This window comes from Globicephala melas, chromosome 20 (genome assembly GCF_963455315.2).
Source record: "Globicephala melas chromosome 20, mGloMel1.2, whole genome shotgun sequence".
Classification (NCBI taxonomy): domain Eukaryota; kingdom Metazoa; phylum Chordata; class Mammalia; order Artiodactyla; family Delphinidae; genus Globicephala; species Globicephala melas.
In genome coordinates, this window is record NC_083333.1 from 58,544,918 (window position 1) to 58,617,006 (window position 72,089).

The following is a 72,089-nucleotide window of genomic DNA, read 5'->3' on the forward strand; positions in this document are numbered from 1 at the left end:
AGTAATCGGGGATGGGGCAGAGGGAGTGGGTCGGTGTAGAGATGAAATAAGCTTGGCCATGAGTTTATTGGTTTATTGAAGCTGATTGATGAGTATATGATGGGTTATTGTATTATTATTGTCTCTTGTATATGGCTGAAATTTTTAATGATATCAAATTCTCTTTTAAATGACTGTTCAACTTCCAATGCTAGGAGGACCCAAGGAAGACAAAGGCACCCTCATTTTTGTAGCTTCTTCCAAATATCGTGTCTTGCTTCCCAAGGTAATGAGGAGTGAGGCAGCACCAGGGGAGCTTTTCTACACCCTCTGCTTCCTTCCCCTCTCTGGAGAGTCACGTGAGACTGCACAGCTTGCAAAAGCAACATGGTGAGTGAACAACTCGGTCAGCCCAGGCGTACACTATACCTATGATTTTAGTTATTAGCATTCACTTTTTTTCCCAGGTTATTTTGGTACTTAGGACATGGACCTATTGTGGATGACAAATTGCAAACCACTACAATTATTAACCAAAAGAAGAATGAGAGAATGAGGACTCAGGAGCCATAAGGAGAGTGGGGGTTAGAGGCAGGGGTCTCTACTAACAGGAAGTTAATAGGGGAGGGGAAGAGGAAAGGAGATGAGCCCCATCCAACTGGGATCAACCAACATTCACCACATACGTAATGGATACTCAACATTTGTCTAGATGGAAAAAGGAAAAAATGTTCAATTTGATGCTATTCATCCCCTTAAAGTGTTCACCATCATTTATTCACTCCAAACACTTATTGAGTGCCTACTGCATGCCAGCCTCTATTTGATGCTAGATGAGAATAAAAAGATGATTTAAGATACTTTTCCAATCGGTATTAATGAGGACGATTCCAGTTGTAATAATACTTTACAATTCAAGTCAGCTTCAGCAGAAAAGAGAACTTATTGGCTCATGTAACTAGAAAGTCTAGGGGTGGCTTCAGGCACATCCAAGTGCTCCAACGATGTTGCCAGGAACCTGTCTCTCTCCATCTCTTGGATCCGCTTCCTTCTGCGTGGACATCATTCCCAGACAAACTTTCCCACCAGCAGCAACAAGTTTACATCCTACCACGTTGGCAGCAAAAGTCCCAGGATTGGGTCTCCCTGGAACAGATTGGCCCAGCGCCCATTCCTGGTCAGGGAGAAGGAATGTTCAGATGGGCCAGGCCTAGACTGTGGGTCTCGCTCTGTGACTGGGGAAGAGGCCGGACCTACTTAGCAACACAGCCAGAGAGAGGAGAAAGTTCCCCAAAGGATATTCACAGTGTGGCCAACTGGAGGAAGAAGAGAGGGTGGAGGTTGGCCTAGCAAAGCAATCGATATTCTCCAGGGCCTTAGAGTCATTCATCCACTCACTCCTTCACTCGATAAATCTTCACTGAGTGCATGTTGTGTTCCAGACTCTATTCTAGGTGCTGGAGATACAACTTTGACCAAGACAAAGTCACTGCGATTGTGTTCTAGAAGTGAAGACAGAAAACAAAGATGTCAACAATACATTTTTATTTCAATTCAGATCCTGATTTCCCACGAAGCGAATAACAATGGAGACGCTTCATGAGGGACCAGCGGGGAAGGCTCACTGCCAAGGTTTGTTAAAGCTGAGGCGTGGAGGCTGAAAGGAGCCTTGAGCATCCCATGTGCATATCGGGCGAGTAGACAGACTCCCTACCCTGCAGTACAGCAAGTGCTCTGTAAAATACAGACATAATCCCTCCCTTGGGACATCAGGAAGGAAGCAACTAAGTCCTCTGGAGGGGCTTGGGGGAGGGCAAGCACAGGGAGGGGTTAGAACGCTTTGCACAGACATTTAAACCAAGTCTTGTATGAGTAGATACAAGGTAGGACACGAAAGAGAGAAAGAGAATTAGAGGCAAGGGGATCAGGGACGTTTGAGGAAGAGTGAAGCTCCGTCTAGTGGACACCCTGGAGTGACAAGAGGAGAGAGGCTGGGCTCACCTGTTGCGATGGTTAACAAGGCCTTGATTGCCCCCATCCACAGGTAATGAGTCTGAGGGATACAGAGGTCAGATCCAAGCTTGAGTTCCTTGTGTAGCCAAACAAGACTCTGCACCTCGAGAGAAATCTGAAGGGCTTCACGGAGGAGGGGACTTTTCAGCTGTGTTTTGAATGAATGAATCTCCCTCCTCTTTATCCCCCAACAACTACCACATCTTTATGAAGCAAGATAGAGGGCGAGCGGAAGCACCAAGCAGAATAAGGCATGACCTCTGACCTCAGCTTGCTGGCTGTGGAGTTGGCCAACAGACCACGGGTGAGACTCACCTTGACTCTGCACTGGAAGGAGGCTTGAATATGATCTAGCGCACCCCATAATTTTCTAACTGGGGCACTGAGGTTCTGAGACAACAGGTGCCTTGAACAAGGTCACACAGAACTGAGACCAGACTCACAGCCGCTCCCCCTGCTTCTGCGCAAATGAGGGTTTTACTCCTGGGACCCTCCACCTTGAGGTCCTGTTTCTACCCCCAGGACCCCCTTTGCAAGTCCAGGTTGTTTCTAACATGTGAAGAAGGTGTGGAAACTCCCCAGCCTTTCCTTCCCCAAGTCCAGTTCCTCCAACTTGACCCTGATGTCTCAGGGTCAGACTCTTCCCTTCCACCTCCAGTGTGTCAGTCAGCCTCACAGTGCGGTGCCATGGTCGGGACTCCAGTTGCCCACAGAGAGGACAGGATCATCACCGCCTTTACCCTGAGCAGTCCAGCATCTCAACCGAGGGCCCCGTTCGGAGAAGCAGCAGCTGACCACAGCTCTCCCAGAGTCATTTGTGGCAGCCAGAGATTCCTCCAGGAAGCCCTCTAGGGAGGCTACTGGTGGACTGCATGGGGCTGGCAGTGGGCAGGGGACTTAGGAGTGGGCTGGGGGAGGGAAGCTGCGATGGCCAGAGACGTGAACCTGGGCCCTTCCCTCCCTCAGCCCTGGCCACCGTGCCCACCTCTGCCCTTTCTCAAGTGGTTGCTTCGAGAAATGCATGGAATCAGCGGAGCACTCTGCAAGGAGCCAGGAGGCCGCAGCCCAGGCTGCTCTGATGCAGCTCACCACAGAAACTTGGGCCACTTGGTCTGCTTCTCTGGGCCTCCCTTCCCTCATCTTGAAACGGGATGCCTACATGTTTACACACATGCATTTCTCTTAGGCAGTGCTGACAACGATGCTGGTTGCTGAAGGCCACCCCGAAACTTCCCAAAGGCCGTCAGTTATCATGATGAAAATCGCATGTTTACAATATTTGAAGACTTTTAAAAATCATTACCAAATTCCTTATCAGTAATGTGTTAAGGGCAAGGACCATGTCTTATGTATAGTTTTAACTCTCGTTATAGTCTCTGGGAAATAGTAAGTATTCAGATGTCATTTAAGTAATCTGAATGCCTATTTTCTCTATATAATTCATTCGTGACCCACCTCTGGCCCCAGAATCTGTGATACTCCTGGAGTGTACCAGTTTACACACACACACACACACACACACACACACACACACACACACACACACATATATATAAAACCAACAGGAATTCATGAACTGTCCTGACTAAAGACAGAGTACCCATTAGTCAGTCGGTGGCTAGTAAACATGAGAATATACTCAACCACATTACAGGAAAAAAAGCGAAAAAGAAAAGAAGAAAATGACACTATTTAATAGTACAAGATACTATTTTTCATCTATCAGAGGGTCAAAAATTCAAAAAGTCAGTAATACTCAGTGAAGGAGAATATAAGGAATCTGGCACTATTACATTCTGCTTTGGAGAACATAATTTGATGTCGCCTTTTTGGAGGGTAAGTTGGTAATGTCTTTTTTTTTTTTTTTAAAACATCTTTATTGAGGTATAATTGCTTTACAATGGTGTGTTAGTTTCTGCTTTATAACAAAGTGAATCAGTCATACATAAACATATGTTCCCATATGTCTTCCCTCTTGCATCTCCCTCCCTCCCACCCTCCCTATCCCACCCCTCCAGGCTGTCACAAAGCACCAAGCCAATATCCCTGTGCCATGGTGCTGCTTCCCACTAGCTATCTACCTTACTACGTTTGTTAGTGTGTATATGTCCATGACTCTCTCTCGCCCTGTCACAGCTCACCCTTCCCCCTCCCCATAACCTCAAGTCCGTTCTCTAGGAGGTCTGCGTCTTTATTCCTGCCTTACCCCTAGGTTCTTCATGACATTTTTTTTTTCTTAAATTCCATATATATGTGTTAGCATACGGTATTTGTCTTTTTCTTTCTGACTTACTTCACTCTGTATGACAGACTCTAGGTCTATCCACCTCATTACAAATAGCTCAATTTCGTTTCTTTTTATGGCTGAGTAATATTCCATTCTGTATATGTGCCACATCTTCTTTATCCATTCATCCGATGATGGGCACTTAGGTTGTTTCCATCTCTGGGCTATTGTAAATAGAGCTGCAATGAACATTTTGGTACATGACTCTTTTTGAATTTCAGTTTTCTCAGGGTATATGCCCAGTAGTGGGATTGCTGGGTCATATGGTAGTTCTATTTGTAGTTTTTTAAGGAACCTCCATATGGTTCTCCACAGTGGCTGAACCAATTCACATTCCCACCAGCAGTGCAAGAGTGTTCCCTTTTCTCCACACCCTCTCCAGCATTTATTGTTTCTAGATTTTTTGATGATGGCCATTCTGACTGGTGTGAGATGATATCTCATTGTAGTTTTGATTTGCATTTCTCTAATGATTAATGATGTTGAGCATTCTTTCATGTGTTTGTTGGCAATCTGTGTATCTTCTTGGAGAAATGTCTATTTAGGCCTTCTGCCCATTTTTGGATTGGGTTGTTTGTTTTATTGATATTGAGAGGCATGAGCTACTTGTATATTTTGGAGATTAATCGTTTGTCAGTTGCTTCATTTGCAAATATTTTCTCCCATTCTGAGGGTTGTCTTTTGGTTTTGTTTAGGGTTTCCTTTGCTGTGCAAAAGCTTTGAAGTTTCATTAGGTCCCATTTGTTTATTTTTGTTTTTATTTCCATTACTCTAGGAGGTGGGTCAGAAAGGATCTTGCTGTGATTTATGTCATAGAGTGTTCTGCCTATGTTTTCCTCTAAGAGTTTGATAGTTTCTGGCCTTACATTTAGGTCTTTAATCCATTTTGAGCTTATTTTTGTGTGTGGTGTTAGGGAGTGATCTAATCTCATACTTTTACATGTACCTGTCCAGTTTTCCCAGCACCACTTATTGAAGAGGCTGTCCTTTCTCCACTGTACATTCCTGCCACCTTTATCAAAGATAAGGTGTCCATATGTGCATGGGTTTATCTCTGGGCTTTCTATCCTGTTCCATTGATCTATCTTTTTGTTTTTGTGCCAGTACCATACCGTCTTGATAAATGTAGCTTTGTAGTAGAGTCTGAAGTCAGGGAGCCTGATTCCTCCAGTTCCTTTTTTCGTTCTCAAGATTGCTTTGGCTATTCGGGGTCTTTTGTGTTTCCATACAAATTGCAAAATTTTTTGTTCTAGTTCTGTGAAAAATGCCAGTGGTAGTTTGAAAGGGATTGCACTGAATCTATAGATTGCTTTGGGTAGTAGAATCATTTTCACAATGTTGATTCTTCCAATCCAAGAACATGCTATATCTCTCCATCTATTTGTATCATCTTTAATTTCTTTCATCAGTGTCTTATAATTTTCTGCATACAGGTCTTTTGTCTCCTTAGGTAGGTTTATTCCTAGATATTTTATTCTTTTTGTTGCAATGGTAAATGGGAGTGGTTTCTTGATTTCACTTTCAGATTTTTCATCATTAGTATATAGGAATGCCAGAGATTTCTGTGCATTAATTTTGTATCCTGCCACTTTACCAAATTCATTGATTAGCTCTAGTAGTTTTCTGGTAGCATCTTTAGGATTCTCTATGTATAGGATCATGTCATCTGCAAACAGTGACAGCTTTACTTCTTCTTTTCCGATTTGGATTCCTTTTATTTCCTTTTCTTCTCTGATTGCTGTGGCTAAAACTTCCAAAACTATGTTGAATAAGAGTGGTGAGAGTGGGCAACCTTGTCTTGTTCCTGATCTTGGTGGAAATGCTTTCAGTTTTTCACCATTGAGGATGATGTTTGCTGTGGGCTTGTCATATATGGCCTTTATTATGTTGAGGAAAGTTCCCTCTATGCCTACTTTCTGCAGGGTTTTTATCATAAATGGGTGTTGAATTTTGTCAAAAGCTTTCTCTGCATCTATTGAGATGATCATATGGTTTTTCTCCTTCAATTTGTTAATATGGTTTATCACATTGATTGATTTGCGTATATTGAAGAATCCTTGCATTCCTGGAATAAACCCCACTTGATCATGGTGTATGATCCTTTTAATGTGCTGTTGGATTCTGTTTGCTAGTATTTTGTTGAGGATTTTTGCATCTATGTTCATCAGTGATATTGGCCTGTAGTTTTCTTTCTTTGTGACATCCTTGTCTGGTTTTGGTATCAAGGTGATGGTGGCCTCGTAGAAGGAGTTTGGGAGTGTTCCTCCCTCTGCTATATTTTGGAAGAGTTTGAGAAGGATAGGTGTTAGCTCTTCTCTAAATGTTTGATAGAATTTGCCTGTGAAGCCATCTGGTCCTGGGCTTTTCTTTGTTGGAAGATTTTTAATCACAGTTTCAATTTCAGTGCTTGTGATTGGTCTGTTCATATTTTCTATTTCTTCCTGATTCAGTCTTGGCACGTTGTGCATTTCCAAGAATTTGTCCATTTCTTCCAGATTGTCCATTTTATTGGCATAGAGTTGCTTGTAGTAATCTCTCATGATCTCTTTTATTTCTGCAGTGTCAGTTGTTACTTCTCCTTTTTCATTTCTAATTCTATTGAATTGAGTCTTCTCCCTTTTTTTCTTGATGAGTCTGGCTAGTGGTTTATCTATTTTGTTTATCTTCTCAAAGAACCAGCTTTTAGTTTATTGATCTTTGCTATTGTTTCCTTCATTTCTTTTTCATTTATTTCTGATCTGATTTTTATGATTTCTTTCCTTCTGCTAGCTTTGGGGGGTTTTTGTTCTTCTTTCTCTAATTGCTTGAGGTGCAAGGTTAGGTTGTTTATTCGAGATGTTTCCTGCTTCTTAAGGTGGGCTTGTATTGCTATAAACTTCCCCCTTAGAACTGCTTTTGCTGCATCCCACAAGTTTTGGGTCGTTGTGTCTCCATTGTCATTTGTTTCTAGGTATTTTTTGATTTCCTCTTTGATTTCTTCAGTGATCACTTCATTATTAAGTAGTGTATTGTTTAGCCTCCATGTGTTTGTATTTTTTACAGATCTTTTCCTGTAATTGATATCTAGTCTCATATCGTTGTGGTCAGAAAAGATACTTGATACAATTTCAATTTTCTTAAATTTACCAAGGCTTGATTTGTGACCCAAGATATGATCTATCCTGGAGAATGTTCCATGAGCACTTGAGAAAAATGTGTATTCTGTTGTTTTTGGATGGAGTGTCCTATAAATATCAATTAAGTCCATCCTGTTTAATGTATCATTTAAAGCTTGTGTTTCCTTATTTATTTTCATTTTGGATGATCTGTCCATGGGTGAAAGTGGGGTGTTAAAGTCCCCTACTATGAATGTGTTACTGTCGATTTCCCCTTTTATGGCTGTTAGTATTTGCCTTATGTATTGAGGTGCTCCTATGTTGGGTGCATAAATATTTACAATTGTTATATCTTCTTCTTGGATCGATCCCTTGATCATTATGTAGTGTCCTTCTTTGTCTCTTTTAATAGTCCTTATTTTAAAGTCTATTTTGTCTGATATGAGAATTGCTACTCCAGCTTTCTTTTGGTTTCCATTTGCATGGAATATCTTTTTCCATCCCCTTACTTTCAGTCTGTATGTGTCTCTAGGTCTGAAGTGGGTCTCTTGTAGACAGCATATATAAGGGTCTTGTTTTTGTATCCATTCAGCTAATCTGTGTCTTTTGGTGGGAGCATTTAGTCCATTTACATTTAAGGTAATTATCGATATGTATGTTCCTATTCCCATTTTCTAAATTGTTTTGGGTTCGTTATTATAGGTCTTTTCCTTCTCTTGTGTTTCTTGCCTAGAGAAGGTCCTTTAGCATTTGTTGTAAAGCTGGTTTGGTGGTGCTGACATCTCTCAGCTTTTGCTTGTCTGTAAAGGTTTTAATTTCTCCATCAAATCTGAATGAGATCCTTGCTGGGTAGAGTAGTCTTGGCTGCAGGTTTTTCTCCTTCATCACTTTCAGTATGTCCTGCCACTCCCTTCTGGCTTGCAGAGTTTCTGCTGAGAGATCAGCTGTTAACCTTATGGGGATTCCCTTATGTGTTATTTGTTGTTTTTCCCTTGCTGCTTTTAATATGCTTTCTTTGTATTTAATTTTTGACAGTTTGATTAATATGTGTCTTGGTGTATTTCTCCTTGGATTTATCCTGTATGGGACTCTCTGTGCTTCCTGGACTTGACTAACTATTTCCTTTCCCATATTAGGGAAGTTTTCAACTATAATCTCTTCAAATATTTTCTCAGTCCCTTTCTTTTTCTCTTCTTCTTCTGGAACCCCTATAATTCGAATGTTGGTGCGTTTAATGTTGTCCCAGAGGTCTCTGAGACTGTCCTCAGTTCTTTTCATTCTTTTTTCTTTATTCTGCTCTGCAGTAGTTATTTCCACTATTTTATCTTCCAGGTCACTTATCCGTTCTTCTGCCTCAGTTATTCTGCTATTGATCCCATCTAGAGTACTTTTAATTTCATTTATTGTGTTGTTCATCGTTGCTTGTTTCCTCTTTAGTTCTTCTAGGTCCTTGTTAACTGATTCTTGCATTTTGTCCATTCTATCTCCAAGATTTCAGATCATCCTTTCTATCATTATTCTGAATTCTTTTTCAGGTAGACTGCCTATTTCCTCTTCATTTGTTAGGTCTGGTGCGTTTTTATCTTGCTCCTTTATCTGCTGTGTGTTTTTCTGTCTTCTCATTTTGCTTATCTTACTGTGTTTGGGGTCTCCTTTTTGCAGGCTGCAGGTTCGTAGTTCCTGCTGTTTTTGATGTCTGTCTCCAGTGGCTAAGGTTGGTTCAGTGGGTTGTGTAGGCTTCCTGGTGGAGGGGACTAGTGCCTGTGTCTGGTGGATGAGGCTGGATCTTGTCTCTCTAGTGGGCAGGTTCACATCTGGTGGTGTGTTTTGGGGTGTCTGTGGCCTTATTATGATTTTAGGCAGCCTCTCTGCTAATGGGTGGGGTTGTGTTCCTGTTTTGCTAGTTGTTTGGCATAGGTTGTCTAGCACTGTGGCTTGCTGGTCATTGAGTGAAGCTGGGTGCTGGTGTTAAGATGGAGGTCTCTGGGAGATTTTCACCGTTTGATATTATGTGGAGCTGGGAGGTCTCTTGTTGACCAGTGTCCTGAAGTTGGCTCTCCTATCTCAGAGGCAGAGCCCTGACTCCTGGCTGGAGCACCAAGAGCTTTTCATCCACACGGCTCAGAATAAAAGGGAGAAAAAGTAGAGGGAATTAGTAGAAGTATGAGGAAAGAAAGAAGGAAAGGAGGGAAGGAAGGAAGGAAGAAAGAAAGAAAGAAGCAAAGAAGGAAAGAAGGCAAGAAGGAAAGAAAGGAGGGAGGGAGGGAGGAAGGAAGGAAGGAGGGAAAGAAGGAAAAAAGACAGAAAGAAAGAAGATACAGTAAAAATAAAGTAAAGTATAATAAAGTTATTGAATTAAAAAATTCTTATTTAGAAAAAAAAAGGGACAGATAGCACCTTAGGACAAATGTTGGAAGCAAAGCTATACAGACAAAATCTTACACAGAGGCATACACATACACCCTCACTAAAAGAGGTAAATGGGGAAAAATCATAAATCTTGCTGTCAGAGACCACCTCCTAAATTTGGGATGATTCGTTGTCTAAAGGAGGGAAGGAAGGAAGGAAAGAACGAAGGTAAAGTATAATAACGTTATTAAAATTAAAATTGATTATTAAGAAAAAATTAAAAAAAAAACCATGGACGGATCGAACCCTAAGACAAATGGTGGAAGCAAGACTATACAGACAAGATCTCACACAGAAGCATACACATACACATTCACAAAAAGAGGAAAAGGGAAAAAAAATCATAGATCTTGCTCCTAAAGTCCACTTCCTTAATTTGGGATGATTGGTTGTCTATTCAGGTATTCCACAGATTCAGGGTATATCAAGTTGATTGTGGAGCTTTAATCCACTGCTTCTGAGGCTGCTGGGAGAGATTTCCCTTTCTCTTCTTTGTTCTCACAGCTCCCAGGGGCTCAGCTTTGGATTTGGCCCTGCCACTGCGTGTAGGTCGCTGGAGGGCGTCTGTTTTTTGCTCAGACAGGACAGGGTTAAAAGAACCGCTGATTCGGGGGCTCTGGCGCACTCAGGCCGGCGGGGAGGGAGGGGCATGGAGTGCGGGGGGGCCTGCGGCGGCAAAGGCCCACGTGACTTTGCACCAGCCTGAGGCGCGCTGTGCGTTCTCCCGGGGAAGTTGTCCATGGATCGCGGGAACCTGGCAGTGGCGGGCTGCACAGGCTCCGCGGAAGAGGGGTGTGGAGAGTGACCTGTGCTCGCACACAGGCCCCTCGGTGGCGGCAGCAGCAGCCTTAGCGTCTCCCGCCCGTCTCTGGGGTCCGCGCTTTTAGCCGCGGCTCGTGCCCGTCTCTGGGATTCGCGCTTTTAGCCGCGGCTCGCGCCCGTCTCCGGAGTTCCCTCAAGCAGCGTTCTTAAATCCCTCTCCTCATGCACCAGGAAACAAAGAGGGAAGAAAAAGTCTCTTGCCTCTTCAGCAGGTGCAGACTTTGCCCCGGACTCCCTCCCGGCTAGCCGTGTTGCACTAACCCCTTCAGGCTATGTTCAAGCCGCCAACCCCAGTCCTCTCCCTGCGCTCCGTCGGAAACCGAAACCCGAGCCTCAGAGCCTCAGCTCGCAGCCCCGCCCGCCCCGGCGGGTGAGCAGACAAGCCTCTCGGGCTGGTGAGTGCCGGTCGGCACCGATCCTCTGTGCGGGAATCTCCCCGCTTTTCCCTCCGCACCCGTTGCTGTGCACTCCTCCGCAGCTCCGAAGCTCCCCCCTCCGCCCCCCGCAGTCTCCGCCCGCGAAGGGGCTTCCTAGTGTGTGGAAACTTTTCCTCCTTCACAGCTCCCTCCCACTGGTGCAGGTGCCGTCCCTATTCTTTTGTCTCTGTTTTTTCTTTTTTTTCTTTTGCACTACCCAGGTACGTGGGGAGTTTCTTGCCTTTTGGGAGGTCTGAGGTCTTCTGCCAGCGTTCAGTAGGTGTTCTGTAGGAGTTGTTCCACGTGTAGATGTATTTCTGGTGTATCTGTGGGGAGGAAGGTGATCTCCGTGTCTTACTCTTCCGCCATCTTCAAGGTCCCCCGGTAATGTCTTTTTTAAAAAAAATAATTTATTGTTTTATTTTTGTCTGCGTTGGGTCTTAGTTGCAGCACACAGGATCTTTGTTGCGGCAAGCAGGATCTTTTTGTTGCTGCGCGGGCTCTTCGCTGTGGCACGTGGGCTTCTGTCTAGTTGTGGTGTGTTGATCTCTCTCTCATTGTGGAGCACAGGCTCCAGAGCGCATGGGCCCTGTAGTTTGTGGCACATGGGCTCTCTAGTTGAGATGCGCGGGCTCAGTAGTTGTTGCATGCAGGCTCAGTAGCTGTGGTGCGTGGGATTAGTTGCCCGGTGGCATATGGGATCTTAGTTCCCCAACCAAGGATCGAACCTACAACCCCTGCATTGGAAGGTGAATTCTTTACCACTGGACCACCGGGGAAGTCCCTGTAATGTCTTTTTTTTTTTTTTTTTTGCAGTATGTGGGCCTCTCACTGCTGTGGCCTCTCCCGCTGCAGAGCACAGGCTCCGGACGCGCAGGCTCAGACACCATGGCTTACGGGCCTAGCGGCTCCATGGCATGTGGCATCCCCCCGGACTGGGGCACGAACCCGTGTCCCCTGCATCGGCAGGCGGACTCTCAACCACTGCTCCACCAGGGAAGCCCCTGTAATGTCTATTTTTAAATGCTTAAATGATCAAGCACATTCCAAGTTTATCCTATAGATATGCTTACAAAAATATACCATGATACACGTAAACAAGAATGTTCATTGTAACATCATAATGACAAAAAAGGGGGCGGGGATAGGACTAGATGAATAACCTAAATGTCCATCCCAAGAGAAAGATTAAATACGTTGTGGCACACATCAATAAAGTGGATACAGCCATTCAAAAGACTGTGGTAGAGAAAAAACAAGGTGCAAAACAGTATATCCCACTGACAGTATTTAAAGGATACAAACATACAGGTATATGCATGATCTTTTTTTCTTCTGAGAGGACACAGAAAAAGTTAATAGTGGCTACTTATGGGGAAGTGGGGACAGAGGGAAACTTAATTTTCCACCTGATCTTTCTACATTATTTAAATTTGTCATTTCTAGGTATTACTGTAATGTTAGTAAACAAGTACGTTACATAATCTCTTAATCAATTAAAAGTCTGTGGGGATAATATCCAATGCAGTAACCTTACAACAAAGCTACTAAGTTGTGCCAAAACACTATAGCTCAGTTTTGAATCATATTTCTGGTTAGTCTATGTAATGGGTGTGTACACAAAGACAGGACTCCTGTGAAGGACAACTGGTTTACTATCTGCAGCAGGGATCCCCCACACTGAGCTGGTTGAGCAGGCAGAGAATTCAGAAAGCAACCAGGCGTGCTGCCCCTCAGAAAGGCAAAATTAAAAGAAACCTAGCTTAGCCTGGAAGGCACTATTACCAAGGGCCGAAATATGCTTCATTTACAGGGAGTTTCCCCTTCCCCTTTTGAATTTCAGTCTGAGCATGACATCAAGTGAGGCTGAGACTAGAGGGACACCAATGACACTAACCTAAATCAAAACTCTAAAAAGGTGTAGTAAAATGCATGAAAACCAAATCTGAGCAATGGCACTCTAGAATCCATATGCAGTACCAATGGAAAAAGGAGAGTGGAAAGAATGCAAAGTAAAATGTTACTTCTCTATTATGTCTTTCTCCTCCTGCTGTTGCTCTGTATATCACATCTACACTAGACTGACTTCAGTGTTGACAAGCTAGGCAATATTTCTAAACTAGAGAACAAATACTAAATGCTTAGTATTTCCAATTTTAAGTCTAATTATACAAATGGTTAATAAGGATGCTATGGTGCTTCTTATTGCTAGGTGTAAGGCCGCCTTTCATCCTCCTCGTAAATTCTCTAGAAAAAGAGCCCCAACCTTGGATTTATTATCAGTGAGAGTAACACAAATGTCAGATGCTAAATAATTCAGGTCCTGTCCACTAAGAAAGTGTTGTTTTACTTACAGCCTTAGGAGCCACATATCCACCAGGTGCCATGCCTATCCCCGTGGAGAGTTCAAATAGGTCATTCAGACCACTGCTGACCACAGCAGGAGTAGATGAAGGAGCAAAGGTTGCAGGCACTGATGATGGGATGAAGGACTGTCCCACCTGCAGGGAATAAAAGGGAAGGGGAGCAGGGAGATCAGGAAGAACTCATTAATAGTCCTTAAAATGTTGCTATATATTTTAATAGTATTGATAAATCAATAAGAACACAACATAATTACAATATTCTTAGGCGTTTAATTCGTATATTCTTTGTCCTTCAAATCATCATGGTTATTTTTTCATCATTGAAAAGATACACACACTCTTTAGAAGTTCTATCAAGAGAGTCATCAGTAGGATCAGGAACACAGTGATCCAAAGTTTTTTCTGTTTGTTTCCAATTTTAGTTTCCACGATTCTGTGCAAGAGGCCTACAGGTACCCTAATGAAGGGGGAATCTGTTTCTATAGAAAGAAGGAAAAGCATCCAACTTAGACAGCAGTTCCATTTCCACTTGGGCCCAGGCAAGTCTTATTTCCCCATTTAGGCATAAATATCTAGGAGGAAACTCTCCTGGGGGAGATGGATACTCACACACCCCTAACTCACGTACGAGGAGAGTCTCACTCTGAGTCCAGCTGACGCTCAAGCTCTTTCTAGACGACAGAAAAGAGTATTCTCTCGTCAAGATGGGAGGTTCCATTTCCTTTAGCCCTTTAATGTCAGGAAGACAAAGAACTCTGTAGACACCAGAGCGCCAATCCCTAAAGAGAACCCTACACCACATGTGGTGTATGGTCCCAAAGAATCCAAGTAACCCTACGCTACTTTCTACTCTTCATACACTGCTACAGAGGTTCTGGTGTACAGGGCTAGATAGCAGCAGTGGCTGGTCTGAGAACGTGTGCATAGGAAAGGCATCAAACAGGGGGCAGTGCATCCCATGGTGAAAAAAACCGATGGCACTGACTGCCAGACTTCCTCCAATGCCCCCACCAAGGTCACTGCCAAGTTGAAAGAGAGAAAGGAGAGAGAGGAGAGAAAGGTAGAGTTCATTTAGCTAAGTACTAGATGCCCATACAGAATCTGTAAATTGCTCTACCAAGTTGCGGGGAATACATGCTATTCAACTTGACTCCCAAAGCCTAAAGAAATTCTAGATTGCAAAGAAATATAACCTAGGGGAACTGAGTAGGGGAAGTGATGGTGTGTGGGAGTTTTGAGAAAACGTGGAAAAAAGATGGAGATGGGACATCTCAGGGATGTTTCAGATCCAATCTTTCTACTGGGGTACATAGGCACAAACCCAAACAGGATTTAAAGAGTTTACATATTCCAAGAAGCTATATCTCTAAGTCGTAATGTTCTGAATATGTTTTATTTTTTCTTTAAAAGGAAATTTAAGGGGGGGGGAGAAAAAGAGAAACTAAAATATGTTTTCAACTACAAAACTTGCCGCCACACTGAGAAAGTGGGAACCAAACCAGTAATGAGCTGCAATTTCAAGCTTCAAAAATTATAGCTTGAACAAGAGCGATTTTTAGAGTTTAGAACTCTCCTAAGAAAGCAAACGGCTGGGTTAGGAAGATATCCTATCTGGGCAGGAAATGTGAAGGCATGCAATTCTTCAAATCTCTCCCACAGTCAATACAGCTACGGAGAAATGCTGTGATTTATCTGGAGTAGATCATTTAAAAGGATGCTAACTATTGGAGAATTAGACTAATGCAATTAGCTAGGCGACAGGAAAATAATTCCACATGGTCTTACTTCTGCCTCTTTTTCCCGTCAGGGCTCTGATATAATTCACCCTGAATTCCAGGACAAAAGCATTAAAGAAGAACTGAAGCTGAAAATAGCTAGCATGAAAAAACATAAAACACACATACCCACAACTAATGGTGCTGTTCAGAAAGCAAACAATACGTTTTTGTGCTACAATTCTGTACTGCTACTTCCCTAGTTCTCACTGTGCATCTAACATTCCCCTCTGAATCACCAAATGCCTTGTCTGCTTTACAAAACACTGTTTCCTTTATTGTCTGTCATTTAGTGGTAGAAACTTGGAGAGCTCTAGGCTGTGGTTGTGTTAAAAAAAAAAAAACAACTGTATTTGTCTTCAGGATTTGAGAGAGGGGATTTATTACCTTCTCAATGGAAAGATATATAAAACCGGGTTGCCAAAATCTCAAAAATAATATATATACTGAAAAATAATGGGGTTTATTTCCACCACGACAGAACAAAACCTCCAGGCGTTTCATAACTGGCATGAATAAGCATGTTCTGCACTAAGCTACAGAACACTCCAAACCTCAAAGAACCAACATTTGCAAAGTCTGGGTCCTGAAGACTATTTACTGGTTGGATGGGGCGAGAAATCACAGGCATACAGATAAAAAGGTCACCACAACCAAGAATTCGAGTAACTGGAAAAGAATGACAGCAAATAGAAAAGATATTACACACCTACCTTCTCCCTGTTTCTAGAATAACACACATCCATAGCATGACATCTGAAAAGCATGAGATTCCTTTTATTCAAACACACACTCATATTTGCTGGACATAAGGTACTATGGGGACTATAAAGATGCCGGGCAATGAGGGGAAAACAATAGATGAACAAGATCCAGGCTTTGCAAACTGGCAAAAAAACAAAACACGAATGCAAAAACCATACAGAATATACTAAAGCAAAAAAAGAAAGTTCTGAATAGAAGAGCCTCCTTTAGGCTGAAGGATAATGAAAAGAAGCTTCAAAGACATGGTAGTGTGAAATTATAGAATGCAAAAATGGGGGAGGTTATTTCTCAAATAGCCTGAACAAAGGTTAAGAAGTAGGAATAAAAGCATGATCAAGAAGGATGAGTAGGGACTTCCCTGGTGGTCCAGTGGCTAAGACTCCATGCTGCCAATGCAGGGGATCCAGGTTTGATCCCTGGTCAGGGACTAGATCCCGCATGCCGCAACTAAGAGTTTGCATGCCGCAACTAAAGATCTCACACACCACAACTAAAAGCTTCCCTCATGCCGCAACGAAGATCCCACATGCCACAATGAAGATCCCGCATGCGGCAATGAAGATCCTGTGTAGCCAAATAAATAAATAAATAAATACTTTTTTTAAAAAAAATAAAAGGAAGAAGAGGGAGTAGTCTAATTAGACTGGAGCACAGGGTAGATATGTGTTTAAAAAAAAGTCAAAGAAAATAAGTTTGCAAAGGCAAACTGATTATGGTTAAGTCTTTAGTTTTCAATTCCTCCATCACAAAAACCTGGAGGTTTCTTAGAGTAAGATTCAATCTTTCTAAGATTACTAATAACTACTTCAGTTGTGTTCTATTAACTATGGTTTTCAACCTTAGATACACAATGGAATAAACCACCTGCGTGTGTATAACTGTGGGGAGGAGGGGGATTTTTAGAAGTACTGATGCCTGAGTCTCAATCCCAGCCATAGTGATTTAATTGTTCTGAGTTGTAGCCTGGACATCAGAATTTTAAAAAGCTGCCCTAGTGATTCTAATGTACAGACAAGGTTGAAAACCATTGCCTTAGAGAATTAACTATGATCTGGAATCAGACAAGAATATATGTTCAGGAATTACTTTGACACTAACTCCTGAACTGAAAAGGAAGCTAGAACTTAAGAAGAAAGAAAACCCCATTTATTTATTTTTTATACATTAATTAATTAATTAATTTTTGGCTGCGTTGGGTCTTCGTTGTGGTGCGCGGGCTTCTCATTGTGGTGGCTTCTCTTGTTGTGGAGCACGGGCTCTAGGCACACGGGCTCTAGGCACACGGGCTTCAGTAGTTGTGGCTCACTGGCTCTAGAGCACAGGCTCAGTAGTTGTGGCGCACGGGTTTAGTTGCTCTGCGGTATGTGGGATCTTCCCAGGCCAGGACTTGAACCTGTGTCCCCTGCATTGGCAGGAGGATTCTTAACCACTGTGCCACCAGGGAAGTCCAAGAAAAACCCTTTCTAAGGAAGGGAATGATGCAGAATGTCTCACTTGTCCTGATGCTGGTTTTGATTTAGCTTTATGACTTTCTGATGGGCTTACACATCCTCCCTCCAGCAACTCTCCTCCCTTCTGGCCTATCTCACAACTGAAGCTTGAAAGAGATGGAATTCTTTATGGACCTTGTTGGCACTCGATGGCAAGAAAGAAAAAACACACTGGAAGAGAAATGGCAGTATTATCAAATATGCTACATTAAATAAAAGGCATTGAGAAAAGGTACTCACTAGTGGTGTTATTTCCAAAGGAAATAAAGTCCATTTGTAGCCCTTATTTTCTTAGATTTCATTCTTATTATACTTGAGTATTATATGAATATTATCTTAGCTGGACAGGATCTAAATGTACTCCCCCCCTCCTCCCCACCATGCTGCTTGTCAATTTTATTCAAAAACATGTAAGAGAAACTGAAAAGTAATTCTGATACTCCTTTGTTTACATTCAGCTTATCAAATACAACTCAGCTGCAACCCACAATCAAGAACTCTTGATCTTACAGAGACAGAATCCAAAGGGTGTTAGAGACATGTAGCCAGAAATATAAAAGTTCACATAACTGTGCTATGTCCAGAGAGCAAAAGGAAAGGACAATTTCAATATGTTTTCTAACTAGCAAAACTATAGCTTACTCAGACTTTATTCAGCATCTTTCCTTTTGACTGAAAAGTTTCTAAGGGAGGTTATCATCTTCCTGTCTGAAAATATGACACAGGTGACAGCACAGTGTTGGGCAAGAGTAACTAACAGGGAGATGTCAGCAAGGATGGGAGCCAATTCCCCAGTGAGGGCCTCTCCTATCTACAGCAACAAGCAGGGTGATGCAGATATTAATCGAGGGTGGGGGAGGAGAGAAAGCTGAACAAAGCACAGCAATGTCGTTGTCATGTTGGCCTGAACTAGCCACTAACCATTTCAGTTCAGTTGCTGATATCATCTGGAGTCAGACAAGATTCATCTGTTTGGTAATACTTACTAATCAGGTAGGGTACAAAATCAGTCAAACTGGACTTGTAAAATTTCAGTGATATCTATTATCCAGTAAGCTGGGAGAGGTGAGTGAAAAGTGCCAGAGGCATAAGGCATGGCTTTAATCTCAATCTTAGGTGTCAAAATACTGTGTACGTTTTAAGTGTCTTTTGGAGCTGTCCATTTCCCGTTAATCCCAGGACTGCCTTAATGAGGCCGCTATTTTCTCCATGAAGGAAATAATGTCAACTATAGACCAACTAAATCAGGATATAGGAAGATGAAGGAGAGGTGCCAATTTCAGGAAAAGAACACTTCAAATGCTGAAAACTGAGCAGAATTTTCCTACAGGTCCATAGCTGATACCCAAGTCTAAAATTTCTGCTAGTGGTAAAGCTTCCCCAGCCCCCAATCTAAATCACATTAAATGGCACTAAGAATAACATTAACATTTCGCTACTGCCACAGAGTAGGTGCTTTCTCATGCCTGAAGTAGTGCTGAAATAGGTTCAGTTCATGTTGAACCAGGGAGATGTGTCGCTGCACTGTTCATTCAGTAATTGGATGGAAAATAGTGATTTCATGGTGACTTATTTTATGGGCTAAAGGGATTTCAGCACAGTTGCATGAGCTCTGCTGCAGAACAAGGCTGAGTCAAAAGTTTGAGAGCTGAGTCTGCATACCAAAAGGAAATACCTTCATCTAATGGCAACATGCTACAAAAGCAGAAGTACAGAGAAAGAACCCAAGACTGAGGTTCTGTAAAGGACCAAGTCTGCCTGACTCCAAGAAAAGGAAAAGTCTTGACACGGCCACCAAGCAGACCGAAAACAAAACAACAACAAAAAACCCCACATGGGATTTCCCTGGTGGCCCAGTGGTTAAGAATCCGCCTGCCAATGCAGGGGACATGGGTTCAATCCCTGGTCCGGGAAGATCCCACATGCCACGGAGCAACTAAGTGCGTGTGCCACAACTACTGAGCCTGCGCTCTACAGCCCGTGAGCTACAACTACTGAGCCCAAGTGCCACAACTACTGAAGCCCGCACGCCTGGAGCCCGTGCTCCACAACAAGAGAAGCCACCGCAGTGAGAAGCCCGCGTAGCACAACGAAGAGTAGCTCCCACTCACCACAACTAGAGAAAGTCCCTGCGCAGCAACAAAGACCCAATGCAGCCAAAAATAAATAAACAAGTAAAAATAAAATTAAATGCAAAACCCCAAACCCCCCACAAATGTTCACAATCACTGCTCTGGGTTAGCCCCTTTGAGGTCCATCTGACCAGTCTAAAATATACCTGTCTGCTTCTGAAACTGGAGCTGAGTATCTGAAGACATTCTCTTAATTAGAGGTGTAGATCTTAAGCTCACACATTTCTTTGCTCCTGTCTAGAATTATCACCTCCTTTATTTGACACTTTCCAGAACTGATTTAATTGAAAGGAGTCTAAGGAATGCTTCAGGTCATATAGCTCTGCTGGTTAGGAGTCAAAACAGAATGATGTAAAAATAGTACACAATGATTCTGATCACAAACAAAACTTATACCAAAATCCTACTGGTGTCAGAAACATCAGTCTGTGTTTTTCCTATTAGCTTTTAGATTTTAGAAGGCACACACTGTCTTGTCTTCTAGGTAAAAGTATGGTTTTCCAGCTCTTGGGCTACAAATTTTAATTTAATCTTCAAAAAGCTATTTAGAAAAGCACCATAAAATATAACTAATCAAATTGGTGAAAAGAATCTGTAACCATGCAAAAGCTATTAGACAAACTCATGGTGAGAATAGACTTGATGTGGAATAGCATAAATGAGTTGAGATCATACAAAATCATCAGAAGACCCCTTAACTTGAAGGAAAAAACATCTTACATCAATGGAAAAATAGGGAGATATAATAGATTACTTCCTGAGATGGGACAGGGAATAGAATGTGACAGAAAGTCCTTAGAATGGCCACTGTTGGTCTCTTAGGTCAGATATAACTCAATGTTCAAGGCAGTAAAAATTCACAGGAGAAGCTCTGCATTCTGTCTCATTTTCCTTTGCAGTAATTACTACCTATGTACTTGTTTGTCATTCGTCTCCCCTCACTAGAATGTATGTTTGTAAGGACTCGCCACAACTATATTCCCAGTACATAGAATAGAGCCTGACAAGGAATAAGCACTCAAATATTTACTGAGTGAATGCATTTCCATATAAGCACCACTATGGCAGTATTATTTCTTGGGGAGACAATTTGGAAATGAATCATTTTATTGGTGAAAATTATCACAAAATGGACAGAAGGCTGACAAAACTGTTTCCCCAACTGACTTAAGAGCACCATATCTGCATCAACACTGCCAACACATATGAATACAACCAATTAGAGGAAAAAGTGACCCCACCCCCTCCGTTCCCACCCCAAGGCCAAAGATCTTTCTAGAAAGGAAATGTATTGTCTGAGTGGTTTTGATTGCCAGTTTTCAGCACAAGAATGCCCTGTGCATCATTTATTTGCCTTGAAAGTACTTGCTTTATATCACAATTCACCACCAAATAGATGGGAACACAGGATTTTGTGGCTCTACCTGAAAGCAATCTTATTCCTTTTGCTGCGAAAGAGATGTATAAACTTATCCAATCCCTCGCCTCATTAATGAATAAACTTCTAAAGTCTTTCTCAAACTTTCAAGTGCCTCCTAATGATAAGCTAGCCCAAACTCACACACAGGGCATCTGGGAGGTATAGCATGGAGAGGCCTAGGGCAAACAAGCCTTGTGTTTTATCTTAAACATTCATGCAATTTTACATTCTAAGCTGTAATACAGTGTCTTTACATTCCTTACCATCAAGTAAGACTGACACTGCAAGATGATGAACCAGGTTTATCCTGCAGCTTCAAATGCACCCTGTACTCTGCTGTGTACTCCAGAGACTGTGTACCCTAGTCTGAGAAGGACCAAAGTTAAGTGAGACTGAATTCTATTCTGGAAAATGACAATAACAAAAAAACTGGAGGAATCACAGGACAGTGGAAAAGTGCATATAAACTTTAAAGTTTTGAAGAAGTCTGGGTTCAAAATCCTGACTCTGAGTCTTACTTGCTATGCAATCTTCAGTTTTTTTGTAAAATAGGACCCAATACCAATTACCTTGCAGACTTATTTTTAGGATTAGGAATTATAAAAGTTCTAGCACAGAGACTGGCACAGAAATAGGCACTCAGTATTTGGTAATTATGCCCAACACTGCCTGAGGCCAGCCTTCACTAAATCTATGCATTGATAAAAAAGACAGTGGTTACAAGAGCCACTGAAGAATTTATCAGGCAAAATTAGGCTACAATTTACAAAACTGTCTTCACAAGACTACCAACTCTAAAACTTAAGCTCTTAAATCACAGCAACTCTTTTCCAGAGGAAGAGATATGAAGATGCAAAACTAGTATGTACAACGGATTTCCCATGGGCTAAAAAAACCCTCAAAATCATTACAACAATAGTTCATGAGCTGAAATATCTGGAAGGTAAAAACCTGTAAGAAACAGGTAGGAGGTTCTGAAAAACATACACTGGAGTCAGGAAAAGGCAGTTTCTCCTCTCTTCTACTCCATCCTAGCTGGGCACACTGAAGCACATATCTCTGGCAGGAAACCCTTCGTCAGCACACAGAAAGGGCACTCTGGATAATGCTTCCTTTCTATTCTTGATGCACAATAGCACCATTTTTCTAAATAGAATAATGCACAGCACCTTGGATAAACAGAAGGCCGTAATTTAGCCAAGGCCTGACAGTATGCTGACAGTCTGAAAGTAATGGCAACAAATAACTGAGATTCAATTATTACTCTAGCGATCCTCAGAGATGTCAAACTCATTAGCAGATGCTGTATCTTTATAACATGTATGCAAGATTTACATACTTGGGTGCCGGGTCACCTCTCACACTACACCAAACCAGAAGGATCTGCACCACCGTCAGAAATGTCACACTACCCAAGATGAGGAGTTTCTTAGATTTGGTAGCAGGGGCATAAAAAGACACCTATACTGCTTCTAAAACAAAGAAACAAAAACCCCAATAACGTTTAAATAGTATACTATCTTGCTCTATACACAGATCAGAGTTTCATTACCTGAATGCATTCCACATCAAGGTGACAGTTAAGTTTACACTAACAGAAGGAGGAAACTATCTACATTTAGGCAAAAGAGAATACACTAAAGGGCAAGCAAAAACTAAGGAGGAAAGTGAAGAGTATGTAGAAAATCCATTTTGATTTGAGAGTTGTGATGAAGAAGCATCATTTTTACAAATCTGAAGCTCTGCCTACATCAATGATTTTCAAAGGTACCTGTCTCCAAAAACAAACAAAAAACCAAACAACAACGAAAAACACCATCTAAGAGTCACCTGGGAATGGTGTGCACGTGTGTGTGTGTGTTTTTTACATCATAGCAATATACCTACTTCACTCTTTGGTTTAAGAATCACAGCTGTTATATATGAGTCACGATTATTGATGGAGCCTTCAGGTAGCTTGTGACAAATAATAATAATGAATAAATAAATTGATAAGTATTTCCTGAATGACAGTTCTAGAAAAGTCACAACTCACTAAATCTCAAAACTTCACAAGTGCAATGATGAAAGAGGGCAAACAAGATCTAATGGGAGGGTCACCAGGATGTGAAAATGGAAGAGTAATATTATCCTCTAGTGAATATCAAGTTTTAAAACAGAGGAACAGAAAATGGGTAGATAATCCAAAATACAAGACAATTTTCAGTCTCCAATTATGGAACATGAACAAGGGTGAGAAGAACCCTGGGAATGAGCAACTAAATCTAAATCGGTCAAATTCAACTCTTGGTCAATTTCTGGTAGGCTGGATCACCTAACAGCAAATCACAACAGGAAAATGTCCTGGGGTCAGGGGGTGAGGGTGTGGAGGGGTAGGAGGCAGAACAAAGGTAAAGTCAGAGAGGTCTGTTTTGTAGGAGGTGCCAGAGGCTCACCAAAATATAATTCTTCTGTGGAAATCACTGCCTTGGTTTAAAGATCAATTTTGTAACATCTCTACCTAACTTCATCTGGAGCTTCATTTGGCTCAATATTCTCAGTCTTGCCTGCAAAATTAAAATAACTTCGATTTTTTTAAAAAAATACCAATGTCTAAGGTCCTGTCTCCCAGAAATTCCGTTTAATTGCTCTAGGGTTGGGTCCAAACGCTGACAATATATATTTTTAAATACCAATTATGCAGCTAGAGTGAGAACCACAAAGTTTGAAATAAAATGTTAGTAGCTGCCACGCTTCATTAGCAGCACACCACTGACCTCTATGGGTAAGGTTCTGATAGAAACCAGTGATAAAAGCAGCAAAAATGCTGCTGAGAGCTGTTCTGAGGTGAATACCCACGTAACCTGAGTGCTGCTTGCCAGAAAATCACATAACTCTAATCCAGGCCATATTTTAAATGGGGACCTGGGTCAAATTCTACCACACCCAGCAACATTCTTCTTCCTAGAGAGTGAAAGACAGACCTTTAACAAAATAATTTCAAGAGTTTCTTGCCCTCTCTCAATCTGAGGCAGAGTAGGAGCCCCCTTTCCAGGAGTGTGTTTACTACTGAAGCCAAGAGAACAAGGCATCTGGGTTTACCAACAGCTATTCAAACACTAAAGTGAAGTGGTTCACAGTGATCACAGATACTCTATGTCTTTACTATGCAAAATGTGGTCCACAGACCTGGGTGTTTGTTAGAAATGCAGACTCCTAGGTCTCACCCCAGAGCAATAAGAATCTGTCTTGTTCAAGATCTCCAGTTGATTTATGTACACATTAGCTTGAGAAGCACTACTGTAAGGCAACAATTCATTCAAGAAACAGCACTATCTGTATAGACTAAGTAAAAACTTTGAGAACGATTTTCCTCTTTAAATTAGATAATTTACGTAAGAACAATAAAAGCATTTTAAAACTGGCATAGACTACTGCTGCCACAGAAACTCGTCTTTCACACAGCCAGATTTAGGCCTCTTCCTTGTGATGTTCTCTTAAAAGGAATCTTGGTTCTTTGAGTGATATATATTTAACTACATACAGATCCAAAGCAAAAAGAAGGGCTTTTACTCCTCATTTTGATTTCTGGGGCATATTTATATCACAGAATAAGCTGAAGAAACCTGCATGTAAACACTTTCTGGGGCTATAACACCAATTATACCATTTTAAATCCCAAAGTCAGAATAAGCTAAAATTTAGAGTTACACAGAAACATTACTGGGCCTACCTAGCAAAGGCTGTATAATATTTAGACATCCAATTATAAAAACAATTTATTCTCCACCCCAAAGAGAATATCCTTTGCAAAAAAAGAAAATTAAAAAAAGGCCCATGTGTGACTTGGGCTACTACAATCTGAGAAAGTTCTAATTGTTTTTCTATGTGATGTAAACTTGCCAGAATTCTGACACATGACTGGATTAAGCTGTGTAAAATATAAGGAGAAAACTCACTAGTTTTAAGGGCCAGCAAGAGATGATTCAAAGCCAAATGGAAATAACATGTTTCTTTCCCTTCCATGCTAAAGTGGGTTAAGAAACAAGAAGACAGAATCCTGGGCCAGTCAACATCAAAATATAGAGCCTCTTTCTCCCCTCCATCCTTCAAACTTAATTTCTTTGTCTTCTTAGGTTCAGCAAGTCCACTATGTCGTAAACCACTAGGGAAATAAGCAGGGTTGGTAAGGCATAACCGTGGGGAGGATGTAACATTTAACTTGTAGCTCATGTGTCAACAGAATAGGATGAGCTATTTCAGTGTTTATAAGGGATTTCTGAGAGTCTCCATGAATATTTCAATATTCATTTGTCAGTCTCCTGAGTCTATTAAGGAGGTTATATAGCAACGCAGGATATCACACGAGGAAGCTATTCAGTCAACTCTATTCATTAGAGATATGAAAATGAAAAGCAAATGCTTTTATTCCCAAGGAAGACAAAAGCAGTGCTCATTTGTGTCACCATTAGCTAGAGTCCAGAGCTTGCTCAGTGTATAGACTCTGGAAGCAGTGACTTCCATTAGTAAAACGCATCACTCACAAAGATATGACGGTAACCCTATCTCCTTAGGCTCTCTGTCAGCCAAAAGTAAATGTACCTGTACCAGCTGGCATAAATCCCAGACATAATACTGCTCGTAAAGTAGAAGAGAAAATGCCAGTGTATGAAGCAGAAAGTAAGGTCGTTTTGTTTATGTAATCTCTGAGAACATATATTTTTGTATCTATGGCATTGCCTTCCAATTTCTGATGCTGGGAAATAAATCAGTTTGTTGGGCATATTTATAGTCATCAGGTTGATGAACAACTTATTTTCAAGTGTTCAGCTAAAAAAGCCCCTCTAATTCCACCACAGTTAAGTATCTAATTTGCAGGGAGCCATGTGATGAGACCTGCTATTTTTCTGGCCTTCTCTACACAGATGGAAGGTCATCCTTAATATTTCTCATTTATCTTTTACAGCAACAGTAACTAATTGGCTTCCACTGGTGGCACATATTCACAGATACTCTGGACATTGGAGCCTTTTAGTATTAGAATCCTGGAAGCTAATTAAATTGGAAGTATGACAGGGTGGAGTGGGGGGGGTGTGGATGGAAAAGGGGAAAAAAGAACCAATCAAGAAGTACTACTCGGGCTTCCCTGGTGGCGCAGTGGTTGAGAGTCCGCCTGCCGATGCAGGGGACACGGGTTCGTGCCCCGGTCCGGGAAGGTCCCACATGCCGCGGAGCGGCTGGGCCCGTGAGCCATGGCCACTGAGCCTGCGCATCCGGAGCCTGTGCTCCGCAACGGGAGAGGCCACAACAGTGAGAGGCCTGCATACTGCAATGAAAAAAAAAAAAATGAAGTACTTCTCAACTATAAGTAAGATACATTTTTAAAAATAACACAAATGGCTCCAATGAACCTTTTGGAATTAGACAAGGCATAAGCCAACAAAATACAAAAAAGGCAAAAGTTTGAAAGCCTCAAAATAGGATGATCACTATGAGGTCATCTGAATGATATTCAGGTCAGAAGGGGAATTACAGGGGCTATCCAGAGTTAAGCAGCAGGAGCAACAATAAGCTCTGGAAAGGTGACTAGGTTGGTTAAACATCAAAAGTTCCATTCAGAGGCAGGACAACAAAATAATCATGTACACTTGCAGACATATCCCATACCAATGATGAACAGTATCAATTAAATCTCTAGAAAAAATAATCCTGTCCTTTATCAAAGGACATTGCTCTGCTCATCAAGGAAAGGTCTAGTTCTAAAAAGCGGAATAATTTAAAGTTCTTCAGCATATCAAGAATTAAAAATAACCCCAGAAATTTAAAAATAAAAAGAATTTAAATAACCAAAAGAAAGAAGAAAGATGCTTACCAGACTATCTAGTCCTCCTCCCAAGAGATCCACTGCTCCCATCTGCATGGAGGATACCTGTGGCACATTGACTGGGGGACCAAGGTCAAGGTTTAAAAGATCCCCCAGAAGGTCACCTTGAGAGGGGATAACCTGAGGCTGTTCCAGGTTGGTGGCAGTGGTGGTGCCAACAGGGCTGTCACCCGCAACAGTGTTGCAAGTCACACACAGAAAGAGGGAAAAAGAGAAAAGTCAGTTTCACCTGGGACATAGTAACAAGGCAATGGGTGAAGGTCAGATATACAAAAACAGGAGGGGGAAAAAACTCTTATACTATATAACTTCATCAGTCAATCAATTTTAATTGAGCACCTACTCTATAAGGGAGCACTGTAATGAGAACTCTGGGGAAATACATCTTTTTTTAAAAAAATAAAAAAGGAAATATATTTCCTGTCCTCAAATAACTTATACTCAAACAAACAAATAAAAAACCAGCATTCACAGAACAAGTGAAAAGCACACTCACTGTGTAAAAGCAGAAATGAGTATTGTGTGTCTGCACACTGACAGGATATAGATGAGAAGCAAAACAGAACCAGGTGGGGCTGATCCCAAAAGATTCTGAGAATGGTTTTATGGCTACATTTTCAAAAACAGCATAGTTATGAGGAACTACCAGGGAGAGACCTTCAGAAAAAGAAAGGATAGCTTGTGCAAAGGCACAGAAATGAACAATTTGACTTGAGGGGTGGTGAAAAAATTATAATGGCAGGAGCAGACACTGTAATTGGTAAGATTTGGGGGAAGTGAAGATGAGGGAAATACAACTCTGAAAAAAGGTCTGGAGAGTTAATTTTTATATGATAGGCAATGCACAATCACTTTTATTTGTTGAACAAAGAACTAAAATGAACATTTAGAGGAACATTACCCAAGCAGCTGTGTGTATAATGGACTGAAGTTGGGAGAATGGACATGAAGATGAGCTAAGAGTGACCTAAACCGTTACTGCCACAACACTGTAAAAATAAAAACGAAGTGGTGAGTTCCAAGAGATGTTAAATGGACTAGGCAGGGGGAAATGATCTTAATAGATGGTGCCGGGTCAACTGAATAGCTGCGTGAGACAAAAATGAGCCTTGACTCCTACACCTCACAACATAAACAAAAATTAGAGATAAATCAGACATAAATGTGAAGGGGAAAACCAAGAGGATTTCTATGACCTTGGACAAGACAAAAGTTTCTACAAAAAGCTCTAACCAGGGCTTCCCTGGTGGTGCAGTGGTTGAGAGTCTGCCTGCCGATGCAGGGGACACAGGTTCGTGTCCCGGTCTGGGAGGATCCCACATGCCACGGAGCTGCTAGGCCCGTGAGCCATGGCCGCTGAGCCTGCGCGTCCGGAGCCTGTGCTCCGCAACGGGAGAGGCCACAGCAGTGAGAGGCCCGCGTAGCGCAAAAAAACCCCCCAAAACCCAAAACAAGCACAAATGGACAAAAAGGTCATCCGAAAAGGAACCACATAAGGAATTGTGACGGTAACAAATTGAAGGCTAGTAATCTGATAAAGACCTTATGTAAGAGACTGTGCTTCTTTTTACATATTGGTTCTCTCTTTGTGTTCTAGGAAGAGTTGTTTTTGTTTGTTGATTTGTTTCACTTTCCCCATCCCATTTGAGGGTCAAAGTTATCAGGAGAAAGGTAATTTAAATGGCAAACAACAGAAAGTCCGTATCTATTTATCAAAACTTGAAGCACAGGCTGGGAGATGTACTTAGAAGTTAAATGGTCATATCTAGCGAATGTTAAATATGCTTGCCTACGAGGTCAAACACCCTGTAACGAGGCCTGATCCTCATGAAACCACAAGTTGCCTTTGGATGAAAATCACAGCACTGCCCTAAAACCAAAGATTCAACTCAAGGGCTAATGAAAGATTAATAATCATTTTCTTGGGTACTGCCCTTTTCTTTTTGTTTATCTGTGCCCATAGTCTGTCAAAACAGAGCTACAGTATTGTAAACGTTGACTACACTAATTTGTAAAGCAATAAATCCTATACTCTGGCTATTCATGAACCACTGAAACAGCAATATATATTAGACAATACGAGACACTCAGAAACGGTGCAAGTGCAGATACTCTAACCACTCAGAGATCAAATTCTACTTAGATTTGAGGTTTATTATAATTAATGAAGGGAGATTCTGAAAAGATTCCAAGATACCCATTATAAGAGTTTATTAGAGTACTGCCGCTCCCAAATTAAAGTTTTAAGGTTATCTATAAAGCAAGAGTTCCATGTTACCTGACAGTCTGTTCATAATAGCATTTCCTTACTGATATGGAGCAATTTATTTTGGTAAAAAAAGGTACAGGCAACTGAACAACTATGTCTACACAGAATCTAGGCTGCTCTTATAAAACAATCCTGCAAACATTATTTCACTAACAGCTAGCTTTACAGCATAAGAGAAGCAGTATCTGCTAACTTCATCCATAAGCTTGAACCAAAGTTACAGTAAAGGATAAAAATAGCTAAATGTATACATGGGCGGACCTCATTTTATTGCACTTTGCAGATATTGCAGTCTTTACAAATTCAAAGATTGTGGCAACCCTGAATTGTCAGATGATGATAAGCATTTTTTAGGAATACAGTATTTTTATTTTTATTTATTTATTTATTTTTGCAGTACGCGGGCCTCTCACTGCTGTGGCCTCTCCCATTGCAGAGTACAGGCTCCGGACACGCAGGCTCAGCAGCCATGGCTCACGGGCCTAGCAGCTCCACGGCATATGGGATCGTCCCAGACCGGGGCACGAACCCGTGTCTCCTGCATCGGCAGGCGGACTCTCAACCACTGCACCACCAGGGAAGCCCCAGCAATACAGTATTTTTAAATTAAGGTATGTAGACTATTTTTTTAGACATAATACTATTGCACATTTAATAGACTACAGTATAGTATAGACATAACTTTTATATGCACTGAAAACACAACAACAAAAAAATTCATGACACTTCATCACAGTGGTCTGGAACTGAAGTGCACTATCTCTGTGGTACACCTGTACAGGCTTTTTACCAAGTTTTCAACTCTGGGAAAATTTCTAGCCTCATCTTTCTGGAAACTTAAGCAACTTTCAAACTTTATCCATTTAGAAAATCTTCACCACAATTTTCTAAAGGCACAACCTTACCTACCCTGAGGTTAGAACACAGAGGGGCCTTTTAACCCATTGTTTGTGTGTGGTCACTAGTATTCAGATGAAGCCTCCAGGGCAGTAGAGTAGGTTTGCCAAATGCATAGCAAATTTTTCTAGGCTATAAAAGCTTGAGGAAGACCAACTTCGTCTAAACAGAGAATCACTTCTCACTCAAACCTAGTTTACCTGCTTACCTCCCATGATGTACTGGCAAGTGTTTGCGATGGATTCCATGACTTCCTTCCACAAAAGCATTGGGCGGCTGATGATACACTGAGGCCAAATAACCAATGTGGCAGATGAGCTCATCCAACAGAGTTGGCTCAATAAGATCTGTCTCCTCAGAGATCAGTGGCTTCTCAGACAAGACTACTTCTTTGGCTGTGACAGGATCAGTTGAGAGAAGGCGCCAATAAATAGAGCCCCGGTCTTGAAGGTCAGGATTATCAGAATCCTAATGAAAAGGCAATGGCAAGAAGGTTTAAATGTAACCTTTCTCCATACAGAAAGCCAAACTGCTGGATTTATTATCAAGGCAATGCTGAAGTGATTTACGCAGAGTTGGCCGTTAAGAAGATATTTAGACTCAATATATTGTTAATAGAGCCATAATTCTGTAATCTCTAACGTTTCCAAGAATTTAAATATAAATTGAAGTAGGTTAGTTCTAAGACTCAAATTCAAAATGAAGTTGGGAAAAGGAAAATAAATTTTAAGCCAGTAAAAATCAACTGCTTACGATGGCCTCAGGACATAAAAATAATGTTTTTAACTGCTTTAATATTAGCAGGATTATTCATGAAACACAGCTTACATATATTTCACCCATACCTTCTTTCTTCATTCAAATATTTATTAACTATCTCCTATGGAGACACTGGCTAGGCCCTGGAAATAAAGAGACAACAACACAGTGCCTGACCTCAGTGAGCTCAAAGAATATTAATTATTACAATATAGTATGAGAGGTACTATTACCTAAATAATAAAAAAAAACTGTTCAAGAGAGAACATAACTAAGTGCTTCTAAAAGGGGTGACACTTGAATTTAGTGGTCTCTTTTTTTTTGTGGCTGTTTAAAAATAATTTTATACATGGTCATGGCTAAGAAAAATTTATTATCAATGACACATCACGATTTAGAAATGTATAATATAAAAATAAGTCTCCCCCTATCATCCAACCCTATCCCACCTTAACTCCCCATCCCCAAAATAGCCATATTAACAGTGCACTATATATCTTACCAGAGAGCTCCCACACATATATATTTATTTTATACAAAACCAGTTTCATAGTATGTATACTGCTTCTCAAGCTGCTTTCCATATTGGCACATACAGCTGTCATTTTCCACTGTATATGCAGCACTGCATCATTATTTACTAGTGTCCTATTGATGAACATTTAGGCTGTTGCCTCTTTCTCCCTCTTTCCTACTATTTATTTTTGCAATCATTATAAAGTGGCAATAAATATCCTGGTATCCACCTCTCAGAATGTCTATATAGTGGCATTCATTTACGCATGAATTGTTTCAGTGGTATCATGTTATTAAAGGCAACAATCAGTCCCATTTCAATTTCTGTATTTAAAACACATACAAAAATATTTTCTTTAAACTAGGCCAGGGTTTTTCCCATGAGTTTCTACATAAGCAGATGAACTGGTTTATAATTTAGCCATTTAAGGCACGTATCATTCAGCTCAACACCGGAAGTGACCCTGATGGTTTTATATACATTTTCTTAATCATGTATTATTTAAATTGCACTCAAAATGGAGTGCTGGTTAAAAACAAAAAAGCATAAAGAACACTGAGATACAAGTTAATACAGTATAAAAAGGGTAAATTTTACCTCAAGGTAATCTTTATCACATACATAGGTTGCATTATTCTAATAGAAATGCACATATATACATGTATTATTCATATCAAAATGTTTGTAGTATTTGAAATGCCAGGGTTAAAAAAAGGAAACAGTGATACTATCCAATTTAAATGAGTTTGTTTTGTTGCTTGTTGGGAGGGGGGCTAATTTGCTCCTGAGGAAGTGTTTATAAATAGCAGCCTGAAACCTCCTCACTTAGATTTTCATTTGGAAACAAAGCGTGACTATTATGAAACATAAACAAGTTGATTTTTTAACAGAGCAGAATACAACTTTCTCCAAGTATTGCATCAGGAAAGCAATCCCCTGCCCAGCTTTTATTGATATTTAAATTAAAAGTTAAATTTTAATCTGTATATTCAGTCCCCAAAGCATGTCATCTAAAATTTGTAGACTATGCTTTTTATTACACAATGAACACTACACATCACTTAACTGGGAAAACTTAATTTGCCTTTATATAGTAGTAAAGTTGTTAAACGTATTAAAATAAACTACATAATACAGCTTAATAATATACTTATCAAAATAATTTTTTTTTTACTTCAAACTATTTCTCTCATATACCTGGTACATATTTAACCAAATGGCCAAAAAAAAAAAAACAATTCCTGTGGGGATTCACAAAATATATACTTCTGTGAAAATAGCTTGAGTCCCCCCACAAATTCAAAACACTGCAACAGGACAAACTTCTGGAGACAGAATCACTGGATCAAAGGGTATACATACTGTAAATCTTAACAGAAAAATTTAGTCCTATGAGAAATGAGAAAATGAGTGCATATTTTCCAGGACTAGAAGTGAAGAGTGGGCAAGGATCTCCACTGTCCAAACTCAGTTATCCTGAGGGGTGATCTGTTAGGACTACTATCAGCTGGCCTTCACTGCCTCAATATTTCACATGGAGACCACGATAAATCAGGCCCAGTCAAAGCTAATGACAAGAAAATAGAAACTTTTTATGATTTTAAGGTGCCATTATGTGTTTGGTGACTCAGAAAATTTGGTTTCGGATCTACTGTACTGCTAGTCTTATAGGCCCCCGTAAGGATCTCAAGAAAATAGTGTATTTCCCAAAATTTGAGAGCTTCCAAAACAATTCTTACCATGCAAGCTCTGAAACAGTAATTCTTAAACTATAATGTGCATCAACATTTTAACACACCAGGAAAGCCACTGAAAGTGCAGATTCCAGACTTTCTGATTCATTAGGTCAGAAGTGGGGCCCAGGAACTTTTATTTTTAACAAGCAGCACAGGTGATTTTGATGATGATGGTCTCTAGTTCACAGATGGAAAAACTAAGGTGAAGACTTCTTTTCCATGTACTAAAAAAAGTAATTACTAAAGTTTGGACACTTCTATGAGTATTCTTTCCTAATTCCTCTAAAACTATCAAAGTGAAAAGACCTGTTGTCATTTCTTTTTTATTTGTCGTATCTGTTCTCTGCTCCCCTTTTATTCTTTTTTCTTTATTGTTGTTGTTTTTATATATTTATTTATTTTTTGGTGCATTGAGTCTTCGTTGTTTGGTCTTCACTGCTGTGCGTGGGCTTTCTCTAGTTGCCGTGAGCAGGGGCTACTCTTCGTTGCGGTGCGTGGGCTTCTCATTGCAGTGGCTTCTCCCGTTGCAGAGCTTGGGCTCTAGGCGCATGGGCTTCAGTAGTTGTGGCACGTGGGCTCAGTAGTTGTGGCCCACGGGCTCCATAGCACAGGCTCAGCAGTTGTGGTGCACGGGCTTAGTTGCTCCGCGGCATGTGGGATCCTCCCGGACCAGGGCTCGAACCCATGTGCCCTGCATTGGCAGGCGGACTCTCAACCACTGCACCACCAGGGAAGTCCCATAATATTTCTAATCATACCACTATTTTATTTAAAATTAGAAGCACAAAGATTTCACATATACTTCACTGAATTCTCAGCATAGATAAACAATAGGATTAAGTCTACTATAAAGACAGAACAATAGTATGACAGAGAAATTTGCCCAGTCACGTCCTGAACCAGTGGATGTAGCAGAAACAGAACCCCACCACCCAATTCAAATTAACGTAACTCAGCAGATCATGCTACCCTCAACTTAAAAATTTATGGCTGGTAACATAAATATTAAATTAGGTTCTTATTTCATGAACTTGAGAAAAAAATTCCAGAGGAAAATTCCAGTGGAAAAGACTTATATAAATGTGCTTATTCTATTATGCTAATGCCTCAGATTTCATTAACTGGACAGAAAAGGCAAGTCTAGAGAAACTGTTTATTAATTATTTATAGCCAAATATGAAATAATCATCCACAATAATCTTAAAACCTCTAAGTTCACTTATTTATACTGGCTTATGCACAACAATGCTTCAGGCAGGGAGACAGGAAATGCGTATTCTCAAAAGTCATTCTTAACTTTCAGACTTGAGAAGCAGCATGAACAGAGTAGAAAAGGGCAAAGACTCTGGAGCCAGGCTACTTGGGTTTGAGTCCTAGTTCCACCCCATACTAACTGGGCCGGCCTCTCTATGTCTCAGTTTCCTCACCTATAAAATGGGAAGAGTAACAGTATTAACCCTCACTGAAAGCCTGGCACATAGTAAGCACTATACAGATGACTGTTGTTACTAAGATTCTCTACTAGTCCTTGTACAGAAAATCTAGAATTAGGAACGTCTGATGGTTTATTTATACCCTGCCGTGTTCTAGAAAAGGATTTAGCAAAGCTTATAAAAATACATCTAAGGCTAAAGAACATAAATTAGAAGCAAAGGCAGAAAAATGCAAGCCACGATGACCCACACATTTTCTACGGGAGATCCTTAAATTTGATTCTAAGCTTTCAAACATCTGATATGAAAAACAAGTCTAGTCAGATAAGCCATTCAGAGGGGCAGTTAATTACATACTAATGCATAAGAGAATCCAAAACTGGTTAGGAATTTTTTAATGGGGTTTCATACAGGAAAAAAATATATAATGGAATAAATACTTTGATAACACATCTAAAGAGGATAGTTTCTCATGACAACCCTTACTACAGGATGATGATATTAGTGTAATTCAGTAAAAACTATTCTAATAAGGGTCAAATACAATGCAGTCTAGATCCCCAGCTCTCTACTAATCTGGCTTGATTCAGTGGTAAATTTCAACATCTATAAGAACATAGGGAATCCTCCCTAAACACTTTATCTCAGGCAAATACTGTAATAAGAGTGAGTTTGAACTCTGACAAGAACCTAAAACACAGCTCTCCTATGCTGCCTGTTAAATACAGGTACAGAAGCCTTAAGAGACAATGGAGGTGAAGGCAGGGTTCAGAACTTGTGAATACAATAGAATCGACCAAAGACACTCACTTGATTATGAGGCTAGCCTTATCTATTCAGAAGTGAGTAGACAGGATTTCCCTGGTGGCACAGTGGTTAAGAATCTGCCTGCCAATGCAGGGGACACAGGTTCGAGCCCTGGTCTGGGAAAACCCCACATGCCACGGAGCACAGAGCCCGTGTGCCACAACTACTGAAGCCCATGTGCCACAACTACTGGAGCCTGTGCTCCACAACAAGAGAAGCCACTGCAATGAGAAGCCTGCGCACCACAACGAAGAGTAGCCCCTACTCGCTGCAAGTAGAAAAAGCCCGTGTGCAGCCAAAAGTAAATAAATAATTAAATTAAAAAAGTGAGTAGACAAGGAGCAAAGCCAAAATTCTTTTTAGAAAATTGTTCTAACTCCATCTTAACAGAGATACAAATGGGTAATAAAGGGTCTAGACTAGGAAACCTAGAATGCTCAATATAGATAATATTAAATAACCATTGCCTTCATAGTTATGGAAATTGCCTTGCTTCAGGCAAAAGGAAGTTTTAGAAAAAACACTTCAAAGAGCTCTAACAAATAAATTTTAAAAGATGTAAAATTAATAATAGGAAAGGTATATCTATTTTCCAAGGTGGATGAATGTCAAGTGGCCTCTCAGCAGTTAAGATGATTTTGACTATTCCACACATACATAAACACAGAATCTTCAATTTGGCTGAGGCATGAATCTGTCACACAATGTAAGCCGAGACAGTCTCTTACCTGCCGAGTGATTCTAGGTCACCACCCAGCACTCCCATCTCTACATTTTCTCTTTCCTTATTTTCTACTTCTTGTGGTAACTTTCATGGAGAGCCAGATATTGCTGATGCTTTGAAATGTGGCCATCAGGGGAGAGTTAAAACTTGAAATACTTTAATAAACAGAAATCCCATGGTTCTTGAAGAAAATGAGACTTCTGAGAAAGCTAAGAGACTGTATAAATATGTATTTATCTGTGTTTAGGGAGTTTTCTGAAGTGTTAGTACATAGGCCTCATTAAAGTCAAGTTTACTATATTACCGTCTAGAATAAACACAAGACTTCTTTGAATCTGGTTAATTTATACAGAGCTCTTTCTTTCGTACAAAGGAGAGAGGCTCCAGGGCCTGTAGCAAAAGACAGAAATGAACTTCAAGGCCCTAAGATGAAGTCAAATACATGGCTAATTTAATGGCAATCACCCTACAGAGTCTGTAATAAGCACTACATGATTAAGAAGGGGCAATTTCTATTCAAAATGGCCCCCTGTAGATGACCTATTAAACATTAACGTGAAAATTAACGTCTAACCTAAACTACTTTGATTCATAAGATGACCAATTTCTGCTCTTAGTGCCAAGACATGCCTCATCAGTGATGGACAACCTCCCAGTCCACTTTTCATGGACAGATGGTGAGCCATGGCCTGCCCTTGACTCCACATACTCATATGGATGCTTCTTCACACTAACCATAATGGGGACAAGTGAAGGTTTAGAGACTTGGGGAAATAGCACACTAAAAGGTTCATTCATAATTTGTTGGAGAAATGGAGAAAACTGAGAGGTACAAGGGGTGGAGTGGGACACCTCTATTTTCTGTGAAGTGAATTTTCTGACATCCTTTAACTCAACTACTGTTGGTCAACTGCTCCTTAAAAGATAATCAAGCGATAATTCTCAGTAATGTTTACGTGCATCAGTAATCAGAAACGACAATTATCTTAATTTCTAGTTCAGGTCTTTTTCACATTTGAATTCATTGATTATAAAACATCTGTACTTGAATCAAGTGTCAGAAAGTAGCCTTTGACTCTAGCAGTTTTCTTGGCTGTATTTTTTTCAGAGTTGTATAGCATATTCTATAAACAACTTATTTAATAATGTCTGCTTTATAGTATTCCATTAAGTATTCAAATGCCTTATCTGCCCGTTGAACTTCTTTTCCTTAAAATGGATTCCTGACATTTCTAAAATTAAATACTGTCAGAGGAAAGAAGAACTTTGCATTTATCATGTACCAAATGATGCGCTTTGACCACTTAACAGATGATGTATTGACAACTATTCAAGGTTCACATTTATGGTCTCAGTTTGGAACTGGGTTTCAAGAAGTGTACTAAGTGCACATCCCAACCGTATTAATTAATTTCAGGATTTACCATATTTAGTCCTCCAATTGTGTTCATTATTGATATGAAATAAAGCTCCCCAGAGCAAAAAAAAAAAAAAAAAAAGGTAAGATGACAGCTCAGAACTAGGTTAAAGAACTATAAAAGAGATCAAATGCTGTTAATATACAACTATAAAGAGATGAAAGAGGAAAATGGTAAATTGAATATCTGAATCAGATTCCATGTGTAAACATCATAACTCTTGACAACCTGCTAAAGCCAGCCTGTTCTCAAATTCAATTAAGAACATTACTGGATCATGATGGACTGATCATTATACTAGTTACGTCAGAAAAAGTAATTACTTTGATTTCTGTGTATCCAGCTGGTTGCCACATTCCTGAAATCAGAACCCTCCCTAAAAGGACCAAAAATACTAAATAAATAAGGAAGCAGCATTAGCACTTTAAAATTACTTAAAGAGAAAGGCAACTTATCTAGAAGGTAGAACAGCACACGAGATATTTGTCAAAGCATTTACCATCTCTACAGGGTACTTTCATTTGAAAGCTGAAATTAAGTCCCCCAGAAGGAGATACTGTGAGACTCAATGTCATTTTCACAAAGTCATGTCCTTCATTAACACTAAAGAGTCTAAGTTCAATTTTCATGAATTATCGTTAAAACTGGAGTCAGTCGATTCATTTAGAAGCCATACAACAAGTTCTAATTCAGCAGAATATGTAAAAGAGGCACTGTTTTTATTTTTTTAACAGAATCTAAAGACTGAACTCCTTCCGTTTAAAATCTCTGCAAATGAACCTTCTTGGAAAAAGTTTCACAATTTCCTAGAATTTAAAACAAGACAAATCAACTCCATGCTTTTTTCAGACTTCTTACCTGTGTTGCCAAACTCAAGACCTGCTGTACCAGCTCCTGCGTTTCTGATGGTTTCTTGAGAAACAGCTTCACTATGGCAGTAAGCAGAGTGAGCTGTACCTAAGCAAATGTAATTTAATAGGTAAAGTGAAAGGCATTTGCATTATTCCACACCATGAATTCCAAAGTGATATTTTCCCAAATATGACTTACTATGAGGTCTTTCTGATTTTGATTAAGAAACAAAGGTTAAAACTCAGCCAATATCCACAATAGCAGTCAAAGGTTTTCATCAACTGAAAACTCACTAGCCTCCTATCTCCGAACTGCATTTTTTGGCATCAAAAACTGCCGGTATGTTTCTGGCCCAGATAATCACCTGTATTTCTTAAAGTACATGCTAACATACTGATGGCAATAAAACTGGTTCCTGACCAAATCCTTTATTATTTACTTCCACCAAAAGCTACAACTTCCAGGGAATTAGGGAATCATTTATCATACTGAGGCAAGAGCCAAGACAGTAGAATTATGCCAGATCACAACCAATTAAGAGTGGCATGCTAGGGCTTCCCTGGTGGCGCAGTGGTTAAGAATCCGCCTGCCAATGCAGGGGACACGGGTTTGAGCCCTGGTCCAGGAAGATCCCACGTGCCACAGAGCAACTAAGCCCTGCACCACAACAACAGAAGCCTGCGCACCTAGAGTCTGTGCTCCGCAACAAGAGAAGCCACCACAATGAGAAGCCCTCGCATTGCAATGAAGAGTGGCCCCCGCTCGCGGCAACTAGAGAAAGCCTGCGCACAGCAATGGAAGACCCAATGCAGCCAAAAATAAATAAATAAATAAATGAAACAAATCTATTTAAAAAAAAAAAGAATAAAATTTTAAAAATAATAATTAAAAAAAAAAAAAGAGTCGCCTGCCGAACCATGAAACTACGGCTGGTATATGTTCCTTGTAGGGCCTATTAAAATTACTATGATAGATTACACACATGAACTTCAATTTGCAGTGAGTACAAATGCCGGGGAAAAAGCTTTAATAATTTATCTGCTTCTCTGGGCCTTTGACTCGAAGGTCTCTCAGTTTTGGTAGAAGACAGACAGAAGATGGGAAGGAGTCTAACCATCCACAAAGAATCTTTTCAAACTGCACATGCCAGCCTTCACCCCAGACAGAAACCCCAGCTGCAACTGAGCCACAACCATTACTAACAGCAATGGGTAATCATCTTTAGGTGACAGAAAATTAAAAAGTAATAACTACTGCTCTAAGTCAGTAGTTGTCAAAGTGTGGTTCTGGACCAGCAGCAGCAATAGCATCACCACCCTCAACCTTGTAAGAAATGAACATGCTTAGGCCCATCTCAGACCTACTGACTCAGAAACTCTAGGGGTGGGGCCCAGCAACCTGTCCTTTAACACAGGTTAAACACCAGTGCTTAGGTGCTTCTAGGCTCATTAAAGTTTGAGAACCACTGTCTAAATTAGGCAGGCTTGTTCCAACAGAAGTTAGCACAACTGAAAAAGGTCACCCCTTTGGGGGAGAAAAATGAACATACTATATGTGTATATAAATTCGCACACATGAAACTGCCTAACCTTTACCTTTCCTGAAGTCGTCCCCAAAACATCTAATACATTAAGATATAGATGGGAACTTACCTGGGTGCTTTCATCATGAAAACCTTCCAGGAAGCTCTCTAGTAACTCATCTGCATTGTCAATTCTTTCAGCATATTCTCCCACAATCCAAATCATAGCTGCTGGAGCATCTGGCTCATCCAGTGAGTCTAAGTTCTCACACAAAGTGGCAATGATACTTTCATATCTGATATAACAAAATGGACTATGGTTACTGAAGGCAAAACTGAGAAGTGTATTTAACAATGAAGCCTAAAAAGCAAAAAACCATGGACAAGGTACCCTAAACCACCACCAAACTACAAAGACTTTTAGCCAAGAGAATGTACAGGCTTTAAAGCCAGAAAATTATAAATGTCTTCAATTTTCCTTCAGTTATGTTTTAATAACTAGACCATAAATCTTTATAAAAGCTTATCAGATATTCTTTTCACAAGGAAAAACTAACCTATGGTTTAAGATAATACCACTACCTTACATTTCTCACAGTCCTTCTCATAACTAGATCAGAGAAATTTCCTATTACTTCATTTTACCTTCATCGTAGAGGAACAGAAATTCCACTTTACTATTAGGAAAATGGAGTCAGACAGTAATAGCATCCAGAAACAGTAATTTTGTCTCTTATCCACCTATCTCTGCTTTCTATAGAGATCTTTATGTTCTTTCCTCCCAAGGCACCCACACTAATGACCTGTTTTTCTAAAGAAATAAGCAATTCAAGTATTTATTTTTACAGGTCTATAGCTCTCATTCTTTACCATGTTAAATCCATCTCCTTGGCTAATGTGTTTTTTTTTTTTTTTTTTTTTTGCGGTATGCGGGCCTCTCCCGTTGCGGAGCACAGGTTCCGGATGCGCAGGCTCAGCGGCCATGGCTCACGGGCCCAGCCGCTCCGCGGCATGTGGGATCTTCCCAGAACAGGGCACAAACCCGTGTCCCCTGCAGCGGCAGGCGGACTCTCAACCACTGCCCCACCAGGGAAGCCCGGCTAATGTAGTTTTAAACATCAGAATGAAATTGTATAATAAATGAGATATGGACAACTGAATAATACACTTAATTGCCCTATTTCCACTGATTAAACCAGGTTCTCGATAATGCTTTCTTAAAATTAAACTATCATAATCCCTCAGTAATACAAACCAGAAATGGACACATTTCTTTACCAAGCATATTAAGGTATACACCTCCCCAATTAATCAAGAAGTTTAGAAACCCAACCCTCCTCTTTCCTGGGAGAGTGGTAAAAGTATATGATCCTTTTTCCAAAAATACCATTTCTAGAATTTATATATATATATATATATAATGCTTAAAAAACCACTACCTTATTAAAATATTTCTTCTAATTCTGAGTCCACCACTAAGCTAACTAACTGTAAGTCACTTCGTTTCACATTATCTTTAACGATAATCAGAAGCCTTAGCACAGTTCATCTCTATGATTATAAGGTAAAATGAGATTTAGGATGCTTATAAGATCTGCTCTTATTTAACTCTTTCAGATTCCTTAATTGTTTGCCTTCAAAAGCAAATCTGAAAAAGTATTTTTGTTTCATAACTAAGAGGCCTCAATGTGAAAATTTTTGTGGAGTGAAAATGTAGATTTTGTATATCTTAATGGAAGCAGCTACAATACTTCAGAAAAGGCGTGAAACTCTGACAGTTCATTGTTGCATGTTCTATAATTTTCTACAAGTACTAGGTAACATACTAAGTGAATAGTGAAGCTGTCACCTCCCTGGCTTTTACAATAAGGTGACCATATAATTTATTATTCAAACTGAGACATTTCTGACAGTGAAAAGGGGCACAATTATTAATTATGCCTGGTAAGAGGCATAAAATGGATTATTCCCAGACAACGGGGAATATCTGGGTATCCTTATTTAATAGTAACTTCATCACCAAAGAATCTGGCTAACTTTAATATATGCCAATTGACAATACATATTCAGACAGCACTTCAATTCTTCTAAGAGTGATAAAGCAGAGTGAAAAATCAGATTTTAATCCTTGTGCTAACCAACTTATATATTTCTGATTTTTAATAAAGTATTCAATTATGACCAGTTACTTTACAAAGATTAATTCTTACCAAGCCAACCTCAAAGTGCCTTACTTAAACATTTCCTAAATGATCTGAGGAAGAGGGTCAGAAGTTTCTGGACGTACTTGTTGGGATATTTGCAGAAGATATAACAATCGCCTCTTGGACCACATAATTTACTTTGGTTTGGATGAGATCAAGCAATGTGCTTACACAGCGCTCTGCAGATTGCTGCAAAGAGGAACATAATGAGAAGTCAGATGATCCATCCAATAACTGTAGTGGGATAACTGAGGACATGGAAAGGAGACGTGACCCATGAGCCCCCCCCCAGCAAACTGGGGGCTGTCGAATAAGCCAGAACTGCAAACAGTCCTGATTGCTTTGAGCCCCCACCCCAGCAAACCGGGGGCCTGCAAAAGAAGCATTGAGCGCTTTGGGCACTGATCCATGAGATGCCCTCAGTATAATCAGAGTGGTGGGAACGCAAGGAAATGTCCTTGTGCTACTTCAGTATAATCAAAATAATGGTGGGAACTTTATGCTGTTCTTGCGCTCAAGGACGAAGCACGGTAGGTTCTCACGAAAGCCAATTATTGCTTGTATAATTAATAAAAACATAGGTTGCTGCTTTGGCACTTCTGAAATGTTAAGAAAACAAGTCTTAAAGTGTAAACCTAGATAATGTTTTAATAAAAGCTACCACAGCAGGGCAGACGGCGCTGTTTTGCCTGAGCGAGCAGCAGCCCTCTACTGCTGTGCTTTGGCACAATTCATCTCGTGTGATGAGCTTACTTTTGGCCCTGTCCTAAGAAACTACAACAATAACACAATCTCAACATAAAAAAATTTTTTTTTGGAACATTCAGGTGTATCAACTAAACTAGACTAAAAGATGAGGCATTTAATTTGACCACACTATACTAGAGGCTGGGTTATCTGATGGAGATATACAGAAGTTCTAGGTATACTCCAAATTTTACTCACTACAAGAAACAGTTCAAGTGAAAAAAATCATCTTGGATAGCCAGGATGACAGAAGTGAGAAGAAAGCATAAGTCAAGGTAGAAGGAAAGAATAAGAATGAAAGAATAAGCCAAGCGAAGAGGTCTTTATCTGCAGTTCATGAATGAGCACAGACAGAAGGCATCTTTAAACCTCTTGAAATGAAACTGCCAAATTTCATTTGTGCACACAAGCATATTTTCCTGGGAGAAGGTTTACAGTTTTCATTATATTTTCAAAGTTATCTGTGACTCAAAAAACTCTTAAGAAAAATTTGCCATCTTCTGGGCTATATAACTGCAAGTCTATGGCCTCAGGTAAACTGCAACTTTCCACAGCCTATGGCTCATCTATAAAATAGAATTTAATCTATTAGTCTTTCATTAATGAAGGGAATATGGAAGAATACAAGTGACAAAACTAATGTATTGAAACAATAAGTCATAGTTTTTAAAAGAAGCGTTCCAGAAGAGAGATCCTAAAAACCAAGGACTGATTTATCATATATTACAATGTATTATGATGGGTCATTCCATTATATGCCTCCTGATAAGATGCAATAGGAAATTCACAGCAGCATCTAAGAGGTATTCTTGCCTAAAACACTGAATATGAATATTACCAAGCCTCTAGATTTAATTTTCTAAAGGGGATGAAGGAATGAGATAAACAACATCACTAAAATACTATCAGCCAAATCTAGACTCTGGAAAATTCTACAAACCTAATGATCTAGTCCTTTCAACAAATGGTACCCAAATAAATAAGTAAAGACTTAAGAGACATATTAACCAAATGCAATGTATAGCTAGCTCTCGTTTAGATTTTGATTTGAACAAGGCAACTGTAAGAAGACATTTAGACACAATTAGGGAAAACTGAACATGGACTAGGTACTTAATGAGATTAAGAGTCACTGTTTGTTGAGTATGGTAAACGATATCATGACAATTTTTTTTTAGAGGACCTTATCTATTAGATATACACATTGAACTACTCTAATAAGATCATATCTGAGATCTGCATTAAAATATAACAGTAACCCACTCCCTTGAAGGGGGAGGGAGAGGGAGAAGATCAAATGGGAACAGCAATGTGTTGCTATTTGTTCAAGATGGATGGTGGGTATATGAGAGCTCATTAATCAATTTTACCTTAGTGTATACCTAAAAATTTCTGTAATAAAATCTTTTAAAGGTATTATAATTTAAACCATTCCAAGCAATATAACGAAAACAAAATTGCATCTTGAGGTTATTTATATGAGGTCATATATATGATGATTCTGTTCTCTTTTATTATTGTAGTTTTCCCATTTTTGAATTCTATTTTATTCATTTTCAGCTAGTTATTTCCTGTGCTGTTATTACAACAGCAAAACAGTTGGGAAATTTTAAATATAAAAGTTATGATAAATTATAAAGCATGTAAGGGTTAAATTATCAAATTAGATAGTACAAATAAAGTACTCAGCATAAGGCTTGATAGAAAGCTAACATTTACTGAACCCTTAGTTTCATTATTATAATAAAGATAAACAAAAGGCCATCTCCCATGATGCATCAATATTCAAAAACAATTAAGTCTAGGATAGTAATTTTCAAGCAAATTGTCATCTCACCTATATTGCTTTTGATTAAATTTTAAAAACACCATTAAAGCAGTATGGCAGAGGAACAAAAGTAAATATCCAATCATTGTATATACAAAGTAAGTCCAGAAATATAAAAAGGCATACAGACATATAAAATTTAGTATATGAAAAGGCAACATTTCATAACAGTAAGGAAAGGATGAATTGTTCTGGTGTTTGATCCCCACACTCTTATGTTTAACCAAACCATTGCCAATAAAGTAGAAAATAAAAGTGAATTTTATATAACTTTGAAGTGAAGCACAATTTTCTAGGTGGTCCACTAAATATATCATTGGGAGAGGGACTTCCCTGGTGGCTCAGTGGTTAAGAATCCGGCTGCCAATGCAGGGGACACGGGTTCGAGCCCTGGTCCAGGAAGATACCACATGCCACAGAGCAACTAAGCCCGTGAACACAACTACTGAGCCTGTGCTCTAGAGCCCATGAGCCAAAACTACTGAGCCTGCATGCCACAACTACTGAAGCCCGAGCACCTAGAGACTATGCTCTGCAACAAGAGAAGCCACCGCAAGGAGAAGCCCGCGCACCGCGAAAAAGAGTAGCCCCCACTCTCCACAACTAAAGAAAGCCCACACACAGCAACGAAGATCCAATGCAGCCCAAAATAAATAAATAAATTTATTATTTTTTAAAAAAGATACCATTGAGAGAAAATGGATAGAACTCACTACATAAGGAAATGTGAACTCCTATGCATCAAGAAGTCAAATGAAATCAAAAGGAAAATAATTGGGAAAATAACTATTAATGAAATGAAGGGGTATTAAATGAATTAATACCTTTAATTAATTATAAAAAACTTTAAAAAATCAATGTGGAAAAGATAACACATTGAAAAAAGATACACATGCCATGAAAAAGCAATTCCAAATGGCTAAGCGTAATGAAAAAAATGTCACCTCAACTAGAGATCAAAGATTTAGCTACAAGGATCCTCCTTATAACCATTATTTGGAAAAAGAGCAGAAACAACTTTAAGGTCCATACAGGAAGGGAAAGGCTAAATAATTATGAAGCAATCACACAGTATGTCTACAAACCACTAAAAATGATGTAAAATATTATCAGTAACATGGGAAAATGTCCATGTATAATAAGCAAAAAAAGCAGACTACAAAACATAAGTAAATAGCATTTGTAGAATGATCTCGTTTTTGTAAAAAACACACCTGTTTATGGAGGACTATGTAAACAAAGACTTAAAATCATGTCCACATCATCTCTGGAAGGGTAGAAAAAGCAGAGTGTTCTACTTTTAACTTGTCTATTTTTAATGATTTTATGTAGTAAATACATATGCTTTTTGTTTGCATAAGACATAAGTCAGTACCTTATCTTGAGCTACAAAAATGAGAAATGGTAAACACCAAAGAACAGAAGAGTGGGAAGTGAGGAATACCTTAACTTAGTGACTTAATCTCTCTCAAACAAAACCAAACATATAAATAAATCTCCCAACCAAATCATTTTATTTGTAAGAAAAGGAGGGCAGGGGTTTATTTCCTCCTTAAAGAAACAGGTATACACTGTAATATATACAGCTTTAAATCTGTCAATCATACCTCAATAAAGCTGGAGGTGGGGTGGAGAGTAAAATCTATTAAAAAAAACAACCAAACAAAAAAGAATAGGCAAAAGTTACTGAAAAAACAGTACTATGAAATTGCTTTTACAGTGTTATTTATTGACTCAATGGCTTATGCTTAATCTTTAACCTAACCAACTTAATATGATAAAATTATACATTTTTTTCACCTCAGGATACTTAAAGCAACAAGGAAACACTTGTACTTACAGTCGTGATAAAAAACAACTCCAACTCTTAACACCCAAATTTTACAATAGGCCCTGTTATCTTAGCTAAGCACTAAACTAAAATTCTTTTTTTCTCATCTGTCACATCTTTGAAACCAACTACACATTAAAAAAGGGTCAGATGCCCTGAGAGAAAAGAAGCAGCTCAGTCTGGAAGCTACAGAGAAAGGCTATTACAATTCCCTCGCTGGTTCCTGCCCTTGTCCCATGGATAGGTTAGTTAAAAACAGGCAATCACTGCCTCTCCTGCCCCAATAACTGTGTCTGGACTAGGCAACTCTTTCCAACTAATAACTTTCATGATTTAACCAGTTCTAAGAAAAGTTCTTAGGCAAATCCAGGTAACTGGAGATAAGAGAACACTATCTAAAAGGCAGGATTCTTGAAGGCTGATCTTAAGCTTCCAAAGGAGGTTCATTCCTCACACACTCATATTCCCACCAGGGCACCCTGAATCAAAGGAAGAAGTGAGAGCCACCAGAAGTTCATCTCTTCCAGAAGATGATGGATAACTTTTCCATTTAGTCACAATAGGTGGTACTAACAGCCGCTAGGAATCTAGATGCTTTGAGAACACTTTCTAGTAATTCCAGGGATAGAAAAATCTCTTTAACTTTGGAATGAGACTCTTTGCAAGAGCACTGTCAGAGAGGTTAGTAAGACAATGACATTCTGGCAGTGAAAAGCACAAAATGACTCTTCTGCTACCAAAATAGCTCTGAAAATTGTCTGCATTAATACCATAAGCAGGTGGCTATTCCACAATGAGAAAAGAAAAAGGTTAAGTAGTGGTGGTAAGTTAAGAAGTGTGGTAGTAAAAAAAAGATGTAACACATCAAGATCCAATAAACAGATTTTCCCATTTCTCAAATGGAGCAACAGAAGTATATATGGAGCAACCGAAGTATGTGAAGCAACTGAGCTGGCAGAACCAGAAGTAGAAACCAGGATTAATTAACTTCTTGCTATAACAACTAGTCTACTAAATGATTTATCAGTGGTAACTATATGAAACAGCATTCAGTAAATAAAAACAAGGAAGGCCAATTAGGAATTTGGCTTTCAGAGACACTTCTCTCACACAGCATCTGTTTCCTTCTGTTCCTGTGAAGCACTGGTCATACTGTACAAATTATTTTAGTAACTATCGTTGTGAAATCATATGGCCCAATCTGACTCAAAGTAGAACTGTAGGGACTTCCCTGGTGGTGCAGTGGTTAAGAATCCGCCTGCCAATGCAGGGGACACGGGTTGGAGCCCTGGTCCATGAAGATCCCACATACGGCGAAGCAAATAAGCCTGTGCACCACAACTACTGAGCCTGTGCTCTAGAGCCCACAAGCCACAACTAATGAGGCCGCTTGTTGCAACTACTGAGGCCCGTGCACCTAGAGCCCGTGCTCTGCCACAAGAGAAGCCACCGAAATGAGAAGCCCCCATGCACCTCAACGAAGAGTAGCCCCCACTCACCGCGACTAGAGAAAGCCCACGCGCAGCAATGAAGACCCAACGCAGCCAATAAATAAATAAATAATTAAATAAAATGTCAAAAGAAAAAAAAGCAGAATTGCATAGTCAAGTAGTAAGAACAAATATGGAGCTCTGAATCCACAATATCGTTGTGCACAGAAGCCACCATTAATTGCAACAAACTTCTGAATGAGGAAAAACAACAGAGGCTTGGTGACTGATGAAGCAGTGCATTGTAAGTTGTAGCCCTTAATACCTACTGGAAGGCTGCAACCAAACTAGGACCAATCTGCCCTCTAAGACCACAGAGAAGCTCTTCAAGAGGACTTCGAAGTAAATATCAACTCCCTGCCCTAAAGCAGAAACCTGCTAGTCAACAGCCCTGCCTATGTGCACAGAAGTCCTGACAACTTTTCTGTCATCTCATTTTTAGTATAAATAGGCAGCAATTTACTGTAAGTATGGTATACACTTCAATTAAAAAGTCATATATAAACATGCAACCATCACCATAAAATACTCCAGATAATTAAATTCAAACTGCAGAAGCAAAACCAAAAACTGTAATTCACATCACAAGAGATTTAAGAAACTATTGCAACCACAAAAAGAGGAATGCTATGAAAAAGTACCCATAACAAGAAACAGCAATGAAGGGAGGCTGTATGGAAAGATGGCTGTGCAGAAGACAAGAAAGCAACCACCCAGACTGGAGTAAGGACTGGAAGGACAGAGGACTGGAAGAGAGAAGGGTCTAGAACAAAAGAAAAGTTTTATTAATTTGATATTATGCTTGAAAAGCTGGAAGAAGATAGGAGTGCAATGAAGGCACAATGAAATTTTAAAAAAAGACAAAGACCATTATAAACTACAGAAAAAACAAAAGCCTTCATAAGAAAGAAAACGCAATCATTTGATTGTGTAGGCTCTACATATTTACAGGCATAATACGCACAGCAAGCTTTGCAAGACTCTAGTTGATAGAACAAGAAATAAAGGTATATTATCTCAATTTACAAAGATAATATAGGAACAAAAACCTCATGATATAACTATACAGGGGATCTATACAAAAGGGTAGAAGTAGGAGTGATGAAGTATATGAACCAAGTTGCTTCTCTCATAGCGGAAAGTTAATAGACAATGTCTACAATTGGTAAATCAATAATTAGTAGCATAAGGATATTAGAGATATGGAAGTAATCAAAATAACTAAAACTAGGAACAGAGTTAAACATGATTCCCTCGGGAAAGAGAGGGACCAGGGACAGCTGTTTTTCATTAAAAATTCTTTAATATTTTAACAATGTGCTTTATTATTTTGATAAACTTAAAAATGTAAGGAAAGAGGTGAAGAGAATACCCAGAGTCCCACAACGTGATCACAACTACCATGGGACACTTGCCTCCACCTTGATGGCACACCGTCCAATGGCCCGCCCAGCTTTGCGCACAAAGTCGACATCCACCTCTATGGCATATTCCTTCAGTTCTGCCAGAACCTGTTAAAAATCCATGAAGTGAACAATCATTAAGGATTCTCCAACAGCAATTTCATGGCCTAGGTTTTTCTGAAGGCAAGATCTTAAGATCTAAGTTATTAGATCTTATCTTGAATCTACTTTAAGTCTGACCTGAGCAACGTTGGCTTGGGATGCCAAACGAATCATGATGTCCAATTTCTCTAGTTTCACATAGATGGGATCATTGTACTTCACAAAGAAAACTTTGATCTCCTGCTTCAAGATTTCAGGCCTGTGGTACACAGAAACACAAGATAAGGAAGGTGAGGCGTATATTGATATATCCTTCTGAGTCTGCATTAATACCTAACCTGTGCTTCTCTGCTCTCCATTCACACACTCCACTCCAGGAGAAAACAACTCACAAACTTCCTCTACACCCCTCTAACCAGATCCATCTGGCAGACTATTTTTATCCTTTTTAAGGAGTAAAGTATATATTGCCAAGAAGAACCACTGGAAGAACAACAACCTGATCTACATTACAGCCTGAACCATATTAAGCAGACACTAGCTATCATACAACTAAGAGTTCCTTCAGAAAAGAAACTAAATTGTAGAGCAACACCAGACATTCATTGTAAAAACACTCTAAAATCAACTGTTAGCCTCCTGACCCTGGGCAAGTTGCTCTACCATACAGTATTTTCATTTCCATACATTAAACAGAGTTTTAACACAGTCCTCTTTAATAATGATGTTATTAAGTTTAATTCAAAATTACAAACACTTTAATCACCAATTCATTTTTTCCCAACCTTTTCTGGACGATTAGGTTGATGTTCCTCAGGGCGACATACTGCACCTCTGGCTCCCCAGACAGCAATGTGACAAGTAGAGGGGCCAACTTCTTCAGCAGCATATTGTAGTAGTCAGAGTCCTTGGGTAACAACTCTAGAAATTTCATTAGGACTTTTACTGCTGAAAGCACCACTGCTGAGTTGGCATGAGATAGCCGAGGAGTTACCCGCTCACAGATACTGAGGACAGAAAATGAAAATTAGTACCTTAAATGACAATTTCTTTGCTGAATCCAATCTATAAGGTAATGTTGTCAGAGGTTCCCATGGCCCAGGTATAAAGAAATTAGAAAATCAGTTAGAAAAGTCAAAACTCCATACATAGGTAAATTTGGGATCCAACACTGTGGACGCCTCAATCCCAGCAAACTACAAACAGAGCAGGGATCTCAGAAGACTTTAGGAAACCAGCAATAAGGGATGTTCAAACTGGAAGGGAACTAGCCAATACCCCAAACACCTGAAGCTCACACCATTTAACTTCCTATTTTATAGTCCACTCTGTCTCCCCATATTATGTAAGGGCTCCCTGCCTCACAGCCCTCTCCTCAGCCTATAAGAAGTCAAATTAAGCATTCTGAGAGTTATTTCATAGTGAGAGATATCAACCAACTGTGGCTGAAGTTTCACTGTAAGATGCAGAATGAGATGGGGTGACAGGGAAAACCACCCAACCTCTTGCATTCAGCATAATAAGGGAATCTCGGGAAGGGTGTTTGTTTGTTTGTTTTTAACAACACAACACCACTGCAATACTCTCTCAACCTCATCCCCTTCTCCTAGTCCCTGCCACCTACACTTAAATGTCTCATAAAATATAGAATATTTAGTTATCCATTGAGGGTTCTTCAGAAATTAACCTAATTTTGATAGCTCTTAGGCAACGTGAGTGGCTAGCTGACTCAGTTAAGGACACAAGGTAAGTAAGCTGTGTATTTCTCCCTTCCTCCTGTATCTACTTGGCTGACTCCCTGACCTCCTTTAGGTGTTTATACAAATGCTACCTTCTCAGGGAGACCTTTCCTGACCACCCAGCATTTGTTAGATCTCCTCCTTACTTTATCTTTCTTGTTAACACTTATCATCATCTGACCTATTATATGCTGTATTACATATACATATTATATATACTTCTGCCCTATCCCTCAGAATAAGTGTTCCATAAGAGCTATGATTTTTGTCTGTCCACTGCTATATCCTCAGAGCCTAGAACAATGTCTGGCATACAGCATGGGCTCAATAAATATTTGCTGAGTGAATGAGTAAGTGTGAGATGTCAATGACCTAGAGAAAATAAAATTGTATGTAAAGTTCTTTCCAGAAGATATTTGTACTTTCAGTGATGGAAAGAAACTATCAGGGTGAGCTTTGGTTAAATCCAGAGGGAACAATTTCCCAGACAAGTGAAGAGCACTTACATTATAGTAGCTCAAGCTTTAGCCGGGCAAGGAAGGTTCCTATCTACCATAATTAAAAAGAAGAGCCAGGACTTCCCTGGTGGCGCAGTGGTTGAGAGTCCGCCTACCGATGCAGGGGACACGGGTTCGTGCTCCGGTCTGGGAAGATCCCACATGCCGCGGAGCGGCTGGGTCCGTGAGCCATGGCCGCTGAGCCTGCGCGTCCGGAGCCTGTGCTCCGCAACGGGAGAGGCCACAGCGATGAGAGGCCCACGTACCGCAAAAAAGATAATAATAATAATAAATAAAATAAAATAAAATGAAGAGCCAACAATTCTTCAGAATTATTTTGCCTAGTACAGTGCCTATATACACAAAATGCTCAATAAAAACTGATGATACCTCCAATTCTGTAAACTAAAATGTATGTATGTGTATATGAAATTTAGTAGTCAGTATCTGATAGTCAAAGAAAATCTGCAACACTAAAGTGGTAGAGAGCTGAGCAGAACAATCCAGGTGTGCCTTCCAAAATCTTCTCCAAATTCAGACTGATGTGATTCCTATATCTAACGGAAGACATCATACATTTTGCTGGCTCCAACACAGTTTCTCTAGTACTAATTATAGGTATAAGGCAGCTCAATAATTAGTATGAAGCCACTTACTATGCATCTAAAAGAACGAAAATTTTGTTACTACAGTGAGAGACGCTCAAAAAACCTTTGCCAAATGGCTAGGAATTGCTGTATGAGAGATGTGAGACCATGATGAGGGAGAGTTTTTCAGAGGGTTGTAACTATACTGTTCAAAGAAGAAATGAAAAATACACATCTCCTCTTAGGAAGAGCTATTTTTTGCATGGTTTACTCTACCACGTAAAATGTTCCTAAATACATTGAGAAAATACCACAGGATAGCAATATATATCCCATAAGCCACTGATTTTCTCAACGTAACAGACCCTTATTCTAATACAGACTGAACCGGTCAAGACTCCTAGATACTATCCAGAAAAACAGACTGACCTCTGAGCCTCCCGGTCATCTTTAGGGTTGTAATTAGACAGGCAGTCCAGGATGAAAATCTGGCCCCGCTCGGTACACTCATTCAGGGCTGTCAGTAGCTTATTAATGTTCTGTGGATTCAGATCGAGTAAGTTGCTGTTTGGGTGAGATTCACTGATTTCAGATAATGCTGCTACAGCATTAGCCACCACCTGGGAAAGAAGCAGATATGACCTTGATTTGTCAAGAACAGTACAACTATTTCTCTGGATCACTTCATAGATCTCAACCCATAACTGTTCCTGAACATTTTATGCAGTCAGCTAGAAAGAGATATACTGCTTTCAAAATGTATAAAAAACCACTAATGATGGCATACATAGCTTCCTCATGGTCAGGCAACACAGAATTAAAACAATTCACATATTAGCAGACAGTTCCTCATGATTTACTATTAAAACAATAATAATTTTAATAGTAGTCAACACTATCAGTAGAATTAAGACACATGAACAGCTGTAAAAGAAGTGAAGGTTATGGACTTCCCTTACAGTCCAGTGGTTAAGACTCGTGCTTCCACTGCAGGGGGGCATGGGTTCGATCCCTGGTTGGAGAACTAAGATCCCACATGCCTCGCAGCCAAAACAAGACAAAAAACACAAAACAGTGAAGTTTAAATATGAAACATCTACATTAGGCAATGGAAAGAAAAATCTAGGCCAAACAATTTTATAGGTGTATGGGCGTGCATGTACTGGGGGTTGGGGAGGTGATACTTCAGGTGTCAATCACACCTTAAGTCTCAGAGTAAGAAAATGTGACCTTGAAACCATAGTTCACTGTAACATGATGTTAGGAAAGCACATAATCTCCATGAAATTCAATTTCCTCATCTGAAAGTGGGATAATTTAATGCACCTCACAGATTAGCTTTAGTTTGAGGATAAAATCAGATGACTTATGTATAAGTGCTTTCTACAAAGCCTTATACAAAGTTAAGGTGGCAATATTACCATAGTTCATCAAGACTAAGTTGCACAGTTTTTCATATTAACATCTCTGAAGTTGGGATATATTTAATAATCAACGGCATGTCAGTTTAATAGGAGGTATTTTTCTTTCTACATAATACAGGAAATAATAATGCATCTTAGAATCAATGAAATATGGTACCTCAAATGTATCCTTAACTCAGGCAGTATGATAAATGAAAAATTGCTACCAAATATAAGAAAGTACACTTGTATCCTGACTTAACAGACCCAGAAATCCATACTAGCTGCCAGAAAAAAAAGTGGACACTTTATCAAAATTACAGATTATGTCTAATTTAACTAAGAAACCTACAACCAATGAATGTTTAAAGTAATTTTAAGATTATAAAAACACCCAAAAATAAACAAAACAGACAAAAAACTATAGCTCTGTACAACTGAATTTAAAAACACATTTTGCAGTGAGGCTCTCAGCTGTTGCTAAATATTAGCACAGTAAGGCCATATATAAATATTCTGTAAGCATAAGTGAGATGCAATAGGTAGCAGCTTCATTAATTATGTATATTGAAAAGATTCTCAAAAATGTCAACTCATTTTTAGTTCTGACTGAAGTCCCTGTTAAAAGCTTGAGAAACTAAGAGTTGTATGATTATCCTTTTGCTAGCAAGAGAAGAAACATAATGGTTACAGTTTAGCTATTGATTTTAATATCCATGTCACTTGGGTACTCTGCAGATTATCCCAGTATATGATTTTACCTAGAAGATAAATTCTAGAGAATATGGTTTTTTAAATCAAATAATACATTGATGACAGTATCCATTAACTAAGATAATGATGCCACAAATGGAATCACCTTCAGTTATAACTTAGTGATCAGGAGAAAAAATTCCAAGATGAAAAAAAATCAAAGGTTCACTTGGTAAGTATGATTATGGATATAATATTTTATTGTTATTAACACAAATCGAGAAGGATTATCTAGTTCACCTATCACATGATAGCATGCATGAGGTTCTTTCCTGACTTAATTTTTGTTTGCCAAGCATGGTCTTTAGTAAAAATTAAAAAGCATGAAAATTGAAACAATAATCTCCATCATCTCAGTGCTTTACATGCAGGGAAAAGGTACTGTGTTTCCCCTGTATAATACACTTAATACACTGGATTACAGGATAAAGGATCAAAATGTCACACTGGAAGAACAAATGCCTGTTTTCCTCTCTTGCTGCCAACACATGCCCAGTCTTTGTTACCAGTTCGTCCAAAACAAATGTCCTGTCGCAACTTACCATTTCTGCCAGTCAAGCTTTTTTAATGTTAAAAAAAACTAAACATGAGGTCTGTTAACAGGAAATGTTGAACAGAATGAACAATTAGAACTCCTCTGCTAACATCACAGGTAACTGGAAATTAAACCACGTATATAATGCAGCTAATGAAGTATATGTTCTGGTGGTAAAACAGGCAATTTTCACTTATTATCACATTAAAACAAGAAAAGAAACAGGGAAAAGTAAATCTAATTAAAAGATCCAGAGAGATCAGATTATATGATTATGTTTAGAAAAGTTTGCATGGGGAAAAAAGATCACTGCCAAATGGTCACTGAGCCAATGACTGACCAGAGGAGATACACCCCCAATAACAAAACTCTACTGCTATTCCTCTAAAATTCCTTCTATTCTACCTTTCCACTTTCATTTCCTAATCTTCATATTCATACTGCTAAGTTTTCAGAAATATACTGAGGTGGGCCAATAAAGAGCTGCTTAGAGTTCTCCTGGTCAGTAAGCCATGCTTCTCTCACTCTAATGGAAATTTAAAATGAGCATCGAATCTCAAGCAGGCAAAGACTGACTTCAAGACAGCAGCTGGGTAGCTGGGGTATACAGGACAACTCACCTGTCTCTGTGTTTCTTTGGAATTTTGTATAGAATGTAGTACATATATTATCTGTTTGTAAAAATAAAGTTTAAAAATAATGTATTGAAACATGATTTACTTCCTCTTCCCAGAGAGCCTTCCCCAAACAATAATTCATTATCAAAAGAAAAAATCTGACTCTTGCAGTAACTGCCCTGGTTTACTAGTGCATTAAAACAAAGGTTATGTCTCTTTCTCTTGTACCATCACTTTGAATGTGAACTAAGACTAACATGCATAACATTTTCCCCCTAGAAAACTGGCAGTTCTTTTAGGAAACACTGCCATGAAAAGAACAATGGCCTTTTAATTATAATCTCAGAAAAACTGGAGTTCCCAAGAAAGAAAGGGGTTTCTAAAGGAAGTTTTGCTTTAAAAATGGATTTATAAATAGGGTTTAAGTGAGTTTTCTCAGCACATTGGTTGATTTACAAAGAGCTGGCATCTAGGCTACAAAGGAACATATCCCATAGCATCAAAAGAAATTTTTTTTTAATTCATCTTGCCTCCCAATTATGGTAAATTCTGTTCTTTGGAAGACTGCAATGAAACATTCCTCCTCCCCATACCACCCATACCCCCTGTAGACCTAATATAATATGTATACTTAACAGATATTAAACACAAACATATACATACATACAGAAGTATGCGTGCACGTGCATGTGTGTGTGTAAAATCACACTCAATACTAGACAAATTTTTCTCTGCCTTAACTACAGACTTCCCTTCAATTTGACAGTTCATTGTGGACCCTTGGAGTCTGCTGAATTTTTTTTTTAATGTAAGCAATTTGTGTTTTGACTTACTTTATACTATACCTAATAGAATTGGACAAAGAGATAAAAGACAATAATAGCTAAAACTTACTGAACACTTACTATGCCATTTACCTTCCCAGCAACTCTAAGGTAGTTGCTATCAAAATCCACCTATTACAGATAAGGAAATAGGCTTTAAAAATGAATTTATAAATAGGATTAGAGAAATTCAGTGAATTGCTTAGCCAACAAAGCTGGAAAGTGAAAATGCTTGAATACAAACTCAAGACCTGGGGCTTCCCTGGTGGCACAGTGGCTGAGAGTCTGCCTGCCGATGCAGGGGACACAGGTTCATGCCCCGGTCCGGGAAGATCCCACATGCTGTGGAGCGGCTGGGCCCGTAAGCCATGGCCGCTGAGCCTGCACATCCGGAGCCTGTGCTCCACAATGGGAGAGGCCACAGAGATGAGAGGCCCGCGTACTGCAAAAACAACAACAGCAACAACAAAAAATCAGGAATTGGAAAGATATGTCCCACTCCACAAATATTAAGCAGGGAGAAAAGAGGGCTGGATATCTGGGGCCTACAGCCAAGAAAGCAAAGGAGAATCTAGAAGCTGGTTTGTGCCCAACATAAGTTCCTTGCACGAAGCAGCAGAGAGGGCCCTCTGAAATCCTGATTAACATACATTCTCCTTTCCTAGCAAGTGCCTCCAAATACAGTACAAATAGAACACTTACCAAGAAGGAACACCCCTTAAATGCCCTATATTAAAATTTTTCTTTAAACATTATAAACCTATGCACATGCTAACTTCCAAAAAATGTAAACTAAATTCTTTCCAATGATATCATCCATCTATGAATCACCAGACAGAAAGAATGAAATGTTATAATGATCCTGTACATTGTAGCTAAACACAGAAAAAGAACAAAAATTCCATGAGGAGGAAGAAAGCATGTTTATTTTCCAAAACAATTTAATAGAAGCTAATTTTAGAAATGCTGTCTGATTTTTGCTTTTAATGTAGACTAAATTCCAGGCAGAGGAAAAAGAAGTAAACAAAACAAAACGAAACAAAAACCCTAATAAGAACAACCTTATTACTGTGTTCATCAAATCTAATGATAGGAGAATTCTGACTGGATATCCAATAATATTAAGGACTTTCTTTAATGATCAGCTGATTAAATGAGTTTTTCATTCTTAAGATGTTTGGGATTTGCTTTAAAATCATCCAGTAGGAGAGGAGGTGGGGGTCAGGAAAGCATGTATGGAGAGTTAAATTAAACAAAACTGGCCATAGGTTGGTAACTACTGAAACTACAAGGTAGATATTTAGGAATTTATTATACTATTCCCTCAACCTGAATATGTTTGAAAATTTCCACAATAACAAAAAAGTTAATCAACTACTGTAAGACCTATTCAATAAAACAAAATTAAAAGGCAGCTCCTGTAGTTTCCACTACATCTGAACCATAAGCATAATTTCTACAAAGATAAAATAGGTAAAACCCCAGGTTACTGACACTACAATGATATGCCCAACATTTGTCAGCCTTGGAAGATAAAACAGTGAGGTTTCACTTGGCTTTCTTCTCCCACCTGGCAAGGATGCACCAAGCCCAGCTGACAGAAGGCTCACCATATAGTCTGAACTGGAAGACAAACTCTGGCATACAGAATGCTTAAATCATGAATATTCCTACTCAATGGCCAATACTTCTCTAGAGGCCCTCTTTTGGAACAGAGGTTGCTTATTTGCAATGCAGACACTAACCATATCAAGAGACATTTCTGAAAAGGTTTTCTGAGGTAGAAGAGACTGTTCTTGAGTCCCTGGGAAAAAGTTACCTTCACAAAGCTGTTGACAGCCATGATGGCCATGTCTGGCTGACTCTTGGCATAGTTCATCAAGTAGAGATACACGAGCTTCTTTAGTCCCAGGTTGTCAGTCTGCATACACTTCACTACATCTGGAAAGAGAGAGCTGAGAAAAGAGGAAGGGAAAGCGAACAGTGTTGGTGCCAGGCTGTTGGACAGAACACAAAGAAACAGCCTTAATTTAAAAAGTGATTTGATGTGAGGACAAATGTCCACTAGTGATAATACTTACCACAGAAATGAATTACTAAAGAATTTATAATAATGGTCCCAAGAAGATGTCTAAAAATAGATTTTTAAAAAATATTTTACTATGAAAATTTTCAGATTAGAGACAGCAGTTTAATGAACCCATGTATCCATCACCCAGCTGCAAACAAATATTGATACATACCCAATCTTGTTTCATACACAACCTCAACCCACTCGCCTTCTCCCAGTCCCTACCCCATCTAGTTGCTCTAAACAATTTCTAAACAAATCCTTCACAAACATTTCATATATAATATTTTAGTGTATATCTTTACAAACTTTTTTAAAAAATCACTATGTCACACAAAAAAATTAACCATAATTTTTCATATCAATTATTTGCAGTTCAAAGCACTACAGTTGTTATGCTTTTTAATGCACATATTCTTCCATCCCTGACCAGTGGGAACTTATTTGATTAGTTTCCTTATTAAAACAGTTCTCAGATAATTAGGACCTTTGTTCAAAATTTTAACCATTTTCAGAAAATGAAACAGTTCTAAACGTGTGTGCCATGTACACATTTAGATTCTATTGTATATATACACCCATGAAGGAAGTGACCAGTAACAGGTATTGGGACTCAGACCCTAGGTTAGAATCCTGGCTACATTACCACTAGCTGTATGACTTTGGGATTATTCTTTAGCCTCACCAAGTATACACTGCTTGATCTCTAACATGGAATAACTTCTGATTCAGAATAATCTCTAGTTCAGAAGACATGAGGACTATAAAAAACATTGTAAGTAAAAGCATCTGTCCCTGTGCCTGACACAGAATGCACTTAAATTTAAACTTCCCTTTTCTTAATGACATTAGGAAGGTCATCATCAGCCTTAGGACCTTCTCAGATGTTTGAGTTACTACACTTTACATCCACCACTAGATGCTGCAATTTACTTGGCATTCTTGTACTCATCCATTTCTTATCAGCAGCATTTGACCCAACTAATAAAAGGAAAATCAATGCATTTCATATTAACATAAATATTTTAAAGTAAAAATCTACCTATTTTACTTATTTTTTTTAAATTAAGATGACATTGTTTTAATTTTTGCCAATCTCTTTAATGTCTACTTTAAACAAAAACAGCTGGATTCTCACACATGCTCCTGCATTCAACCTGTTGTAGAATGTTGTTTAGCTGAAGTGTAAGAAGAAAATCCATTTGCATACACGTATATAAATTGGAAAATGGAGGAGTATTTTAATAGCTTTTTCATATAACTGGATGTTCTCCTTTGATACATTAAAGCTAGACAAATCGTTGTTTTTCTTTTTAGTCCACAAATGGTAGTTTCTTAAAAGTTAGGTACAATATGGAATCTGAAACCATATCAATAAACTTTCTGTACTTGGTTGCATTAAAATCCATTCATTTATCACTTATTTTGAATGGATATTTTACCCATGCATAATTTTGTGATGTATGCACTGGTCTTTTGGAAAATATTGGTTCAATGAGTTATGCAGATCTTCTCTATGGTGGCATATTTCATTATACAGCAGCAAATAATCACAGTCATTAATTTCACCACCAATCTCATCAGAAAAATCTCTAAGTATTGGGAAGCTATCAAGCTCACGATGGGAGATACAAGTTTTCCAACACTCTAATTTTTACTTTAAAGTCGAAATTTATCTACTGTCAAATTTTTTCCCTTGAAGTGACAGGTTCACTTTGTTCATTTTTTATAAAGTGTCTCCCAAATACTGAAGTCTGATTAACTATAGTTCTGTCTGTCAATCTTTCTTTCACAAAGAAATGGTGTTCCCAAGTCAAACAATTGTGCAAGGGCTTTTTTTCAAGTCAACCGTCACACTTTGCTATGCAGTAGAAGTACTTTATGCCTAATTCCTATTTCATCACACAGAATATTAAAAAGACCTGAACTCAAGGTTCAAGGTTTACTGAAATAAATTTTTAGTGCTTCATGCAGGACAGTCCTAAGTGAAACTGCCCTTTTTTCCTGCAAGCACATGATGGTGAAGAATACAATGACTACTTTTACAGTTTGGCACCACTGCCTTAATTCACACTAAGGCACCAGCCATGCAAATGTCAACACAGTGAAAAGGGTAAATAACACCTAAGTATTATTACAAGAATAGCTTTGACTTCATGGATTTCATGGAAAGGATCTCGGGAATCCTCAGGGGCCTGCAGACAATCCTTATTTATTTCCAGATGGCCTTCCTAAATTACAGGAAAAAAGGGAGAAAAAAAAAAGACACTTTGGATTTTGTTACCACTGATTTTCCTCTTGAATTCAGCAATTAAAGGCAGAGTTGTAAAGTTGAGGGCACTGGCTTGAGCCAATTAAAGTACACATGGGCTTCTGTTTCTCAGTATATTTTTATCATCTTCTAAAACTACCTCAGCAACAGATTTGTAACTGTGCCAGCTCTCAGGAGGTTTTATGCTAGATCTGTATGCAAGTGAAATCAAACTCGTTTCACTCAAAAAAAAAAAAACTTAATCACAGAGTTAATATAAAAGCAACTACACTTCCTGATGTTTCCAGTGGGACAAACTCATTCTTATACGTTCTGACTGTAATAGCTTTAAATAAAAAGCAGTAGGGCTTCCCTGGTGGCGCAGTGGTTGAGAATCTGCCTGCCAAGGCAGGGGACACGGGTTCGAGCCCTGGTCTGGGAAGATCCCACATGTCGCGGAGCAACTGGGCCCATGCGTCACAACTACTGAGCCTGCGCGTCTGGAGCCCATGCTCCGCAACAAGAGAGGCCGCGATAGTGAGAGGCCCGCACACCACGGTAGGGAGCAAACACGGTGAAGAGTGACCCCCGCTTGCCACAACTAGAGAAAGCCCTCGCACACAAACGAAGACCCAACACAGCCATAAATAAATAAATAAATAAATTTAAATCATGTGGGCTTCTATGAAGACCTCTGCTTAAAAAAAAAAAAGCATTAAAAGCCATAGAGTAAGAGTCTAAAATGAGCAAAGCAGAAGAGATTACCCTTACCTAACATCTTTCCCCACAGTCATAGCAGCAATCACTTTCTTCACAGCCTCCTTCCTCTTTTCTTTCTTTTCATTGTTGAGTTCAGCCTTTAATTCAAAGATTTCTCCTAAAAGACAACAAACGGGTGAGGTCCCAGGATCAGAGAACTAGAGCAGAACACTGTACCATATAGCAAATAACACAACAGCTGACCAGTGGCAGGGCTGCAACTGAAATAGGATTATTTAAAAATTATAGGATAGGTACAGTTCAAATCCCTAGAATATTAACCAACGCATTGATAAGGATGCTATTTTGGGGTTATCGCCAGAGAGGAAGGTGTAAGCCAGATCTCAGGAAGCACAGAAGTGGGAAAAAGGAAAGATATCTCATGATATCTTACTACGATGGGGAGAGAACAGCACCTGAGGGATGATCTCCCATCAGAATTTCAAAGTCCTTGGAAAAAAATAAATGCAGGCAGCAAACAGGTTCACAAATCAATGTTTTCAAACCAGAAGAGACTCCTCATTCACCTACTCTCAACTCCACAAACAACTGAGGCTCAAAGGTCACTAAGTGAGCGAGTGACAGAGCTGGCCTTAGAACTGTTTCTCCCGACTCTCTAATCTAGTGTTTCTCAATGTTGGCTACACACTATTACCCGGGAAGTATCTAGAAATGCCAATGCTCAGGCTCCACTCTGGACCAAATAAATCAGAATGTCAAGGAGTAGAACTCCTACGTTCACATTTTTTAAAGTTTCCTCAAGTGATTCTAATGTATAATCAGGGTTGAGAATCACTGCTCTAATTAGTACTTTAAGATGATAATGGGCTTTAAGGCCCTATCCTGTTCAATCAATCTAAGAACAGAAATAATAATCCTGAAGCTTCAAGAATGGTACAAACCAGAGTCATTTCTAAAGGTATAATCTTAAATGACTGACTGCTCAGGCCCTGCACCGTGAAATGCCAGGACTGTCACCACTATTTTAAGGCCCAGGCTCACCTATCTTCAGAAAGCTGGAGCTGAAATAAGAAAAAAGGTTAACAGCCCTCAACTGGTTTTAAAAGAAAGAAGAAAATATACTATAAGACCACGAAAAATAAGTTGACTATTGTCACTTCAACTTTCAATCCACAGTATTGCCTCATTTTCTTCCACCTTTATGACTGTTCTTGATGTTCATTTTAACCTCGTTCACCAGTATAGAAATAGTGGGGGCATCAAACTAGGTGATCTGCTGAAGCCTCTAAATGGGAAGGATGAACTGGCAAGAAGCATAGAAGTTGAGCACTAAAAAAGCCTGTTACATCAAAATCCATCGCTAACAAAGCAAACAAACTGTTACAAAAATCACCCTTTTATTTGACAGCTGCAAAAATAGCACAGACAGAAAAGCTGGGCCCTTTAAAGAGTCACTCTCCTCTTCTCCAAGTCATCTGCTGCTAAACCCAGCTCTTAGGGTTCCCATCATTTACTTCTGAAAACAGTAAAGGACAAGCAGCACGGTTTCAGAAAATCTGAATTGTGAATAGCAGCAGGAGCTGAAGAATCAAAACAGGATATAACTGAAATTATTCCAATTCCAACAGCATAAATTTAAAGAATATGCACCAGTGGCAGTTCTGGTGGGTGTTACAGGAAGTAAAAGGAACACAGTCTATCCATTTTTTAAAATGTGGTATTTACCCAGCCATGATTCATCTGTAAGTCTCAAACCTTTATATAAATCCCTGAATTAAAAAAAGGTTACCAGGACCCATTATAAGTGAAGGTTTGAAAATTAGGTGAGTTTTTAAATTACATCTTTTTGTGTTATTATAGAAACATCTTGGTCATCAAAGTACACAAAATGTTAACAGAATAAATAAATACATTTCAGAATGATAAGAGAATAAGAAAAAAAGCTGAAAATGAATGACAAGGGGCTAAATGCTTTTGTACGCTATAAGCAGTAAAAACAGCAAGAAGTTGGGTGGAGCCAAGGAGGAGCACGGAGGCAAGGTATCTCATACATACTGCAGCTTTATTAAATTCTTATCTTCCCCCCTCCTTTTCCCCTGAATCAAATCTACCAAGCATTGCTAGCAGCTAGCAACAGTTCTCAATCTCGGCTACACATCAGAAAATTCTGGGGAGCTTTTAAAAAAACCCCACGTCTAGGCCATATCCCACACCAAAGAAATCAGTATATCTGCAGGGATAGGGCTGGACATCAACTATTGTCTTTTACTTCACTGGGCAATTCCAATGTGCAGGCAAGGCTGAAAGCCATGGACTAGTAGCTAATGTAATTAAGCAACTCTCTATGGTGTTTTCTGTATTATAATAGAAGTTTACCCAAACAACAGAAATATGCTTGTGCTTTCTAGAAAATTTTCTGGTGCTCCAGGCCACTATGTGTGCCCTCCCATTTTCTTTTTCTTTTGAAATCATTTTAATCTTAAAGAAAAGTTGCAAAATTCCCCATCTGCTAACATTATGCCACATTTGCTTTATCATACTTTTTATATATTTATACATTTTTTTCTGATTCATTGAATAAGTAAACTGTAGACATCATGTCTCTTTAGCTCTAAATATGTCATTGTATAACTTCTAAGAACAAGGAATTATGTTACATAACTATAATATAATGATGAAAATCAGGAAGTTTAACGGTGATATACTGTCATTATCTAATCTATAAACCTTATTCAAAGATCTTGATAAAGTCTTTTATAGTAATTTTACCCCCATCCTCCTTGGGCCATGATCCAATGCAGGATCATGCATTACATTTACTGTCATGTCTCTTTAGTCTCCTTTAATCTGAAACAGCTGGTCAGCCTTTGTCTTTCATGATAATGACATTTTTAAAAAGTACAGGCCAGTCACTTTATAGAACACCCTCAGCTGTCACGGGTGTTCCCTCATGATTACACTGAGATTATGCCTTTTGACAGCCATAATTCAGAAATGATGGTATGAAATCATCATGTGTGGAAGGATAAGAAAATATCAAATCTCCATGCATTGTTTTGCATAATCATTTTTTGTTAAAAATTTTAAAAATCATATGTATTAATACATGCATGGAAAAGACTGAGGATACATACCGAGTTCCCATCAGGAACAGGAATAGGGAGGGAGGGAACTTTCATTTTTACTTTTTATTGCTGTATTGCTTTAGTAGTACTCCTTGTAATAAAAGGTTTATTTCCAAGTAAAAAATAAAAGAATTTGGTGCAACCACTGTGGAAAACAGTATGGAGGTTCCTTAAAAAACTAGAGTTACCATATGATCCAACAAACCCACTCTTGGGTATATATCCAGAGAAAATCCTAATTCAAAAAGATACATGCACCCCAACGTTCACGGCAGCACTATTTACAATAGTCAGGACATGGAAGCAACTTAAGTGTCCATCTACAGATGAATGGATAAAGAAGATATGGTTTATATATATTATGGAGTATTATTCAGCCATAAAAAGAATGAAATACTGCCATTTTCAGGAACATGGATGGACCCAGAGATTACCATACTAAGTAAAGTAAGTCAGACAAAGAAAGACAAATATATGGTATCACTTATATGTGGAATCTAAAAAATGATACAAATGGACTTATTTACAAAACAGAAACGCTCACAGACACAGAAAATAAACTTATGGTTACCAAACAGGAAGGGAGGAAGGGATAAATCAGGACCTTGGGATTAGCAGATACAAACTAATATATATTAAATAAAAGACAAGGTCCTACTGTATAGCACAGGGAACTATATTCAATATCTTGTAATAACCTATAATGGGAAAGAATCTGAAAAAGAATATATATATGTATACATACACACACACACACACACACACACACATACACACATACATATATACATACACACACACCACTGAATCACTTTGCTGTGCACCAGAAACAAATACAACATTGTAAACCAATTACACTCAATTTTTTTAAAAAAGAGAAAATAAATGTGCTTCTTCCTTTTACCCTCCTCAGATCTATCAGTCTTCAATGGATCAATCTTGGATCTCTTCGTTTCACTAAAACCTTCAAGTCAAAATGATGTGCACCACAGCTGTATCTTTAAAAACCCATAATTTAATAATTTACTCAATACACTTTTCTGTAGGATATCCCCAATGAGATGGTCCAAGACATACATGTCTGAAGAGGTCAGGAGCATTCTACTTGGAACAATCTTACACCACAACTTTTGAAGAATCTTCAAAAAAGGCTGTGATCAGGTTCTCATACTTACCTTTTTTATTGGTTGTGAAGTACCTGGAGTCAGTCATGGTTGTGGATCTTTAATGTGCACCTACAGCAAGAGAAGAGAATTCCTTTAACCAAGTTATTTATGTCCAGCAAGGCATTCAACTAATTTTAAGATCATTTATATACAAGAATTTCTGCATTCAGAAAGTATCTTCATCCTTACCACCATCACTGGTGATCCAAAGGGATGCAAGGATAATTAAGAATGTAATCCTTGCCTCAAAAGCTAATTGGAACAAAATCCAAAGGCCTAATGGAATAGAGTGATAATCTGAACCTATCATAGTTTTATGATTTTATCCACAATTATCTCTTCAGAGTCTCCAAGACCTAAAGCTACATCTTTTTACAAATACATCTTCAGTTAGTCACTCCAATATTTAAAATAAGGAAAAGTTTGTTTCAAAAGATCTCCCCATTACTTTCCATTAAAGCAAATCTGATTTACTTCCCTGCCTCAAGATGGAGTCACTCTAAGACATATATTCTGAAACAGAGTAAAACTGAAAGAGAAAAAAAATTTATCAACCTATTCACCATTACATGCAACTATCAATAAAAGGAATTTCTTTCAGAAAAAAAAGAAAAGCCTAGATTAGTAGGACAATACTCTTTCATAACAAACACCTAGAGAGGCAAACATCTAGAGAGGTGTTACGCATGGATTTTTTTTAAATTATGCTTTTCATATTTCCAACAACCTACAATTCCCCTGAGTATTCCCCAAAATAAAAAATACCAGTTTACAGTTAAAAACAATGCAAAAAACTGAGATATTTTTGTTCAGTCACACTGAGTACTAAAGAGAATCAGAACTGGTGTTAAAACTTAAAAGAACATGGATCCCAGCTTCAACTTTAACTTTTCTGTTCCAATTTCCAGAATTAATCCAGTTGACATAAGGCTCCATTGGTAAAACGAAAACAGCATGGACTGATCACATTTCTCCCCAAATAATGAGACAATGTTTTCTGATTTGAGAAACCCTAAGATTTTGTCCAATGTACTTGACTTCTTTAAATACATTAAAACTTTCTTTTAATAATATTCCTGCTGCACTCAAAAATGAGTAGCTTCTGGGATTTCCCTGGTGGCACAGTGGTTAAGACTCTGTGCTCCCAAAGCAGGTGGCCCATGCTCGATCCCTGGTCCGGGAACTAGATCCCATATGCGTGCCACAACTAAGAGTTCGCATGACACAACTAAGGAGCCAACGAGCCTCAACTAAGGAGCCTGCCTGCCACAACTAAGACCTGACACAACCAAATAAATAAATTTTTAAAAAAATGATTATCTTATTACTGACCACCATCATTAATAATACTTATCACCAAATTTTGGACAGATGCCCTGGCACCTACTCATTATTTTCTGGTCAAAACAACATGAGTGATAATATATTTGGCAAACTTGAGCAATAATACCTCCACAAACAATGGTAATTATGGATCTGAGAAAAAAGACCTAAGCACTCAACAAATCAATGCAATTAAGGAAAAAAGCCAGAAAATCATAAAATAATGAAAAAAGGTTGCCTCAAATTTGTTCTCTAAAATGTACTACTTGGACTATTTAAGGGAAATTAGACTCATTTGTTATCTTTCCAAGGAGCTACTTAATGTTTATAGTACTGATCCTTATACAATAGTGCTTTTAGGTTGTACAAGAATTTCACTGAATTTACCTTGTTAAAAGAAGTGAGCTAGAACTCACACAAATCATTACAGAATACAGAAATTTCTGATTTGACACTATTTGTTATAACTTAAAGTGAGCCTGTAACAGAGGCTTGTCTTATGTAGTATTTTCATAATGTCTTTTCTAGCTAAAATTCAAAGAATTATAATCTTTTAATCCATTTAATCACTTAATCCATTCACAGTGTAAACTAAATGTGAAGTAGGCAAACTGAAGAAAGGAGTCCTTCACATAAAAGACCTGGAATAGGGACTTCCCTGGTGGTGCAGTGGTTAAGGATCCGCCTGCCAATGCAGGGGATGTGGGTTTGGTCCAGGAAGATTCCACATGTCACGGAGCAATTAAGCCCGTGTGCCACAACTACTGAGCCTGTGAGCCAAACTACTGAGCCCACATGCTACAACCACTGAAGCCCACAAGCCTAGAGCCCGTGCTCCGCAACAAGAGAAGCCACTGCAATGAGAAGCTCACACACACCGCAACTAGAGAAAGCCCACACACAACAACGAAGACCCAACACAGCCATAAGTTAATTAATTAATTAATTTTAAAAAGACCTGGAATAAATGTGAAGTTATCATCTAAGAACTTATATATACAAAGAGGAAAACCAGTATACAGAAATGATTACAGTACTAGAGCCTGACAGGAGGGCCATAGCTCAAGGCCATTATGGTCTATCCAGGATGTTGTTACACCACTCTAATCCTTTGGGATCATCAAAAGTTAAAACTTGCTTAACATTTAAAGACAAAAGCTGCTTGGAATTTCTCACTGTTTCTTTGAAAAAGGGCCCCCAAATCGTTCTGTTTTCTAAAGCTCTCATACACATTCACATATATTAAATTTTTAACAGAAAATTTCAGCACAATCTGTTAAACATTAAATTAACCTAGTCTTAAATCGTACCTTTATTAGTGACCCACACATTTCATTACTTCCCCTAACAAATTTCATCATCGAGGAATAGATTTCTGTCCTATTACATTGTGAGCACTAAGTTCTTAACTAGAGAATAATGTACCAGCCCACAAAATTTCAGGGAAGAGGAGAGAATCAAGTACATGATCTTAGACCGTAAATTAAGAACCCCTGCTTTTCAAGAGAAAGGAGAAACACACCACTCTCTTATCTTGCACTGTCCTACACAACAGTAATGAAATATCCTTTACACATATTGGCAGAGCAACATTTTATCATGTCAGTTCCTGACTTAAGCCAAAAGAAACTCCTCCAAAATAAAAATAAACTAGCCTAAACAAAAACAAATGAGAAGAGTCGGGCCAAATGCCACCAAACTGCTCACTGTAAAATGGTTAATTTTATGTTATGTGAATTTCACCTCAAAAAATTGCATATATATGCATTTTTTGGCTGCATTGAGTCTTCATTGCTGCACGTGGGCTTTCTCCAGTTGTGGTGAGCGGGGGCTACTCTGCATTGCTGTGCGTGGGCTTCATTAGTTGCAGGATGCAGGCTCAGCAGTTGCAGCACATGGGCCCCAGAGCACGTGGGCTTCAACAGCTGCAAAGCATGGGGTCAGCAGTTGTGGCGCACGGGCTTAGTTGCTCCGTGGCATGTGGAATCTTCCCAGACCAGGGATCAAACCCCATGTCCCCTGCATTGGCAGGCGGATTCTTAACCACTGCACCACCACGGAAGTCCCTGTATATATTTTTAAATGAGACACAGTTTTATGGTTTTGTTTTTGTTTTTTTTAATGAGACACTCTTAATCACACACTAGAGATGAATATGGTCAGATTCTCTAAAACATAGGATGGTGAAAACTGTTTTCTGGGGCTTCCCTGGTGGTGCACTGGTTGAGAGTCTGCCTGCCGATGCAGGGGACACGGGTTCGTGCCCTGGTCCGCAAGGATCCCACATGCCGCGGAGCGGCTGGGCCCGTGAGCCATGGCCGCTGAGCCTGCGCATCCGGAGCCTGCGCATCCGGAGCCTGTGCTCCGCAACGGGAGAGGCCACAACAGTGAGAGGTCCGTGTACCGCAAAACAAAAACAAACAAACAAACAAAACCTGTTGTCTGCTTTAGAAGCCAAAGAAAAAGCAGCCAAGATAGAGTTCAAAGAATAAGTCAAGTATTTGCTGAAGAGCCTCAAAAATCAAGTTCCTTCTGGGAGCTGGGGGGGAATTTATTCCTCAGGAGAGTCCCAGGGTAAAGCCAAGCCATCATGGAGCTGGAATTCACACTACCTTTTTACCAGATCAAACTAGAAAAGTCACCGGCTGTTCTGAGGACCTGAGGTATGACCCCAGGACATTGTTAAAAAATAATAATAATAATGCTGCCACAGTCAAAAGCACCATCACTCTAACTTTCCTAGCCCAGAGTATGATGTCACTGCATTTCAGAAAAGGTCTCCCCAGGGCTTCCCTGGTGGCGCAGTGGTTGAGAGTCCGCCTGCCGATGCAGGGGACCCGGGTTCGTGCCCCGGTCTGGGAAGATCCCACATGCCGCGGAGCGGCTGGGCCCGTGAGCCATGGCTGCTGAGCCTGCGCGTCAGGAGCCTATGCTCCGCGACGGAAGAGGCCACACAGTGAGAGGCCCGCGTACCGCAAAAAAAAGAAAAGGTCTCCCTGTACAGGATTATACATCTAGATTTAACATAACTTAGTTTCTACTAAATATAGGTTGTAAAAGTCCCTTCTCAACTATTCCTCCCTCCTTCCGGTGCCCGTAAAGAGACTAAGGCCAGAAAAAAATTAACAGGGTCTTAATCTCAAATGGCTCTCTGGGAAATGGCTGCTAAATTACAGTTGATGAGGCCACTAAATCCCCTCTTCGCATAAAGTAGGACTTTACACAGTTGGTGCTAGTAGGGAAAAAGTGAACAGTTGACCAAAATATAAAGCAGAAAGGTCATTTCAAGCAATCTTCCATTACAAGGGTGAGAGGTGCTAATCAGATATTTCAATAATGCAAAGACAATGGCATCTTCAGGTATCATTTATTGCATAAGAAATGACAGCAGACAACTCATTACAACAGACACACCTGCAATTTCCATTTAAAAATGACCACAACATAATTTGTTAATATTATACGGTAAGAAAAAAGCTCAAAAGTTTTACATCCAATTCTTAACTGAAATAAACTCTGGAAAACTTACGCCTGGAAGGAGAGAAAAGAAGGAAGAAAGGAAAATGCGTCCTACCTGATTCGTTCCGTGTTCCCCTCCGGCGCGCGCCGTGGTGGGAGGGGCCTGAGGAGGTGGGGCCTGCAGCGGGGCCCGGCGGGGGCGGGGCCCGGCGGGGGCGGAGCCGGCGGCCACCGCCGCGGGCGAGTAAAGGAGAAGGCGGAGCGGGAGGCAAAAAGCCTACAGCACCCGGTATTCCCAGGCGGTCTCCCATCCAAGTACTAACCAGGCCCGATCCTGCTTAGCTTCACGAGAATCATACGAGATCGGGCGCGTTCAGGGTGGTATGGCCGTAGACGGGGGCGGGGGCCGCGGGCTGCCTCTTGAGGCCCAGTTTCGCTGGCGCTTGCGCCTTACCGCCAGCCTGGCGGCCAGCCCGCCCAGGCAGGGGGAACGGAAGTCTCAGGTATCGGGCGGTGGCGGAGGGGTTGGCGACGTCCCAGCCCAGGGCGGGCGTGACCCAGCAAACCCTTCGGCGCTTGGCGCCCCGCCCCAGATCCCGCACGTCGCTCACGGGGACGTGGCCCCGGAGGCTTCAGGGCCCGGGGCCCGCGGTCCCTTGGGCATCCCGCCTGCCCGCCCACGCGGCGCTAGGCTCAGTGCAGCCGCAGCCCGGCCGGCCCTCCTGCCCGACAGCAGCTGGCCCGAAGCCACTGGGATCCACCATTGAGTCGCCACGGCCCCTTAGCGCCAGCTAGGCCACCCTTGCCCCCCCGCCACCTGCCGAGCTCAGGACCCCGCCCCTGGTGGCCGGCAGGCCAGGGGAAGCGGCCCCTGCCCTCGATCCCGCTCCCGCCCCCGGCCGCGGCGACACAGTGGAGTGGGGGCTTTTGTGGGAGGTAGCTGTGGAGGGACACACTGGCACACAGGTGGCGGCGCCGGGGCTGGGCGCCAGTGGTGGCGGCCAGGTGCAGGTCGAGGGGCTCACGGGCCGCACGGACAGCAACCGCGCCCACGGTGGAGTCTGGTTCTGGAGGGCTCTGAGCCTCATCCGCTCTCGTGCCTCGGTGCTGCTGGCCCGAAGCCTTGCAGCGCAACACCCGAACGGCCCACAGACGGAGCCTCCCCAGCTGTGCTCACAGCGGGCCCAACCGCAGGCCACACCTCTCCACGGGACACTTGAACTACTCCCAGGATCCCCACGAGGTGCGGCACCGGGCGGCCGAATGGGCTGAGATGCTGCCCGTGCAGCGCCCTCTGGCCACCTCCGCCTCCCTCACGGTGCTGGCCGAGGCCTCGTACAAGCGGGCCCTGGCTCCCAGCTCAGCGCTGCTCCTCCACCCCTCCCAGCCCTTGCCTGACCTCCAGGCTACCGAGCGCCCTCCACCCCCGCCCACCTTCATGCCACTCAGCGGGAACCCCGGCGGCAATGCCAAATACCAGGTATATGACAGCCTGGAGCTGAAGCGGCAAGTGCAGGAGAGCCAAGCGCGGGCCAACTCGCTGCTACCTTCCACCTCAGCCTCGAGGCCCTCTCTGCACGTGAGCCAGCCTGGGTAAATGAACTTACCAGCAGCAAATGGGGGCAGGGGGCAGCAGGGCATGGAGAGA

The 72,089-nt window shown here is 40.0% G+C and overlaps 1 protein-coding gene and 1 pseudogene across 1 annotated transcript; both read right to left on the reverse strand.

The window, feature by feature from the left end:
* Positions 1–30,017: 30,017 nt before the first annotated feature.
* On the reverse strand, positions 30,018–59,353 carry LOC115850803 (AP-2 complex subunit beta-like). Its single transcript, XM_060291245.1, is given in 11 exon segments — positions 30,018–30,466; positions 38,251–38,349; positions 39,897–40,062; positions 42,054–42,078; positions 42,081–42,159; positions 49,282–49,377; positions 49,510–49,630; positions 50,157–50,378; positions 52,624–52,814; positions 58,146–58,281; positions 59,331–59,353. Coding segments are annotated over 11 exon segments (1,422 nt in total). The 3' UTR covers positions 30,018–30,202.
* Positions 59,354–70,715: 11,362 nt separating this feature from the next.
* Positions 70,716–70,836, reverse strand: LOC115850405 (5S ribosomal RNA; annotated as a pseudogene).
* Positions 70,837–72,089: the final 1,253 nt, after the last annotated feature.